Here is a 69,934-nt window from a genome sequence, read left to right as displayed (position 1 = left end):
CGCCATTACTGCTCTATAATCCCTCATTACCAGACCCCCCTTCTCTCTTTTTCCATCATCTCTCTTCTTGTCTTCTGGTTTCCAGCTTTGACTAAAAGCCCACCTGCCCCGAATCGTCCCCGGTGATCAATCAGTCACCTGTTCGGAGGATTACATTGATCCATCAGCTGGCATAGACGGCAGCGGGCCGTGGATAATTGATGCTAATTGATTCTTGGACTGATTGTGAGCAGCAGTGATTTGTCTTAGGTGGAGGACAGTGACCAGATGGCAGCAGTCTGCCCATTCATGTCGGTGGAGTAGAGGGATGTGAAGCAGCTTAGACTTGTGTGTGTGTGTGTGTGTGTATTTTCCTCCAAACACAATTTATGTACAAGTGTGTTTGATTTCCGCCAACTTGTCAAAGCGACTTAATGATTATGGCTTAATGCCACACATCAAGTCCTGAAGGAATTGGCGTGTGTGTGTGTACAGTTTTCCTACATGACAGGTGGAGAGGCATGTTTTTCTCACTCTGGTCCGGTCTTGTTTTTACACTACGTGTCTGTGCCTGTGTCAATTATATGAGTGTGTGTGAGAGAGAGAGGGAGAGTTTGAACTTGTGCTGCCCTTTACCAGCTTTTAACGGGAAGTAATGTTATTTTTGTCCAGAGTTCATACAGGTGATGAAAAACAGCGTTCAAGTTGCGCCACTTTCATATTAAATTCCCACTTAAATGAATAGTTCATTTTGGGATAAAGAAATAAAATAAGTCACATATCTGCTTAGCCATTTTGTATAGGATGCCAAGTTTACTCTAGACAGACTGATGACACATTTTAAAATATGAAACTTTGTAGTGTTTTCCTTTAATTTGGCAGCCTTGGGTAAAATGGTGCCACAAACCATACTTTTGGTTGTTTATAGCACAATAATGTCTGATTTAATGGGATGAAGAAATGAAATAATCATTTTGAGTGTATGTATATAAATATATATTTAGCACAGCTGTACAGCGCTGGAAAAGCTTGAATCAAGCACCTTGAAAACTTACTTGAATTTGACTTTGCAAAAAATGTATGAACCCTGTTTGTAGTGGACTGAGAGTATGTGATTGTTAGTGTGTCTGTGTGTGTGCCTCAACGTCACAGTAAAAGAAGGAGTGGCCGTTACCGGAGGCAGCCTTACCGAGACATGATAAATGTGTGACTCACACTTACACACACTGGGGGGCAGGAGGGAGGACTTGGCTGTTAATATTAGCTACAGCCAGCATTCCACCCCGCTGTTACTATACTCAACTCTGTCAGCTGTGACTCTGAGTGTGTGTGTGTGTGTGTGTGTGTGTGTGTGTGTGTGTGTGTGTGTGTGTGTGTGTGTGTGTGTGTTTGTCTCACTGTACCTGTCTGTTCCTCTCCCCATCTTCACTCCTCTCACTCTCTTTAACAGCTGGGGCTCCTCCCACACTGGCCGCTGGCCCCGAGCCCTCCATCTCTCTCTATTTCTCTATACTTACAAATTCCAGCACATTCAAGAACATTTCTGCACAGATGTGGATGCAATCAAAGGGATAGTTTGGATTATTTGATTTATGGTTGTGTGAGGTACTTCCATCCATTCATATTAGCTACAGTAGATGGAGAAACAGAGGGGAGTTCAATCACAAGATGCGCTGGATGGTTGTCAGCAACAAAGGGTATTTTAGCCACTTAGAAAAGGTCCACCCCTACACTGTATTTAGAATATTTTCACCACTTTACTTTGCTGTCAGAAAGCCTCATCCAACTGGAAACTACCATGATATAAGCCAAAGGTTGCTCTCTCCAAACCAACCAAACTCCATTGGTGAAATCAGACATTTTAACTGGCAGAACTGTGACTTTGGTGAATCTGAACTATTCTTTTAAAACACCAAAGTCACACAATAATAAATTAACAGGTCATAGCAGCACTAGACCAGCAACTCAAGTTTTCTGCAGTTTATGGAGTTTCGTCGGCTTAAAGAGAGCAATATTTGGCTTATATAGTAGTGGTTTCTGTCAGAAAAGGGTGTCTGATGGCAACGTAAAGTGATATAATATTCTGAGTATAACATACACAAAAACTGATATAGATTTTTTTATAGCTATTATCAATAAGTACCTCACACAACCCTTCATCAAATAATCCAAACTATCCCTTTAACACAGCACTCCACAGCCTCCTTTATATCTGCTATCTCTGTGCTATTTGACTGCTTTCATCCATCAAGAGCACAGCCTTGGCTTATTTGCCACGCTCCCAGATATCTGTGCAAATATCTCTATCAGGAGTTTGGTGTAATGTAATATTCTGTTTATCTCCGTCTGTGTCTGGCTCTGTCTGCCTTTGCTGTTATTGAGGCAGCCGGGGCCTGCCTCGACACGTACGTGCGGCCTGGAGGATGAGTTCGGGGTGAAGGAAGGGGGTTGATGTCACCGCCTCCCCCACCCCCGCCCTTCCCCTGTCCTGTAACTCGTGCATTTTATACATTTTGTTCCCTGTCTCCGTCTCTCTTTCCACTCATTATTTTCCCCTCCCCAGCCGGTGTCGCGTCTGGTTGTTGGCCTCTAATCTCAACCAGAACGAGAACGCACACACACATACTAACATAGATTACAGACGGCTTGTAATCTGACCATCTGACCCATAGACACAAAATCATCAACCTCCTGGCTTCATTCTATATATATCAATGCCCCTGTGATCCCGTGATGTAACATCTTTCTGTTTCATGTCCTCTGTATTCCTCATGTATGGGTAGGTGGGTTATTGTGTAACTGTTACAATATATAACTTACTTAATAAATCTGGAGTTGTAACAGGGGATCATTTCATTCATAATCCACTGTACATCAGTATAATCAATTACAAGTACCATAGGACATTTCCAATCATCTTGCAATGAATCCTGCCCATTTAATATCAGAAGGCTTTGTGTGTATTCCCTGCTGATATAACTATCTTACCTAACATGCTTATAAATGTACACACATACTTTCATGCATCATAGCACACAGGGGCAGCTGGGAATTTTTTAGTGACAACATATAGTTTATAAACCACAGTATCTACTCTATATCTATGTCTCAGGTCTCGCAGTATCCATGCACCTCTGTTTTCTCTCTGCTCTTCCTCTCGCTTCCTTATCTGTGGTCCAGACTTCCTCTCCTCCCTCCCATCAATCCCCCTCTTTCTCACAGACCTTCCTCTGTTTTTTTGCCCCAGTAGTTTTCCACCGGAGGAGGACAGAGCACCTCTCAGCCTTGGCTCTGCTAACACTAGAGGGGCCTAGCGTTATCGTAGTATGTGTGGGCAAGCATGCATGCATGTGTGAGTGTGTGTATGTGTACACTGCTCATTCATAGCATTTCAGGCATGCCTTGGTATTGATGTCCACTCATAGCTCACCATCGCCCTCTAAAGGGATGAATTAGCAACAGACTTCTGACAGATGGACATCATGTTCTGTCTCAGTTACTCAAAACTTTTATTCGAAATAAAAGCTGAATATTTTAATAGAAAACTCATAGAAGTTACTGAACTTGTTCCCTCTCTCTCAGCTCGATAGACAGACTCACAAGCACACAGATTAACTCTCTGTGACCCCCTCACATATTAAACCAAGCATGATACCATTTGGCCTTCTTCTATTCATCACAGATAGAATGGGAGGCTACAAAAAGGAGAGACTGGGTTGAAAAGATTTTGGGGGGCAGAGAGGAGGAGGAGGAGGGTGCGGGGTGAGGGAAGGGTGAACTGGAGAAAGGGATTTGTGTTGAGAAATTAGCCTGGATGAAGAGCGCTGGTATATTATGTCAGCGTTAAGAGACAGGACAAAATAGAGGATAGGGAGAGGGGGGATGGGCTGATTTTGGGAGAATAAAAGAGAGGCAGACGGAGGGAGGAGAGCGTGGACAGTGATGGATGAAGGGAGGGGAGTTTGGAATTGAATAAGTGGGAAACGGCAGTTTTGGCCATTTTAGAAGCACTCATCTTGCAACGGGATTCTTAGGTTGGGTTAAACCTGAATAAATCATGGTTTAACTTTAAATAATGTAACTAGCTAACATTTTTAGCTAGCTATCAAACGGTGCAAAATTAAGGAATACAGGGAAACTGAAAGTTAATGTAAATACTCAAATACTCAACTATGCCATGCATGCACATATAAGCACACAGAAATTTGCAAAAAGTGGAAACTCCAGGGTTGAGTGCTAGACTTATAACCCAAAGTAGGGAGAGATGATTGTATTAGTGTAGAGAAGAGGAAGAATTCCCACTGGGTTTCTTATTGCTAGACAATGAGATAGAGCAAGAATGAAGGTAGATTACATTGTAAGCTAATATAGAAAGACCTTTCGGTGTATATTAGATTGGCTATAATGGAGAATCCCACTAGTGAGCAGCTAAACCCATTAGAACCACTGACAGCTCCTCGGTCTGTGTGAAAGGAGGTGTGAATCTGCCATACCACAGCAAATTAATAGGGTATTAAGTGTACACCTCAAAGTAAAAGTGTGTGAGAGTGCGACTGGAAATTTGATGAGTGTGCCTTGTGGAGAACGTAGTAAACCGTCCAAACCACAGCCCCCTGTTGTGACATTCCAGCGCGTGCACACTTTCTACTGATTACCTGCACAGCAAATGGCTGCGTTTGGAGGGGGTTGCATCTGTTTAGTGTTTCAGTGGTGCTGACTCGCTCCATGAGTGGTGTGTGTGTGTGTGTGTGTGTGTAACAAACATCTTCAGTGCTGACTCAGATGGTAGTGTGTGTGAGAAGTTGCGACCCTGAACTCTCACCCCTTGACCCGGCTGCCAGTTTGAAACGCTCCCCAGAGAGACGGTGAAAGACAGAGTTCCTGCGTCAGTTGTTTGACCAAAACCAGTGAGAGTTCAGGGGACAAATGGGAGGGACGACAGTGAAGACGGGGGGACAAGGAAAGAGGGATGGCAGGGAAAAAGAAAAGAGTGGAGGTGGCAGCGCTATGCAAAGACAATGCTTCAAAGCTTAAGTGGGGAGGCAAAGTGTTGAAGAACTCACCTACTGTCATAACTACTATTTTATACCCTTATAACACATACTTTAGTTGCGTTTCCACTGCAGGAACTTTTCCCATGGGCAAATAACATTTTTGAGGAACTCAACTGCAGGGACCAGGCTTTAAGTTAAGTTCTGGGGACATTACTGTACCCTCCCAAAACACCCTGCTGGGGCATATAACAGACTGACTGATGACAAAGTCCAGGTGTTATTAAGCAGAAATTGGAAACAGCGACCCACCATGATAAGATGTACAGGAAAAATGACCTGTAAAAAAACTTTTTCATTCAGTATGTCAGCGGACTAATTTGCCAGATCTTTGCAGGTGACTGAGGTGGAAACATAGACAACAGTGGACTGAAGGAAACTTTCAGCTCCTTCAAAAGTAGTTGCTGAGACTAAAAGTTCTGGGCACTTTGAGTTGAAACATGACTCTTGACTGCTGATGCAAAAAGGTAGAGTAGCTCCATAGTGAGAAACGACCTTTCTGCAACAGAGGAAGACTGACTACAGCCACCTTCAACCCTCGCTGTTTACACACACCTCAGTCACACGCACTCAAGCACACAAGAGGCTCCAGAAGGCCTTGATAAACAGATGTGCTCATGAGCCTGGGGCATGAGACGCCCTGAATAAGGGTCTTCAGAGGATCCCTCTCCCATGAAAACATGCATACACACACACACACACACACACACACACAAATCAACACACGGGAAGGTGAAGCTGTGTGGAAAGTAGGTCTGCAACAACTCAAACACCTGGTTCTCACTCTCACATGCGACACAGCTATCACGTTAATGCAACTCTCACTCTCCCGAGAGCTGTCAGTCAGTCAGAGGCGAGAGTAGACGCAGGGAGATACAAGAGTCTCCAGGAGAGAGAGCTTTGATGAGCCAAGTGTCAAGTAGAGAGAGCAAGGGAGAGCATTAGGGAAAGGAAAACTCAACAGGCATTCGTGGACTAGATTTTGCCAGTTTCTTGTCTTATGGTTATGTAAAGATAACAAAATCTGGAGCAAAAAAAAAGACTCATTCAAGCATAAATACCTCTAGACAACCAAAAACGGTCATATGAGTGCTCATATAACACCCATCCACAGCAGTCAGGGTAGTGAAAGCTCCACAGGGGGTAAGGTACAAGGGTTGAAGAGGCCCTGTAGCCTTCAGGCGCTCTGTCTTTGGGGAGGGATAGGGTATAATTACACCCCATTCATTCCTCCTCCCCTCCTTTTCTAGAGAACACGTTGGCCCCAGACCCCTAACAGCTTTTAATTAGCCAGACCATTGCAGGAGAGGAGAAGAAGGGGGGGGAAATGAGGAGGTGAAGAGAAGAATAAAAGGAGTGTTTTCTTAAAAGCATGAGTCGTGAATGAAATTAGCAACAGAATCTGTTTTGTTGGCTTTTGACAAGCCAGTGTTTTCATGTGGAGGTCGGCCAGGCCACTAACAAGGACACAGTGTGGGAAAAAGGTGTATCCCATGCAATTTAAAGGTCTTCTTTACTTCAGAGGGAGCAGCTATAGATGTCCAAGTGTCTTGTTTTCTCCAACTCTGTCAAAGAAAACAAGCAGAGAGGAACAAGATCAGAGGAGAGATTATTCGGCCAATTAGACAGGCTTTTCCTTTCACTGAAACACAAACAAAGGCGTGCACACCTGCACGGGAGTGTACACACTCACAAAGCACCTTTTCTGAGAGGGAGCAGTGATTGCAAGTGGAGGGAGGTGATCAGCCTGTTAGCCTTGGATAACAAGTGTAGAGTTGTACTCCGCTAACAAAGCGTGTTTTGACAGGTAGGTTAGCACTAGTCGATATACACACACATGCATACAGAGGCAGGAAGGAGGGGTTAGAGGCCCACGTTTGGAGCCACTGTGTCTGTGACTCGGCCAGGGGGTCCTAACAGGAGCCACAACAACAGGAGGAGGGGGTCAGAGCCACCACGTCCCGTGCTTTGATGCTGGGGCACACACACACTCACAGCACACGTAAACAACAGCAGACACACAGGAGCTGTTTTCTTGTCACTTTCACTCTCTGCAACCCGTCAAACACACGCAGTTAGTTTAAGCCCACATCGAGTTTGAGGATTAGAGCCTGTGTTATTTCTGAGGATATAATCAGACTAAAACGCAAATATCAGTCCTTCTTCATCTCCTGACAGCCAGCAGCACATCACAAGCCTCGCCTGCATCATGTTTACTCTAAAGGAAAGACATATCAGTTACGTGAAATTGAAAGTGAAGGCACCGGGTTTATTATTTTTCCTCATTGTTTCAACGAATCTGTTCCTCACTCACTCTGAAAATCATTTAGTGGAATCAGCTAATCTTTTCTCACGAACTTAAATATACAAGTTTTATTTATTCAAGTTATGTGAACTTATAATCTCTGGTATTTATTTTCTCAACAGTTCACTGAGAAACAAGAGTCCTTCTAACCTGAAATCTTTTGACTTGAAATGTGTTGAATGATTGTACTGTACGGAGTTCAATCAAACCATTAAATTAAGTTTCTCTTAAGACTTCAGATCTTAATACCTTACGCCATTTGGACATGTTTTTTCAAGTACAGCTGAATTGATATCAAGTTTATTTGACAGGAAGAGTTTAGTTGTTTTGAATAATTGTAAAATTACCTCTAATGGTCTTTTCATATTCAGTCAACTTAAACAAAACTTTATTTTTACATCTATCAACAATAAGTAAAAGTTCTACTAAGGTGAAAAGTGCTTTTGTATTCTGACTGAACATCAAGACCCTGAATGTGCAGTGGGGCTGTTCAGGATTTATAGAGATTTTTCACCATTTCTCTCTACTTCATTAGGGCACCGGGGGGGAACAAGCATGAGGAAGTGAGCAAAGAGGAGACGGGAAGAAGGCTTAAAAAGAGCCATAAAACTAAATGAAGGGTAAAGATGAAAAGAGAGAAGGAGAGCGACAGCCTGACTGTCTCCACCCACTCTGTTACTGTCTTTGATGAAATCAGAGAAATTGAGAGACAGAGATACAGATAGAGGCAGCAAATAAGTGTGAGGAGATGGAGACAAACATCTAGAAAATGGAAAACAGGTTTAAAAGATGCAACAGGAAGAGTCGCACAGATAGAAAAGTGGACCAACAGAGTGGGTAAGAGGAGAGATTGGGCTTGAAATGTCATTTTAAATCTTCTTGTAGGTGAGAGGTGAATGACTGCTGAAGGCAACACGGGGGGAAAAGAACAGGAAGGTGTGTGTGTGAGTGGGATGGTGGTAGGGCTTTATGAGATGATAGGTGTGTTTTCTCGTCCATAAACAAAGTGAACAAGTTCTGCCTGATCCGGCTCTTTCTAAATCTGTCACAGTGACGAGTTTGCACAAGTAGACAGAAACACAAACATCCTCACATGGTACCTGAATTCCACCCAAGTAGCCGTACCTATGTGTTTACACGTGTTGTTCGTGTGAGTAAGTTCATTTTGCGTGTCTGCGTGTGATTATCCCTCATTGTTATTCTTCAGACGTGTGTTGTGAGCTAAACTGTCAGGGTGTGTGTTGACAATGTCATGATTATTCATGTTGTTATTGATTTGGCAAAATGAAAAGATTTCCATGCTGGGCGAGGACATCTGTCACTAACCTCCTCTTTCTTCCTGTCTCCCTGCAGCTTCCTGTGGGATGAGTACACGGTGGAAGTGCGCATCAACGACTATCTGGACATCATCTGCCCACACTACACCCACGGCGAGGTGTCATCGCATGTAGCTGAGCGCTACGTGCTCTACATGGTGGAGAAGGAGGACTACGACGTGTGTAAACCTCACTCCTTTGACCAGCTGCGTTGGGAGTGCTCACGGCCGTTCGCTCCCCACGCTCCCGAGAAGTTCTCTGAGAAGTTTCAGCGTTTTACTCCCTTCACCCTGGGCAAGGAGTTCAGGCAGGGAGAGAGCTATTATTATATCTGTAAGTATCAATAAGAACACATTAGATTATGGCATTAGGGCTGGACAATAAGGACAAACTCAAATATCACCATATTTTTGACCAAAAACAGATACTGGATTTTTTGGGCCCAAATCTGATATCAATATATCGATATAAACTCAAAAATCTATCGTAGTCAATTTTCTTGAAATTTTCAGTTTTCTCAGCTTATTTGTTTTTACAGTCTGTAACAATATCCTGAATCTAAGAAGAAATCTATTCTCATATCATGATATATAATATAATACAGAAATATTGTCCAGCCCTAACTGGCATTTTTTTACCAACTTCCTGTGATCCTGAGAAGATTTCTTGTATTAAACTTTTCCATCTTTTCTGACTTTTCACAGCCAAGCCAATGCATCACCATGGCCAGGAGTGTCTCAGGCTCAGAGTGGATGTTATCGGGCATAAAGGCTCTGCAAAGACCCGTCCAGATAAATCCAAAGCAGATGATACAGGAAAAAGCCTGGATGGAGGAAAAGGGATGTTTCCTGCTGCTGGAGGAGTTCACAACCCCTCAAACCGGCTCCCAGCAGGTGAGGATTCTTCTTACAGAAATACCAGACAGATGCAAGTTAGTCACAGCAGTCCTGTGTCTGAGAGGTGCTCAGCTGGGTGTGTTTACCATGAAGTGATGATGCAATTTAATACTGAGTCTCTCTCCCTCCCTGTTCTTTCCCCAGATGACCCTGCTGTGATGGAGCCAAACGTTCAGAGGAGCATCGGCAGTTCAGGAGCGCAACTGGTCTCCTTCTCACTCTTCTTTACCATGATCTCAATCTTATTAGCTCTGATGCTACACTAAGGCGGACCGCCATGACAGAGACTATGCTAACCCAATGCTGGTCGTTGGAATCATGAACATTCAAGAGATTTTTTTATACAGATTTTTTTTATACAAGCATGGACAGTGCTGTGTGTTTGTTTGCGTGTTTGTTTGCGTGGATGTGGAGCGTGGATCGTTCCAAAGAAGAGGACCTCAAAGATTTTTTTTAAAGACTTTATTATGAGGATGAAAATTCTCATTTTTGACCACATAAGATGCACACTTTCTCAGTCACAATGAACAAAACTGCGAGCAAACTGATCAAAATACTTAATGGATTAATATCAAATTGAAAATGAAAAGATGATTGCATTGTCTTCATCATCCTGTGTTTTCAATTCTCATACCGGTGGTACAGATCTGCATTGTACTCCTCATCTCCAACTGTTCAAATGTCATGTTTTCTTCCTCTACATGTAGAGAAATTATTAATTCTGTCTGTTGGAAATGTTGTCGACTACTGCCAAAGTGGTATGCATTATGTAGGATTTTGTCATGTTGTTGTGTAGCACTCAGCTCCCTGTTTTATCTCTTTTTCAAGCACCACTGTCACATTCACACTGATACAAAAGCCAACACTTTGATTCAGGTGCTGTAGTTTCAAAAAACACCACTTAAAATATCTGACATGATACATTTTTTCAGGTCAGTTATTGTACAACACGAGGAAATATGGAAATGGTCTAATCCATTTGTTTCCTTGAACCAGTAGTTCTCATTAATTTCTTTTTTATGTTTTTTGGCTCATGAGCCTTTAAAGTGACCATATTATGCTCATTTTCAAGCTTATTTTTTTATTTGGATTTTCTACCAGAATAGTTATGAAAAGATACATAGTACAGTTTATTCACACATTAGTATGTTGAATAATAGTGGACATTTCATTCCAATTTCTGTTGCAAATTAGCTGCATATCACATAAATGTGTTACATAGTGATGTCACTAATGAACGGATCCAAGGCTGGATTATAAACGATGTGTTTCAGGCAGTTCAGGAGCAGTAACACTATAGCTGAGTGAGTAACTCCCTTTAGCATGGACTTTGTTGGTAACTTTGCCAATGTTATACATGCACAAACATCTATATAACACATTAAAGGGAAGGGGGAAACTCCAAAAGTATAATATGGCCACTTTAAATTGATGCCTACTGCTGCTCATGCAGATTAAACAGTTAAAATATGTTTATTTTCAAGTTATATAATGTTTTTTTTTTACATTTCATAACGTATTTCAGGAGAATTTGGATCCTACAAATATATATTTATTTTTGTGTCATTAGTCATTGCTACTCTATTGCATGTTCTTACAAGGTTGAGAGCCACTGATCAAGAGAACAAAACAGATACACTAATGCTAACAGGGGTTTTAGGGAGCTGAGCTTCTTGAGTACTTATGGTTTTTCACTCATTTCTGCTGTCTTGACGGTATCACGGTACACTGATCACACTGATGTGCATGTACTCTTACATTGTTAAACCTCAAACAGAAGGGACTTCTCAGTTTTCTTGTTAAACATGCTTGTGTCATTTTGTAAATGTTTATATGTACATTTGTAAATAGAGAAAACTATAAGAAACTTGTTTTATGATGTGAAAAATCTTTAGTGAAATAAAAAAAAATGTGATGTAATAAAAATCTTTGTCTGATTTTTAGCAGCTCTAGTGAAATGCACTTTCGCTCTAACCTACTCTGGTTCCTGAAATCCCACTTACGTCATTGAGATTTTGATGGATGACACAATATTTTGGCACAGCTATCCATCTCCTGTCCGATGAAATCTCTATAGCACCCTCTACATTCCCACCCTCTGGTCTTTCCCAACTGTTTCTCATCCCCTCATTCTCTGTCCTCTTCGTCTTTCATCCCTGGTGACATCGCTTGCTTCATAGCCTGAAAACCAAACACGAGAACTGAGTGGGGGGACGGCGAAGGAGCGAGAGGACGGGATAGTGCCGCGAGAGAGGCCCACAAGCAAACTGACAACTGGGTGTGAAGGTGTCACTCTCGCCTCCTCTCTCACACTCTGTCACTCTTTTTCTGCCCTTTCTTTTACTGCTCTGTGCATCCTCTTTGGAGGGAAAGCCGAACATCCGTCTACACAGACAGTGGTATGTTGGAATGAAGAGAAGAACAGAGCACAAACCTCAGAGCTGACTGAAAACTGTCAAAAGTTGCCATACCCTGTAAAACCTACACAACATATACATTCAAAACCAGCACATAAAACTGAGCTGTTTGTTTTTCCAAAATCACGTCATAGCTTAAATTCTCTGCAGATGATCACACAGTCTCAGAAATCTTGTTGGAATGTCACAGCCATGTATTTGTATAGTCCTGTACAGTAGGTTAATGTAAGGCAGCCTTTCACTGTGTCTGATGGAACAGACCAAACATGGCAGTGTTCGTGGTAATGTTCAGCTTGAGATGGTGTCATACAGCAATGTGCTGCATGACACCATCTGTCTGTGTAAACACCAGCGAAATGCAGTCAATTTTCAACTTTATGAAAGTCTGTAGATACAATCAAGATTGCAAGGCAGACACAAAGACAAGGCACAAAAGAATGACAAACAGAGGCTTTTCCCCCCGGGATGATCTGAAGAGAACAGCAATTCAAGTGTCATAGGACCAAAAAAATAGACAGAATGGCACGGAAGAGGTTTATCAACAAAAACAACTAAAGGAGAAGTTCCCAGAAAGGTTAGGCCAAATGCCAGACTAGCAAAAGCTCAGATTTGTGGTGATAATATGGATTTTTCCCTTGCCAGTCGTATCAAGAATCTTACAGTTACAAGGTTTTATGAACAAATTCAGTTGCAGTTGCAGTAGCAGTAGTTTCCCTCTACCCATCTGTCAGGTTATGGATGCATATGATTTGCATCACAAATGAAAGCACACTGTTTGGAGGTAATGAAATCCCCAAAATCCCCCAAATCCCTAAAATCAGATATTTGCACAATATAAAATGCAAATTCCCTGTAGGTCCACAATCTCTCCTACCATCAAATTATGATGATTTTCATTCATTTCATTTCATGCTCTCACACAGGCAGAGTATAAAGTCCCTAAAGTTCAGTGATATTTTCAAGATTTTATGTTAATGTTGTATGTAAAATCTTCATCTGTAAAATGCTTTATCAGAGAGATACAAAAGAAAAAGTATAGTTATCTCTGACAGTTGAAATTGGTCATCTGTAACTGTGGCTGATAATGAAACAGGTGAACTGTCAAAATATATTTGAATATTTCAAATATTTGCAAATATATTTGATTTAATATTGTGTTACATTTACAATATGTTTGAAAAGACAAAGGAAAGGTCTAAATATTGAGGCTAGACAAAAGATTTTCTTACTTAGCTTTTCTCAAAAAACATTGCCACACAGAGAAAAGGAATTACAGTTTAATAACAGAAAGGCCAAATATAAACCAGAGTTATGAAATAGCATCATTATAGAAATGACATTAAAAACTAATTGCATAAAACATTAAGTGTAAGAAATGAAATGTCAAACAGATGCAAACTTAAAGAAAATGAAAGTAAAAAAGGGAGAAAATTATACATCAAAGAATGTCGTTAAAGGTCAAGTCTGAGAGATTTCGAGCGTAGAGTGAAAAAAGGTCTGAGGAAAGAGCTTCACAGCAACGAGGCTCCACTGCTGAAAGCCTCATCCACCCCTCTGGTGCTCAGTCCTGCTGGAGAGAGGAGTCCATGACGGTGGGTGATGGTGGTGGAGGTGGAGGTGGAGGTGGGGATGGTGATAAGCATTCACCTGGACTTTGCAAAATGAGAAATATGAATCCTCATCTTAAATGCTGGATGTAATATCTATAAAAGAGGACTCTCTGGTTGAAAAGGATGCATATGGGATGATAAAAATATAATTACACTGGTGCACCTCTGTGGAGTGTTCTGTCAGTTTAAACAGTACAGTGAATTGATTTTTTTGCCTGTAACATTCTAGCTGACTAACTGGAGGAATGGTGAAATAAAGAAGATGCATGTTATTTATTTATTTTATCTCATTTGGTCCTGGTTACTTGGGCGCCCACTATGTTGGGTGAAGTAGTGACAGCACTCTGAACCAGTGGTTCACAGCTTTTTTGGCTTGTGACTCTCTAAAGGTTGCATATGGTGGTGAATTCAACCAAAGACTGATTTCTTTCATACCCTACTGCCTCCTGAATGTCCACTTCAGTTTCTAGCTGATGTACTTCTTTTTCAACTTTTAGTTTTCTTCTGGCCTGCTATTCATCCATCTACATAAATTTGGTGTTTTAGAGATATGAAATGTTTATATGTCTGCCTTCTCTGAAATATAATGGAACTATATGGCACTCAGCAATATCTCTTTCCAAAAATCATGACTTTAATGTGAGCAGTTTCATGTAGGAACTACTTTCTGTCTGCACTGGAATCTGTCTAGTACAGAAAGTACAGGTAGAACAGACAAGACTACAGATACAAATAAGAAGGAAAAATTGTATTTTCGATTTGGGATGAACTGTCCCTTTAAAAAATGTTATTCACAATTGTTTTCACAGACTGACTTGTATTCATTAAGAGGAGTGTTATACTGTCAACTTGCACATTTCTCATCCAATATTTTGCACATTCCTGCACACAGCCCCTTCATATATTTAAATAAGTGTCACTTTGTACATACTGATTTAATTAAGAAGCACGCACACACACTTAAAATGCCTGTTGCATGATTATTGACACACCACTCATGGCAGCGTTGATGCTGTATTGCTGCGTGGAGGGAGGTTGTTGTTGTGCTCAGTTTGTCAGTCTTGACAGATTTTACAGTTAAACTAGCTACTGTATATTATATTGTCTCCACAAATGATCAAATAGAGATATGAGACTGAAAAACATCTACATCAGTGGTGGGCAGTAATGAAGTACATTCACTTGAGTACTATACTTAAGTACATTTTTTCAGTATCTGTACTTTACTTGAGTATTTGTTTTTTTGGAAACTCATGACTTTCACTCCACTACATTTCAAAGACAAGTATTGTACTTTTGACTCCACTACATTTCTATGAAGGTTGTTGTTATACTTTTCGACTAAGCACAGCTTTAAAGTCAGCTGTTGCTGTTTTTTTTCTTTTCTAAAATGCAATTGGTCACATGCTGTGTTCCTCACAGAAAGAAACCAATCACAGTAGCTCCTCTCAAATGGTGTTTTTGGCCATAACTCAAAAATTAATATGCTATTTATGACAACATTACACACAAATGTCTAAAAGGATAAAATGATGAAGTGAGTTTATATTCAAAAGGTGAAAGGTCAGTGTCACTGGAACATCATTATGTTCATCAGTCCTCTGTCCTCCTCATACATGTCAATGTAGCGGTAACTTCCATTTTGCCCCCCAAAAAATACACTTGATACATTTTTACAATTACTACAATTTGACTGGCTTGCAGAGTAATATGACCCGGAGGTGGTAATTCTAATTATTTATATTTTTCGTACTATATTTGTTGTTATGCACCGATGCACGCCACTGCAAATTCCTTGTATGTGAAAACCTTTTTTTTAAATCTGCACCTGTTTTGACCCCAGTTAAGCTAATTTTGAGGAGCTCAAATATGCAAATACACAACTGTTTGTCTTGATTCTTTTTTTCTGTTTTTGTTATGTGAAGCCTCTATGTTTTTTGTTTGTTTGTTTGTTTGTTTACAAATATTACATATATACAGGAACTCATAAAGGACACACTTAAATAAGTGTTTAATTTTAATTACACTGCCACCCATCACTCTGAGCTCAAAATCCATCAGACACCTCACTGTGCTGGACTTTCGGTCGAAAGTCTATCAACGTGATGACGCAACTCTCGACGTCCGCCATCGTCTCAGCCCCCCATTGGATCAAATCCACCCCACTTGTTTCGTCGCGCAGCCAATCAGAGAGCAGAAACACAGAGCACACTGACTGCAAACACGGAAACACAGAGAAGAGAGAAAGAGCCGTAAGCGTAGTTATAGCCAGCCTTTAATTTCCTGCAAGTAAAGCAGCTGTGATTAAAGGCAGACATCGCAGACGTTAAATATATAACCGGGTAGTGTAGTAGTATATTTTTCTCCCGTTCTATGGATTTACTGCAGCTTCTGTCATGGGCCTGCATCGTGTTTACAGTCGGGATGTTCTCGACTGGACTGTAAGTTGAATTGTTCATTAATGTCGGACTGCAAGGAATGTTTTTTATTTGCATTTGCTCCTGTTTATTCTGTGCTGTTGGTGCAGACTCACTGAACTGGTTGCACCTGCCTGTCTGAAGCCAACTCAGCTACAGGGATAGTAACATGTGAAGGAATGCTCTGATATATGATCCCAGATATATAAAGTATCTGTAGGGCTGTATGTGTTGACCCCCCCTCTGCCTCTCAAATTCAGATGAACTGTATATATACATTTTAAAAAGTGTGCAATAGTTAAACATTAGTTAAACAACCCATACTTATTACTTATTTGTGTGTGTGTGTGTGTGTGTGTGTGTGTGTGTGTGTATTTCTAGGACCGACCTGAAGAAGATGCGAGAATCCAAAAGCACTGACAACATCCAGTTTCTCCCTTTCCTCACCACGTGTCTTAAGTGAGTGTTTGTGTGTTTCCTTCATTCTCATCCTGCCCCGGTCAGCACATCTAATGCTCTTGTCTGGTTTCCATAGTAACCTGGGCTGGTTGTATTACGGGCTCCTGAAGAGAGATCAGACGATCATGCTTGTCAACGTTATTGGAGCTCTACTCCAGATCCTCTACATCATCATGTACTTCCACTACACAAAACAAAAGGTCAGTGGGGTTTCAAGTAAACAGCTTTGTTTGAACGTGTGTGTAGTCTCTCAACATCTGTGTGTGTGTGTGTGTGTGTGTGTGTGTGTGTGTGTGTGTGTGTGTGTGTGTGTGTGTCAGAGGCAGGTGATGTCCCAGACCCTAGCAGCAGGGCTGGTGCTGGCCTGCGGTTGGTTCTACTTCACCACATTTCTTCCTGAGGGAGACGGTCGGCTCAATCAGCTCGGCCTCACCTGCAGCGTGGTCACAGTCAGCATGTACCTGTCCCCGCTCACCGACCTGGTACAGTTCACACGCATTACACAGAAACCCAGCATGTACAAAGTCAAATGAACTAACTCGTCTCACTAGATTTGTAGACAGTGTAGTAGAGCTGCAACAATTAATCGATCGCCATCAATTCTGATAGACCATTAATCGATTTGAGTAATTTTTTATGAAAAAAAAGTCTCTGATTTGAAAACTCTGATTTCAGCTTCTTAAATGTTACTATTTTTTGCTTCTTCACTCCTTTATGACTGTAAACTGAACAGCTTGGGGTTGTAGTCAAAACAAAATATTTGAGGACATTGTCTTGCGTTTTAGGAAATACTGATCCAAACTTTATAGACCAAACAGTATTAATCTATTAATCGAGAAAATATTCAACCAATTAATTGAAAATAAGCATTAGTTGTAGCCCTATAATTCAGAGACGTTTTTTGTTATTAAATTGTAATGTCTATTCTGGAGTGCAGTGACAGTTGGTCTGATAATTAGGGCTGTTGCAGAATTTTCCCTGTGGTCGGCTCAACTTTATTGTATGCGGTATAACTGCCATTCTTTTGTTTGTTTTTGCAAATTTGCTGCAGTAACACTGTAATGTTATCTGTGGATGTCACCTGATTGCAGAGCGGGCAACTCTATGGTCTGAGCAAGCCAGCTGCTCGGCCCTAGTCATTAACATGTGCTAGTTAAACAACATTGCAAATGAATTTCTGCGGTTTGACCATTCCTTTTTCACAAGTAGCTATTATTATTATTACCTTAAGGGCATGTCTGTCAAGTAAATTTACATACAGCAGCAACAAACACACACACATAAAGGTGAAAGGGTCACAGAGCAGGGCTAGCTTCCATACAACAACTAAACTAATACATCTCACGCTGCAGTATAAACTTTCACACAAGCAACATGAAAAAACAGTTCCCAGCATCCACATGCACCATCTATAGGGGGGCACTGGGTTTATGCCCCCTCAGCGTTTATCTATTCATGTTCGCCATTTTTGTGTGGAAATACTTAAAAAATATTTAATAATATTATTATATTAAAGAAAATTATTTTTCTTTAATTAAAGAATATTCATATTCCCCATATTTTACTCAAGTTGGCGCACATGCCAGCATCCAAACCACTACACTTATTCTTTAGTTGCTTCATATGAGGCTTAACGTTCACACACTTTCTTTTGACTGTCCTTCAATATTAAATCATTCCTCTAACATTGCTTCGTCTGTGGTAGTAGCCACATTAGCCGTACAACATGCTAAAGCTGAGTTCAACAGTTTAACCAACAAAATAAACACTAAGACAAAACTTACATCTTCCACATTTGAAGTTGGGTCACACACGACACGGGACAGCCAATATTGCTCCATCCTTGAGCTTGAACTGGTATTGGTCCTTGTGTTGGTTGTTATGTTTGAAAAAAAAAAGAGAAAAAAACATGAACATGGTGGTTGTTGCGGTCGCTTCCCATCCCCTGTGGTTGTCCTGTTAATTGCGTGGTGTTTCATAATTGTGATTATTGCAGCAGCCCTACTGATAATTAGAAGATATCTGCTTTTAATAACATTTGCAATTGAAATTATGAGTTGACAAACACAAGTGATGAAATTATTAGAAGCTTAATTGATTTGTTAATAGACCGAAAAGTAACTGTCAACATGTCTGTTATTTATCAAGCAAAAATGCTAGTTGGTTCCAGCCTTACAAATATTTAGGATTTGATGTGTTTTATATCAGAGTTTACTGTGAGTCCTGTAGGACAAAATAGCAAATCTAAAACTTCACACTGCACTCTGGAAAATATCTAACGATTATTCAGTTAACTGTATATCAACATATTTGTTGCAGCTCTAATTTACATTAAATTGGTGTTCATGGCATGGCAGTAGCGGGCAAGAAAAAACTTTTGATTTTAATGTAATTTTTGCATGAAATATCATTTATGCTGCAATAATTATGCTGAAAGAGGATAAGCAGCGAAGATTGTTTGGAAAATTACACAGGCACTTTACCTTAATGGATCACATCTCTTTTGTGTCAAACTGGTTGTCAATATTTACAATTTAAGTGCCTTGTGTACTGCTGACTTGTTCAGGTAGTTAGTTTGTTTGTTTTTATCCTGTGACTTTGGTGGAGTCAAACAATCCTTTTAAAACACTGAAGTCACATACGAACCCAGACAAACTAACAGGCAGCAGTAGACCAGCTGCTCCTGTGTTTTGTGTGGTAAAATGACTGATTTTGCCAAAAGAGTCTGATGGCTTTGGAGAGGCAATATTTGGCTCATATAACTGCCGTATATAAATGCTGCTTATACAAACTGGGGGTGAGCTGAGCACCATTTACTGTACACTGACTGGATAAGTACCTAATACAACCCCACTTCAAAAAATCGGAAATATCCCTTTAATGAGTTATTGCTCAGCTCAAAGTGCAAGTGTTCTAGTCATCGCTTCTTTTCCGCCCATTAACACCTTTAAAAACCAGCCAAATGACAGCTGGTTGCATTTCTAAGTGCATTTTTGACATTGTGCAGCCAGTGACCTCTGAAAATGTGTTGTTCATGCTGAGGAGCACTAAAGTTAAAATGGGGAAACCACAGGACGGTACAGTTAATCTACAATGAGACAGTGTTTACTTTTAATGATTTGTTCATGCAAAAGTTAACCTTCCCTCTAAAAAGCCACAAAGTCATACAAAAAAGGAAAAGAAGTTTTCAGGCAGTTGGGAACAGTTAGGCCTATTTCTAAGCACTGAGTGTGTTGTTACAGCTGTTTTCTGCATGTCACAGACTATAATCAGTACTAAATTCAACACATACAACTGTAAACAACATATTCTTTTCTGACCATATGCCTCACTGAACTTGTGTACAGACAGCAGGCAGCATCTGTTCAGTTAACTCAATCAACTCTGCACGTGCAGCTTTTACTAATGAAGGATTAAATCCCCCGTTCTCTCTCTTTCCTTTTCTCTCTTTGTGTCATCTTGTCTTGTTCTCCGTCTACTATCCTGTTTGTCTCCTTCCCCACATCTGCCTCACTGCTCCAAATGACCCGTCAGTTTCCTGCCTTTCTTTGCCTCATCTGTATCTTCCTGTTATTCTCGGTCTCTGTCTGTTTGTGCCTCATCTCCTTGGATACATTATGTTTTCTCCTTACAGTTAGATGATTTTATGCTGGCACCGATCAGGATTATTCCAAAAATACACTAGTTCTCAGGTCATCCTCGTGAAGAGAGGATGTGCATAAGGCAAGGTTAAAAATGCCCCAGCAAACAGCCAATTTGCCCACTTTGACTGAGCTGCTCCTCTGCAGGAAAAAATAAATAATTGGTTTATTTTTGCTTTTGTGGCTATTGTGGTTATTTTTGGTTGTGGTGACGAGTAGCTTAAACCAAAGTTCAACCAAATTAAACACTATATCACCCAAACTTTTATCAGTTTTTGATTGGCATGCCTCTGCAGGACGGAGAGATGAGTTGGCCCAGAGCCATGAAAACAAAGTGATACCCTGTGCCCCCTGTCATGTGACACTGTAGCATCCGACTTCAGTGTTGTTGTCCTTGTGTGAGGGCTCCAGGTCTGTTTTTAAAGTTGTGGAAATGATAAATGATGTTAGTATAATCAGTTGGATGCCCTGTGAAATTCTCCACCTGTGCTTGTGAACAGTGCTTAGCTTGGCACATCTGCATCATGGCGCACAATACGCAGGGTTTCTGCAGGTCCTTAAAGGTCCTTAAATCCATTTATCTTTAAAATGTCTTAAATACTATTTACCATGTATTCATCACGCTGTAATAACAACAAAAGGAAACTATCATTGAATCAATAACCACTAATGCAAACCATGCATGTACTTTTTTATGATGTAGACTTGACATGGGTGTTAAATTGCATTCATTAAAGTGTTAAAAACATTTTTTAAAGTCTTAAATTTAAAGCAAGTTGAAACCTTCAGAAACCTTGAATATTGTCTTATAATGTGCTGTCACACAAACCAGTATTAGCCAGCTAGTTAGCTGGCTAACATATAGGTTTAAGGTTATTTTTTCAGATTAGAGCAACAGCCCCTCAAAAGGTCTGCACACAAGAGATTTTTAAAAAAAATAGAAAAGCTTGAGAGGTTCAAACTTGGTGTGCTTTGTCACATCAATACACTTGGCTAATTTCTGTGTGAAGTGGATATGAATGCCAGATTGTCAGTTTCTGAAAGACACAGAAAATGTCAGACAGTGGGTGACTTACAGAGCAAGATTGTTCACTTTGAGCTGTTCCCTGTAGCCACTTAACTATGCCAGTCCAGTGTTCACTCTCTTGTCTCTTGGCTCCTCTATCTTCACTAGCCAATAACTTGGTGCTGAGCAGGTAGCGTACAGTGTTTTTTTTTGCTCCAAACAGCTGCTTGCTGCTGCTGGAGGAAAGGATGATAAGAGCATGAACCCAAACAATACAGTTACCAGCTGTTAAACCAAAACAATGAACTGAAAGACTCTGCAGAGCAAGAGGGAACCACAGAGCTTTCAAATCAAACAGTATTTTCATCCAATGTAAATAAAAAAATCTAAAATTTGTTAGCTGATTGTTGCTGTCCTCTTCCTCTCTTCCCTTTTAGGTAGGAATAGTGCGCAGTGGTAATGTGCAGTGTTTGTCCTTCCCTTTGACTGTAGCCACCTTTTTCACATCAACTTCCTGGGTGCTCTACGGCCTCCAGCTGATCGACTACTATATCGTGGTAAGACAGAGTGATTGTGCACCTGAACCACACCTGTAAACACAACTTTCAACATTGTTTCCTGATTAAAATGAAAGCAGTACCCGTAATGTCTTAATTTCTTCCTGTCTGTGTTCATTCCAGGTTCCGAACACGCCGGGAATCCTCACCAGCCTCATCAGGTTCTATTTGTTTTGGAGATTTGCATCTGTCAATCAAGGTTCACCTTCCTATAAGCCTATGAATTTATGAAGATATGAGAGAGAAGAGAAATGAAAAGAGAAGACAGATCTCTTGACTCCATAGAGGGCTTCAGCTAAGCTCTCCCATCACTCGTCTCGTATTTTTAATCCTACAGAGAGATGGAGTTACATGGAGGGAAAAAACTGTCATTGGAAGACACCACTGAAGTGTCTCTTCTTTGTTTGCTTTATCATTTCGGGGAGGTATATTGGTTACTGAGTTAAAGATGATAGTTCAGATTATTTGAAGTGGGGTTGTGTGAGTATTTATTGATAGTCAGTGTGTTACTGATAATTGAGAGGGGCACCAGCATGTCAGATAATCAATGTGTCAGTGAATGGGGTCAGCAACAAAAAAAGGTCCACCTAAAAAAAAATCAATGTCAGTTTAAGAGTACGCCATATTTAAAATATTTTCATCGCTTAACTTTTCTGTCGGACAGCCTTTTCTGATGGGAAACAGCAGTTGTATAAGCCAAGAATCACTCTCTTCAAACCAACCAAACTCCACAGATGAACACAGGAGTTGTTGGTCTACCACTGCCTTGATATACCAAAGTCTCACAATAGAAGTAAGCTAAGAAATCAAGGCAGTGATAAACCAACGATTCATGTGTGCTGCAAAGTAAAATTACTCATTTTACTGAGTTAAGTTTGTTTGGAGAGAGTGATATTTGGTGTATGTAACGCTGGTTTCCCATCAGAAAAAGCTAAATACAGCCGTGAAAATATTATTGTATGTTTTTTTCACCCATTTCTTCTTTGGTCGAACTTTTTTAAGTGGATAAAATACCTTTTGTTGCTGACCCTGTCCACAGTAGTTCATTGCTCATCTTCTGTGCTGGTGCTCCTTTCAGCTTCTCCCAACTGAGGGCGTGTCGACCGCCATCAACTGTGGGTAAAACATTGACTAAAGATAAATCCCTCACATCAAATAATCTGGATTTCTCTATTGGGTGGAAAAGTTATGTCTAGCCTTACTTTTTTTTTCTGCAGTTATTTGTTAAACCTGTGACCTGCGTCTCCTCCGCGTATCCTTCAAGTGCCTTCTTTCTGTTAGATCATGTTTGCCATTGAAGATTAATTGCAGTTGCTGATCTACTAGCGTGTCAGGAGATGTGCTGTCTGTTCCCAGTCCAGTGACTTGGACTGAATCTTCCTCACGCCATACTAGCCAAAGATTTTGTGGAGCTATTACCTGTTGGCTGCTATTTTAGTGTTACATATAGTTGCTCTGGTCTGTGGTACTCATGTATGGAATAATGTAGTATGTAGTTTCAGATTTTTCCCCACAGCTTGGTGAGGAAATGATAATTTCATATTTCTTTTGAATTGGTACTCGTGCCTCTGTATCGCCATACAGACAGAATATTGAGTCATAATAGTGGCAGTAAATTATATTTGTACTGTATACGTCTTTTTGATACAGATTATGTATGTTGGCTTACGTCCAAGAACAAATGTCCAACTATATTGTTAATCCTATTTTTATAAGCACTTGTATATGAGATTAAATAAAATAAGAAAAGAAATGAACACAATAGGATTTGTTTACAAGAATGGATGATGTTTATTTTTCTGGTGGCTGGTTGTCATGGGTAATAGAGTCTCGCTTGTCTCCACATTATTATCTGTAACAAGGACATATGTTATGCAAATTAAACAGCTAAGTGTCAGTGCTGATTCACTACACTTCTAATGGATGTACAATCTTTAAAGGTGCCATGTAAATAAATTTTTACCTTAACCATCCGTGACTTTTTTTTTGTCGATTGCGTGTTAGCTTGTCAACATGAAAGATTTTTCAGTGAGAAAGCTGCACTTGACCCTTTGAAGTAAGAAGACTTGTGCTGTAGTTTGGAGGTTTTGTTTTGGATGCAGTAATGAGCTTACATGCAGATGTGTGGAGATAAGTGTGTGTGTGAGATTAGGTTGGTTGTGCAAGAAGAGACAAAAGCGTGTTTGATGGTGCAGCGGCGCGAATGAGCTTGTTTGTGTGAGTGTGTTGATACAGAGAGGGCAGTGGTGGGAAAGGCCACACCAGAGGTTCTCATCCCGTGTGTGTGTGTGTGTGTATGTGTGTGTTACACTGGCCTCTCTTCCTGAGCTCAAAGAGCCTGCCCCTGACAGCGAACACACAGACACAACACAGTATTGTGCTGGAATCGAGTGTTATGGAGAAAAGCTGAGCTTAGAGGACTGGAGGTGGGAGATAAATGAGCTGTAGTTGAAAGAGGGAACAAGAAAGAAAAGGAGACATTTTTGAGCAGGAGACGAGGAGGCAGAAGTACGAATGTATAAATGAGAGGTGGGAAACGGTAAAACCTGGGACAAGGATAAAGTAATTCCAAGGACACACTTAGATTTAGCTTTTCTAAAGTCCTGTTGTAACGATGAAATCTGAACAATCATCCCACCAACATATTTAATATACAAGGCCCAAAACAACTGTAAGAAACAACCATCACAGCAAAATGTTAACTTATTTATTCTCAAAACATTTTTAGTTATGTAATTAATGACATCTGAAAAAAATAGATTATTATTTTAGGAAAGTTACAGTTAATTTGCATATTGTTTCAAACAAAAATATCTAACAGTTGTCAACAGAGCACATGAGGAAATCTGTCTGCTGCATCTGTGTCTGTCTCCTTCAAAATGACTGACAGAATCCCATGAATACTTCCATCTATTAAAACTGCACAGGGGGACTGGGTGCATTTGACTGGGGTCCCCCAGGATCCCAATACATTGGTACAGTATATATAAAAAAAAACCACACAAATTAAAACAGAAAACAATGGCATCAAGTCATTTAAATGGGGAACTTAGTCCCTCCTATCCTCTGCAGCTTTTACATCTGCCATATAGAGAGCCTCCTCACCTTTTCTGGCTTGGTATGGGGCTCAGTGACCAACAGGGCGACAGCGGCGATCACCGTGTGGTCCAACCTTTGTGGGAGGTAGTGCTCAACCCTCTGGCAGCTCTATGACCACAAGATGCTGAAGAAAGGAGGCAAGTTTGCCAAAGACTAGACTCATAACCTCAGCACCTGCTTTCAGATTGTGCCCTCTGGCAGAAGATATGTGACCCCTGCATTCAAAACAAACAGAGGCAGGACCAGTTTCAGACACTTTGCTGAACCCCCATGTACCTTCTCTCAGGAAAAACTGGGCCTGTGGCTTATTTTGATTATTCAATGCTTTGGCTATTACTTTGGTACTGACCTGTGCAAAATTAATTTCCCATAAAGGAAATAAAGGACATCTCAACTAATCCGATCTAAAGCACCTATAAGAATCTGGCTAAATTCTTATGTCTTAACACGATGACGGAGTAACGATTGATCGTGTCACTTGGCAAGTCTGCTACAATACAGTTCATCCAAAGGGCGACGTGAATAATCAGATTTCATGGTAATCCATTCAGCAGTTGTGGAGACATGTCCCTCTAAATCACAAATGTGACACTAATGAACAAAGACGTCGGCAGGATTCATTGTCTAAGGAAACAGGACTGTAGAGAATTTCACTGTGATCCATCCAATAGTTGTTGACATATTTCAGTCTGGAACAAAGTGGCGTAACTACCAACAGACAGATTGCCAGCCCTAGAGCTAGCATGTAGGCAGGAAATGGCAAAGAAGAGAAAAAAAAGTAAAATAGGTGAAAGGTAAAAGGTAAAAAGTGTATTACAAAACAAACAAGGCAGAGCAGACAAGTGAGTCAGACTCATCAGGTCTGCTCTTGATCAGAAATATGAGCCAGCAGTGTGCAACAAACAAAGATAGAGACGGGGCATTATGAGTAGAAATTAGTCATTTAGGAGGAAAAGGAACATGGGGGGGGGGGGGGTTTAGCGGTAAGAAAAATGAGTAAATGATGCGTCCAGGAGAAGCTGAGGGAGTGTTGGGTGTTGTCCTTTTGTCTAGAGAAAAGAGACAGACATCAGTAAGGTTAAAGGGACAATGCCTGGAGTCAGATAGACTAGCTGAACACACCCCTCATCACAGACTGTGGCTTTATTGTGAAGAGACAACGTGTTAAGTGTTGGGCAGGAAATCAAAGCACGGTCCTTACGCTGATGTGTACATGTCTTTGGTGGACAGCCAAATAGTGACAGGGGGGCTTATGTTTTGTATATGAGTGTGTGTGTGTGTGTGGAGGAGAAGGGGTGTTGAGGGAGGGTAATCAGCTGAACAATGACTACAAGTCACAAACAGGATCCCTCTGTTTCCTGTAGTAGAGACTGTCTCCTTAAACAACACACACACACTCACAAGCTGACTCTTGTACTTTTGCACACATCCTTTTGCACACACACAGGCATTTAAACACACACATTGTATGTACAGTATGTTGTCTCCTACACAGACACTCCCACTATCTTCCCCTCCGCAAACACCATGTGTGCGTTCAGATGTCTATTTTTGTCATTATGGGGCGAATTCTGATCCCTGGGTTTTGTTTCCCCCGTAATTACACACAACATGCAGCCTTCTGCAGCCAGACAGTGTGCACACTCAGCATATAAACACACACACAGCGTACACACACTGGGGGGCAGTCAGCAGCTTGTGCACTTTCTACCATCAGTAAAAGCACACCTGTCCCAGCTGCTGTTTTGAAGAGAAGAAGAGGGAAAGAAGGAATGTGCTTCTCTCAGTTTTCCTGTCAGCCCCTCACCCCTCACAGCCATCCCTGTCGCCCTCCTCCCTTCACTTGTTTATCTAATTATTCCCGTGGTCGGCTATTGTCCCTCCTTTTCTAACACACACACACACACAGTCATTTCATTTCTTTCTTTCTTCTCATTCTATTTTCCTTTACCCTTTTACCAGATTCTACTCATATCTTCGTACACCTTCTCATATCGTTTAGAAGAAGTAGATGTAATGGTTAAATTGCACAATATGATTAATGTCACTGAACTCCAACTACAGAGTGTGTATTTTCATAGCAGAGGGCTTTTGTTTTCGAGATAACAGGCTTAGCTTTACATTGACAGACAAGTGACAATTAGAAACAGCTGATCAACTTAAAGCGTAGGACTTGCATTGCTTGTCAGTGTCAAATTATTATGTTTTAGATCATTTTGGGGTCCTGTTTAGTGTTTCTGAGGGAGAAATCTGTAAGACCCTAGTGTTCAAAAATGAGAACAGCAGTCCAAATGCCGAGTTGGAGGCACAGATTGTGTCCTAAATAGGTTGAATCCCTGATTAAAATACAATATACAATTTATGGTTGAAGTGAGTTGTTTTCATCGTCCCTTCTTCTTCAAACCCAAAGCTCAGACAGTTTCCCTGCAGGTTACAGGAGCACTGAATGTACACGAGTGCAAGACGTGCAACATTATATTTTGACAGACAAGCAACGATGACTCCTCTACTGTAAGTTGATCAGCTGTATATAATTGTAATTGTAAAGCTCAGTTTCTCCTCTTATTATTATCAAAACCTGTCTAGTCCACTGTTTCCACCCAGCTAAAGCAGACTTCTTAAGAGGAATTCCTGTTTCTTAAGGAAAGTTTTAAAAGAAGGTCAATTTTCTTCAAGGGGCAGGGGTGAAAAAATTCATGGATGAAAGAAAACCGATGAATATTAATTTATGCAATTTACGCAAGTTCATGCTACAGGGACTAATTATTCTGTCTTAAATTTTTAAAAGTACTGAACATAAAAATGCTGTTGCAGTGTACTTAGTTTGTTATTTTAATTCTTTAAAATCCATTAGAATGCAGGAGACAAAGTCTGTGAAACTCAAATTTATTGGATTTGAAACCTGTTTTTGAGACCTCAAGGTTGACAAGTATGATGTAGCCTTGTTGTCGTAGATGCAGTTCAACTGAACATGTTTCATTAATCTCTGATGACATAATCACGGTCATGTTATGATTTAGTACAGGAAATATATTATATATTTCTCCTTTAATTATCTTCAAACCTAAAAATAAAAAAAAACTCAGAGTGGATTCCGTGAGTCAAAATCTTCTCTAACTGAGGGTTCCAGTGTGCATCTATTGTCGGGGTCCTTGACATGAAAAAGTTTGGAAAGGCCTGCTTGTGGTCCTGCAGTGCTGCTCCTACATTATTGCAAATTCTCCCACAGTTGACTGCCATGTTCTGTACACTGAGATCATCTGCAGTGATAATCAGGAGTGTTCTCATGAAACCGTCAGCCAGTCTGACACTTACATAGATTTTATAAGCAGAGGAGAGAGGAGCACACAAGCTATGAAAAATCACTTCAAGCTCTTTTGATATTCAGCAGATTTACACATAAAAGTCCCCAATTAACACTCCAGCGTTCTAGCATAGCTTTTTATTGGTGTGCATGTATTTGCACGCACTACCTTGTTTGTAGACGCAGTTGGTGCTTTAGGTATTTACAGGGAAACGTGCAGGGAGCAGCAAGTGGCGTTCTATTCCCAGTTTTACCAGCTTTTCAACCTTTGTTTTGATTTTATAATCAGCATTTTTCTCCTCAGAGCCTGGTGGTGGCTGCACAGCTGAGGGGCTCACACAAGAACTCGCATGCATCGTAGGTAACACACAAAGACCACCTTTCTTTCCTTTTTTTTTTCATACACACGCACAATCTCACGTGCAAAAATGCGACTCTTCAGCTCTTTCACTGTTACCAGTTGGCGCTGAAAGACCTTTGCTCTGTAGCTGTGCCATGGAAATAGATTTACAGGCAGCCCTCCGGTGTGTCCTAAGGGTTATAGTGTGGTTCAGTATGTCCTGTCTCAGTCTCCCAGATTGTTTTGCTCCTTCCTCCTTCCTCTTCTTCCTTCCCCCTCCCTTCAGAACAGGAGCAGTGAGTGAAGTGATATGTGGACAGCTAGTCATTAAGCTGTCAGAGGGCAGCCTATGGACCAAAACACTGTCAGCACGAATGAACATATTTCGACTTTGATAGAAATCATTTGTCAGGTATCCTTCTGTTTTACCAGCAGAACACCGCAGAGACTCAATAACTGTTTGACGCCACCGGACCCAACAAACAGCATTACATGTGTCAAGCTTCAACTTATTTCAATAAAGTTGGTTTCAAAAGTTAAATGCATTTGCATTAAACTCACAAAGGTATCCTTCTTATTCTATAAATCATTTCTAATACTTGTAAGCAGGTCGTAGTTGTAAAAAATACAATTAAAAATCAAGCCAAACAGGTGGTACAGTACAGATAAGGACTTTATGGAGAGTTAATGTTTTTCCTGTCTAAAAATGACACACACTCACACATAAATACTCACAGAGCCTGAGGGGGTTTGGTCCTGTCTGAGCATGCTCTCTCGCTTTGGCATCTGTCCAGGACACACACATGTGGCAGATTTGTGTGTGTGCATGTGTACGTGTGGATTTGGAAGTGTTTTTGAATGGCAACCATGTAACGTGGATTTATGCTGATTTCGGTGCAGTAACACACAAAAATGTTTTTCTGTGAGGTTCATAAACCTCTGTGAGTGGCGGGGTGGGATCCATTTTGTTTGACACTTTTACTGGCTTTTTTTTCATTTGGGGTGTAGAACATAGTTGGAACTTGTAGAGTTCATCGGGGAGCTGAAATGTTGTGGGAGTAGCGTGTCAGTATGAGTGTGTGCGCAGGACATACACGTCCGCTGTGATGTGCAGAGGTGCTGAGGAAAGACAGGAGACACAGCTGTTCAGGGGACCTGGAGTCTGTGCTTGCATTAGCAAACATTTCTGCAGCTTCCTGCACTGTATGCACATTTGAAAGTTTGCGTGTGGAACTTATTCTGCGTGGCACTCAGCATTTTTTGCTTCAGTCAACTCCAGCACATGTAACATGGCTTTGTTGGCTATTGAAATAAGTAATTTCCCAAAATCCCAAATAACGACACAGAACACAGTCTCAGCCTCTGACAGTAGCTTGTGACTATGAAAAACTACATACAAAGGTCTATCTTGAGATAAAATATTGGTTTCAAATATTTTTCATTGGAAAAATTTGTGCAAAAAGTTTGACATGTATACAGAATAGGGTACTGATATCTCACAAATCAGACATAAAATAAAAGAGAAAAAGAACAGAAAGATAAAGGAAAAGGGAAACTGATCTAAACACCCGTTGACCTGCTTGCCCACTACCAGCAATAGTTGAGTTTGTATTCAGTTTGTGTTCAGGAAAAGAAATAAATGGCAACCATAGTTTTCAAATGGCTTCAGTTTATCTTTTAAGATCGAAGGTTTTCCTTGCCACAGTCACCTCTGTGGTTGCTACTGATGGGAACAATTGGGTTTATAAAGAGTACGCATTTGAAAAGTGTCCTCAAATAATTGTGGTGCTGTAAAAAATAAAACCTACTTGAAGTTAAGATAAATCTAATTCTTTCTAGGTGAAATACATCAGTTAGCTCTGTGATATACAACTTCACTGGAGGGGCTTCAGCTTTTTTCATTTTTTTTTTTCCTTCAGTTTTTTAGCTTCTCATTTTAATCACTTCAAGAAGTGGTTCCAGTAGGAGTTTCAGTATACTGGAGAAAATGATGAATATTTTACTGTAAAGGCTCTCTATCTTTGGGCAAAGTATAAAACTGTGGGTTGACATATGATATTTGAATATTTGTCATCCATATCCAGGTTTTCTCCATTATTAGTACATACTGTAAATTAATTTGTTATTCATCTTAAATCTATCTTTTCCATCATCAGACAATTGAACGATGATGTCTGAAAACTAAAACTTTCACAATAAAATTTAGTTGGAAATTCAGGTGAATTCAACACTAATATGCTTGCGTGCAAACGCACAAACACTGTTTTAACTTGTGTGGGGTGGAGTTCTGTCATGCAAACAGACTGAGCTGTAGCCAAGAGACGATGCAACCACACTGGGACCAGAGCCCTGTGGAGGTGGAGTCAGGAACAGAGAGAAAAAAAACACTTAAGTAAAATGCTTTTTCAAAGGCACATCTTGCATTGCATGGTTTAGAGTAATTGTGAGGACCAATGTGGTGTTAATGTAGACTTTTTTAGTTTGGTTCTGTGGGAGGTTTTCTATCTCTGTGTGTCTTATAACATTACTTTTGCTATGCGTGGTGTAACTTTGGGCTTCACACTTAATTAAAATATTATCAAAACCACAATATACATATTTCAGAAGCTGCATTTTTTGATAAAGGGAAAACCTGTGACAAAACAGCATTATTGTGAAGCACTGTAGTGCTGCAGAGATGCCCTGATCCACACTCCAGATGTAAAAAAACATGTTTGTTTAGGACAGACCCCAGCAAATGTCACATCATCGTGATTTATGAAGTTATTTTCGGTAAAAATGAAAACTGTGACGCAAAAAATATCATTCCCACTAATTGTGAATCATATTTCAATATATTTCAAAATAACTGCAACATGTTTTCATTCTTATTCTTATTCTTATTCTTATTCTTATTCTTATTCTTATTCTTATTCTTATTATTATTATCATCATCATCATATCATGCAGCAGGAAGTAACAAACTGCTCAATATGTGACACACTCAAGATCTTTGCAGGTGTATTCTGTCAAGGGAATGCAGATGAATATAAGTCAGTCTTGTCTAATTACTGCACATGTGCATTTTAATTAATTTTGATTTATATGCAGTGTCACTTATAAAAAATAAGGTGCAAAAATGTGAAAAAAAAAAACAACAAAAAACCCAAAAAGAGGTAAAAAGAGAGGGAGAGAAATATGCCTCTGGGCGTACCTCAATGAACGGCACACAGATTGTCTCAGAGGAACCAAACAGAAGCTGAAAGCTCTTAACCTACAGTATCTGACCTGTCATCACAGATTTGTGACCAGACAAGTCAGTGTTGACACATCAGGCACCTGTTGCTGACTAACCTTCTTTACACAAGACACAGGACAGTCAACAAAGCACAGACAATGTCGCCCCCTAATGGTGAAGTTTTATTATCGCAGACTCCTGCAGCAGCACACAGGTCATAACTCACACAGAGCTCCAACAAGCTCCAACTCTGGTTTGACTGCAGCAGCTCCCTGTTGATCTGAGAAGACAATGACAAGCGCACAACCATGCTGGTGTTACACAACATCTGTAAACTCTTTTACCTTTGTGTAACATTCCAATTTGTCACTATCCAGGTGTAAAAACAAAGTTACTACCAGTCCAACTGGTTCACCTGCCCTTCTCGTGCCTTATCTTCTGTTCACATATAATACAGCTGTTCAGTCTGTCTCTTTCTGTTGCTGTTGTTCTGTATCAGGTGTCATATAAGGTGTGTTCTGGCACGGTACAAAAATAAGTTGATTATATATAAGCCCTGTGGCACAAAAGATCCACTTCACGTGTTCGGACTCGAACGAGTAAGGGTGCGCTTGCCCTTACATGCAGGCAGCCACAACACACTCATAGAAACATCAGTTTTTCCATGACATTTAAACAGGGAGAGTCTGTTGTCATGATCCCTTGTAGACTATTGTTCTGCTGTTTACAGTCAATCAAAATGTGACAACTTTATGGCGCGTTAAATTTGACTAAAAACATGTTTACCATTGTCTCTAAGCAGTCAAAACCCTAAACACAAGCTGTAGTGTCATTGCAAATGTGTATTTTCATTATAACATAAACCTTCATGCTTGCAGCATTATATAATCTTTATTTGTTTGTCTTTTAGATAGCATAAGGTTGTGTTCTTCTCTTACTTCTGTTCCTGTATGTATGGAAGAGGGGTGTACACTTTAAGTTGTCATACTGTGAAAATGTATTTCAATACAGTTACTAAATACCTGTTACAAAATGAAGTTAGTAACCTAATCCAAGTATCACAATATTAAAGTAATGTAACGATTACTTTGTTACCTACCGATTACCTCAATATAAATATGATTAAATTGTTTAGCCTAAGATATTATTTTATGTTCATTGTTTGTTTTATTAGTTTGTCCAGATATTCCTCCCTTTATTGTCTGCAATTTATTTATTGATTGGCTGACTGAAAGAAAAAAATGGTGAAATTTCCATCTACCGAATTTTTTTTTTCAAGAGAGAACATGATAATAAATTGGCACGTGTAAGATTAGCTGGTTTCACTGTTGTGAGACTCATTAAGTGTTGTTATGTGTCTGCACTGTGCATATATATCACTTTAAAATGTATTTTAAAATTGTAATCTTACTAATAATTCCCATTTTTACTAAATATGTCTGCAATATCATTTTATCTTATTTTTATCTGTAAATACTCTGGAATATAGTTACCTTTTGTTTGTGTTCAGATTATGTAATCCTGTTACATGCAACTCCAGCAAGTTTTAGTTTAACTTTTTTATTTGAGCTGTCCTTCATTTATTTTTCTATTTTTGAGGCAGGTGGCAGAAATGGAAAATAGCTTTATAGCTGCATTGCACATTGTAGCCTCCTGTCTGCATTCTAGTGTACCTGAATTGTTGTTTTATTGGTCATCTTGAAAAATTGAACTACAATACTGTTGCTAGCATTTATGGATTCATTTGTATTGCCTATTACAAATGGTTTGGGGGCAGGTTTTTTTTTTATCAGTTTGGGTGAATTTTGAGCAGTTTTTTTTCGCTGCAAACCATTAAACCAAGCTGGCAACAGTGGCTGTAAGGCAGAAAAATGACACAGGTTTCCAACCAAGATATTGAGAAATACAAAACAGGAGGACATACATTTTAGAAAAAGCTTCTGTCATCATGGAAAGCAAGTTATGAATGACATTATTCAGAAAATGTGCTCCTGTACAGTTACTTCTATGTTTTTGAGAGCAGGGAAAGAAATCACAACATTCAGAGGTCCAGTGTGTAGGATTTACATGGATTTTTCTGCATTCAAGGTGTTTTCATTCATTTATAATCACCTGAAAACAAGAATCATTGTGAATTTGTTACCTTAGAATGAGCTGTTCATATCTAGAGAGGGTGGGAGTCCTCGTCCATGGAGGCTGCCATGTTGAACTACCATGTTACATACAGCCTTTTGTGGTTTTTGTGGCCACCGTAGATTCTGAGGTGAGGTGTGGGGATGAATGATTTTGAAAAAATATCTAAACCTAAATCCTACAAACAGGTCCTTCAAATGATAATATCCTGTGGTCGATCTTTGACACAAAGAGACTCCATGATACAGTTATCAGTCATTTATTGTTTTTCTCATGACATGATAGAAACATTCTGCCAACAAGGATAAATCTAAACGAAAAGGTTCTGATTTCTGTGATGCTACAGTCTAAAGTCATTCAAGTGCTGTGCTGTGACACAAGTTGAGGAGTCCACACACGTCATTCAGGACAGGATACACACATCCAAACACAGAGCGCGGCAGTCACAGTCAGAGCTCACACACACAGACCAGAAAAATCATGTTAGATATCAAAATACAGTCAGAGCCTGTCGATTTGAAAATATTTCAATATAGACAATCTCAAATGATACAGAACTGGGCTCTTACATTCCCTAAACATAACTGTGAATCAGTTTAGTCCATAAGTAAATAAGCTACTGTCACTTTCAGTACGAAAAACAAAAGCTATAAAAAGAAAAGTCAAATTTTAGGTCAATCCGAGCTCATAAAATAGACCTTTTCTCATTATTTCAGCTCCTTACCTTGTAATTCATCTACTTCCTTTAAAGAGATCCCTTTTCTTGAAGAGTGTACTTCTCCATAGTGTATTACCTACAGCAGATGGTGGTCGGCAACAGGTTTACCGATGTCAGAAGCCAAGCAACATACTGATGTGGAAAGCCACTTCACATTGTCCTTGGACAGTCTTTTCTGAAGGAAGAGTCCTTTGGCAAAAACAGTAATTTTACCTCAAAATACACAGGAGTTTCTGGTCTCTAACCGACTGAGGCAGCGGTAAACCAGCAACTCCTGTGTTCTGCAAGATAAAATTACTCTTTTTGCAAATAGAGTCTGGTGGCTTTGGAGAGAGTAATATTTGGCTTTTATAACAGTGGTTTCCTGATAGAAAAGTCTGTCTACAGACTGGGAGTGTGTCACCTGCAATCTACTGTAGGAAATACAATGCCAATGGAGAAGCGCCCCATTTCAAAAAATCCAAACTGTCCCTTTAATGTCACATCTCATCATTATTATGTCTGTGCAAATCACTCAAACAACACAGTTTAATGCCGGACAAGTAGGCCATCCACATTTTTAACTTCTGTCAGAATGGAAAACACCAAAATGTATTCACGTTATTGAGTCAAACAGCATAAGAGAACATTATTCCTCATAGCTTTGATGCACTTTGATTTCTCTTGTAATCTGAAAACATCGAGGCAACTGTGAGCATGTTTATCCAGCTGAAATGTCACACAAGTCCTTTTTGAAATGCTAAACAGCAACTATATAAAATACCAACTGGGACTGTTCAGACACCGAGACACGTGATCCTGACACGAACCAGCAGAACTTTACAATTCAACAACCGAAGACTCACATTCTGTAATTCTGAACTATTTACACATCGTTATCACTTGTTGAGGCTACTTAAAAAAAAGAAGATATAAAATTCAACATACAGTACATCTGAGGTGCTTTTACAAGGTGACAGTCAGTTATCTGCATATATGTAAGTTATGAGTCCCGGTTACACTTGCATGCAATGCTTGTCGTCCCATTATTCTAGGACAAATTAAGACAAGTGTAAAAGGAGGGCAGACATCTCTTACATTGCAAACAGATTTTTTTTTTAACCTGTTATAAAGGTGTTAAGCTCACCCTGTCAACAGAATTCTGCATAGTCTAAAATCACTTCAGCCACAATGTCCATAGTGGAGGACAAAGAAAGCAGGAAAATTATTAAATAAATAAAGCCAAACAAGAGATTTGATATTTTCAGGCCAAGTGCAAACGCAAAACAACATCATGTAGTCAGATCTCATAAATCACATTGAAAGGAAAAAATGTAACCATATTTAGCAGTTATAGTTCAATCAAGTACCAAAGTTTGACAGGATCAAGGCAATTAATTATCAACTCACACTGAGTAGTGAATATAAACCACCTTTAAAGGGATAGTTCAAATTATTTGAAGTGGGGTTGTATTAAGTACTTATCGACAGGCAGTGTATTAACTACAGTGGAGACTGACAGGCCCACACTTGGACCAGCAGGAGTCCTGGCGTTCAACACTTTTCCTCGCCATCAGACAGCCTTTTCTGATGGGAAACTGCTGTTATATAATCAAAATATTGCTCTCTTCAAAGCAACCACACTGCTTAAAGAAAAACAGTGATTTTAACTCAAAGAATGCAGGAGTTGCTGAGCATCTGCTGCCTTGATCTGTTAGTTTGTTTCTGTTATGGCGTGCATTCTGTGTTTAAAAAGTTAGTTTGGATTCACTAAAGTCACACAATAACACAAACAAACCAACAGATCAAGGCAGTGGTCGACCAGCAACTCCTGTGTTCTGTGAGGTAAAATGACTGATTTTGTCTATGGAGTTTGGTTGGTTTGGAGAGAGCAACATTTAGCTTATGTAAGAGCAGTTTCTCATTAGAAAAGGCTGTCTAATAGCACAGAGAAGCTTTGACAATATTCTAAATACAGGTGTACTTAAACTGATGTTGGATTCTTTTTTAAGTAGATGAAAAACCTTTTGCCGCTCACCCCATCCGCAGCAGTACACTGTCACATTGTGTATTACCTCCATCTACTGTAGGTAACACACTGACACTCGATAAGTAAATCCAAACTATCCCTTTAACTCTACAGATATGAGAGAAATTTTGAACACCAAATGAACTTTGCCCTTTCACTGCTGTCTCACAGTTTATTTGCTGAGATTTGTTGCACGCGTCTGGATAGTTACCCTCCGCGGTGGCGGCTCCTCGATGCTACGATTGGCCACGAGGTCCTGCAGCTGCAGGGCTCCTCCACCAATGAAGCAGAAGGCCGGACACACTGGAGCTGAACAATCCACATGTCCCTCCCACAGGATCCTCAACGAGTGGGCATCGTAGAAGGTGACGCGTCCTTTGTCACAGTCCAGGCACACTCCTAGTCGGGGTGGCAGAGGAGCAGTGTGAGGGTGAGGCATGTTGCTATGGCTGCTGTTGTGGGACTGGCTGTGGCTGTGGCTGTCCGCCTGGCTCTGCGTGTGACCGTGTCCTTGGGGAAGCAGGATTTTGCCCATGCCCATTGTGAGAAAGCAGAAGGGCGGAGAGTCCTGGCCGTCCTCCGCCCCGCTGTCGTGGCCACTGTCTGGGTCGCACCTGAGGGGAGGCGGAGGGGAGGAGAAAATTAGGCCGTACGAGAGAAAAACTAACTAAAGGAGGAATGTGTATCTAATGTTTAACAAATTTTAAAAAAATAACTTGAATAAAGGATGACCTACAGATGTGAATAATCCACTTGCAGTGCTAACTTTCCACCACAGTGCCTTCACATTTCTATTTTATACAAAGTTTGAAGACTGAAAAAAAAAACAGTAATATCATCATATTATCACCCGGGTTCAATTCTATATCTAGCTATACTACTAAAAAATAAAGGTAAACTAAAAGTTTAATTGAATAAAACTAAAGATATTTCCTATATATTTATTTTATTTTAGTAAGTACACAATATAGTTTCAATTAGTTTTCATTTTTTCTAAAGTCTAGTTTTTATTTTATTTCTGTCAACTAAAATGTTTTTTCACGCTTAGTTTTAATTTATATTAACTACAATTAACTACAATAACCTTGGTGTACACAGTATGAGTGTGCACAAATTTAACTGTAGAGGTCATGTAGTCATGAGTAGAGCTGGTTGTTGGTACTAATACCTTTAAAGTATCGATTGAAATGACCCAGTACCAAGTAGTATCAAAACTTCTCCAGTCAAACGATACCTGCATTCAATCCTTTTGGTACCCAGATCAGGAAAAAAGACTATTTATACAGTTTTGCTTGCAGCCAAATCACTGCAAGTGACAATGAACAACCTTTGAAAAAAGTATCGAATGACATACTTCACTGGTATTGGTATCACTTTAAGTGTACTGGTGTCGTAATTTACGGTACTCCGTGAAAGTGATTGAAATTTGTTAATGTTAGTTCTAATTCATTAGTCATACTTTAAAGCTGCACTAATACAGTACTTGTGTGAATGTGTTTGAAGGTTGTTCCATTGCCTCAAGTGGGCAAAAAATCAATGAAAAACCAATTAATGCTGCTTCAGTATATAGAAAGGAACAATTGTGGCATGTCTCCTAATGCTCTGTATAAGAGGTTGTGTCAGTGAATGAACTTACATCATCAAGAGCTCTAACAATCAACATGACAGACGTAGAGTCTCATTCAGATCTACATGGGTATGTGGCAGCGGTGGTGCATGCAGATGCTGCCTCTGGTATCTCCTTCAAAATCTGCTACATTTTTGTGTTAATGTGTTATTTTTTTTCCAGCTTTATTGCTGAAACATCACCTGTGACAGAAATACACTCAGAAAAGAAAGGAAAAGGAAGAGTGAGTTTTGGATTAAAAAGCAGCAAAGCCTGAGATAATCAATATGCACACAGCATCTTTAGACCACCCGGCCAGACCAGGTGGATGCACTGCTGTGGGTTGTGTGACCTCCCCAAGAGGCAAGAAGGAGAGCCAGTATAAGAGCCATGCTAACCCAGCTTGGACTTAAGACTGCTTCTGGCTTCTGTCTGGTCAGAAAAATGAAATGGAGGATATAGGACTCACGCCGGCCAAACAACCCAACATCAGAGACCGTTATGCCAACACAACACACAGCGACCTGCTCCACAGAAGGGGCCTGTACTATGAAACACGTTCTGCATACACAGGGTATCGTTTGGTGATCTGACTTAACTAAACCTGACAAAGAGAATTAAAGATAAGCAGCCACACGATGGTGGTTATCAACCAGTCTAGGCATGAGTGTGTTTACATTAAAGGTCAGCATTTACAGCATTAACAAGTCTAGTGGCATATTTTACATATGAAGAGCAAAGTATAGACAAATATGAAGAAGCAGGCTATCATAACCATAATCCAGACTGAAAGACATATAGCTGCAGCTGACAGATGCAGACAGCTGGCCAAAAAAAAAAACCTTGCTTAACTGTGCGAATGATAATGTATAATTATAGCACTTTTCAGGATACTCACAGGCACTTTAGGGAAGTTAAAATGATAATAATAAAAAGCACACTAAAAATATAACAACATCAATCACAAATTAAAAGCAGTTCAAGGCGTAAATTAATAGTCCTCTCAGCTGAAATAATCCTGGTGCTCTCATGCGCTCTCAGCTCAGTGTTTTCAGAAACGTGTTTTCAGCTGTGAAAAAACACATTGGACACAGGACCTTAAAATATCACTGCTCCATCATCAGAGCATGAGAAGGTCTGACTATAATTACATTTGTGTATTCACTGAAAATTAAGGTGTAGCTTAGATGTATTCTTATGGTGTGTGAGACAGGTTTAGCCGTACTCTCCCAGCTGCACTCAGTGCTGTCAAACTGATTTGGGAGACAAACATATAATTTTATACTACTGATCATCTGTCGAAATGTACGAAATGAAGATAATTTTATGTGAAGATGTTGGCCATATCATCATCCCTATCTTTGTGGTGCTGTTTAAATTCCACCTGACACAAATACAAATACAAGGAAAATAAAAACAAAGAAGGATCATTACATCACTGTAGAACATTTTATGCTCTGCTTGGTGCCAGATTTTGGTACCAGTTCTACTGAAGGACATGGGAGATGCACAGAGAGGCATACTAAACCCCAACATATCTACACTGTATGACCTTTGATGAAGAAATGCCTCAAGAGGAGAAAAGAACACACCTCTGAAAATAGCAAACCAATGGATTTTTCTATGTGCGCATTCATTTATTTGCTGCTGGCCTCCATATAGCATGACTGACATTGTATCTCCCATAACTGGCATCAAAATCTTTTTCTTGTTGTTTATGTATATAGGTAGATAAATAACTGCATATGTTGTTTTATTTTATTTCATTTTATCCTATTATATTCTGAATTTAATGATCTGTATTATACAGCAGCATGAAGGAGACAACAACTCTCATTTTGTTGTGCAACTCTGTGTTGTATAATGATAAATAAATTACTTTGATACCTTGATTTGTGGTTCAGTGCATTATATTTGGTGTCAAAAGACATAAATATTGGTGTTTGAAACCAACTTGTGGGTGACAATTAATCTAAAGCCCATTTAAAAGAGAGTAAGATTTAGTTACCGAGGGCTGGCCATGTCCTGAGGGAGATGAAACCACTCTTGTAGCTTTGCCTCCTGCCCGACTCCCACCTACAAGAGAGAATTTGGCAGAAAGTTTTGATCACATTCATGTTGAATCAGCACATAAGGTAAAGCTTAATCCATTTATCCCGACTTCCCTGACCAACAAGCATCCCTCTCACCTTTACCAGGTAGGAACCAGGCTCCACAGAGCATGCCCAGTAGTGTCTGCCCTGAGTGACAGCGAGGTCAGCCACCAGCAGGTCAGAAGTCAAGTGGCAAGAAGTGAGCGTGCGGTTGGCGGCCTGCAGGAGGGAGAGTCCTGGCACACTGCGGGCATAGGTTTGGCCTTTACCCAACGCCAGCCTGTCAGCGTGCAACCCCCAGCGTGAGTCCAAGGAGAAACTCAGCACTGAGAGGACGGGAAGAGGAGGCACACCAGGAGGGAGAGGGAGGTAAAGATGTTAGAGAGATGGCGAGGAAGGTAACAGAGAGGAGTCAGATGAGGGGAGGAGGAGTAAGGTCCTGAAGCTGGGACAGTCAGGCTATAGAAAGTCTGAGCACATCATGGTAAAAGAGCTAAAGAGCTGCAAGAGGAGAACACATAAGAGGCAGATAAGAGGAAAGGTGTAATCAAGAGGAAAAGTAGGAAGAAGTGGCTTTACCAGGAGGAGGAAACCGTGCGAAACAGAGTTATAGAATTCACTCTATCTGCATTTTGTTAAATACATTTTTGATAAAATGTTAAATGTTTGATTTGTGAAGGAATGACATTAAAATAAATAATGGATGATAAAAAGTAACAATGACAGACCTGCACGAAGAAAGACAGAGGCAGAAAGAGTCTGACTGGAATGAAACTGGAATGCAGAACAGAAAAACAGGAAGGGTTGGTGCAGAAGCTAAAATAAAAAATAAAGTGGGAATGGGGAAAATAAAGGGATGGAGAGAAAAGAAATAGCAAGATTAGTCAATCAATTGAAAAAAGTCCAGAAAACAAAAAATCCAATTTAAAGGGATAGTTCAGATTGTCTGATGTGTCACTGTATTACTACAGTACATGCTACGGTAAATGCCAGTAGACACTCTAGGAGCAGAGATCAGTACCAACACAGAAGCTACACAATGTACTGCTGTGGACGAGGTCAACAGCAAAGGGTATTTCAGACACTTAAAAAAATGTATATCACTTTGCTATATTTAGAATTTATATTTAGAAAAACTCCACAGGCAAAATCAGTCATTTCACCTGGCAGAACACGGGTGTTTCTGGTCGATCACTGCCTGATCTGTTAGTTAGTTTGTTTTATAGTGTGACTTTGTTGTTTAAAAAGGATGGTTCGGATTCACTGAAGTCACACAATAACACAACCAAACTAACCGATCGAGGAAGAGGTAGACCAGCAACTCCTGTGTTCAGCACGGTAAAATGATTGATTTCAGTGATGGAGTTTGGTAGATTTCCAGAGAACAATACTTATATAATGGCGGATTCCCGTCAGAAAAGGCTGTCTGACGGCAAAAAAAGGAGTTAAAATATTTTAAATAGCTTACACTGATAATAGATAAGTTCCTCATATAACTCCACTGAATTGAACTAAATCTAAACTACCCCTTTAAAATACTGAATCTGCCAACAGCTTTTTCTTTGTTACCAATGCAAACCAACATGTTTCACAAATTTCAAAACGAAAAAATCCTAATCTTGAGCCATATTACTTATTCTACAAGCTATTTACAGTAGACTTCTTTCATATATACACATTGATTCAGTGAATCTGCATTGGAAACAAGGACTGGGCTCATTTTTTTTAAAGGAATGGAAAGATGAAGAGTTTTTTGTTGTGAATGAAATATAAAAATTAAAAAAACATAATGTTTTATAACACATGTAGATATCTCACCAGGTGCTGGTGGAGTGTGGAGGTAAACCTCTTCACTGTACTCTCCAAACCCAGCCTTGTTGCAGCCTCTCACCCTGAGCACATACACACAGTCCATCTGGAGTCGATCAACCACAGCATTTGTCCCTCTAACTTCATCCAGACGCAGCCACGCTGTCGCAGCATTAGGGGACCTGATGCCGCCCCACGTAGCTGCAGCTCCTCCCGCTCGTCGCTGGTATTCAACAGAGAAGTGCCAAGCTGGGGCTGAGTCCTGAGGGAGGCGCCAGCACAGAAACAGCTGGTCATAAGCAAGCGTCTTCTGAGTGTCAATGACTGGAGCCAGTGGAGCTGTGGGGGAAACAAAGAGGCAGAGAGATGCAGGCTGCATGAAACTTATCTTAACTGGAAGAGTGCAGATTTCCGCCAGGCAAACCGAAAAGAAAATTCAGACGTCATCCCTTTGCAACACTTGGACTAGAAACTGCAATTACATATTTTTCTCAGTAACCGTAACAGATAACAGTTACATTTATTTTGTAATTCAATTACATGTAACCAGGCTCACTTCCAGAATTAAATGACTGGGAGTGCATCTGAAATTAGTGGGGATGCAATAGTAGCAACAGCGTGTGCTGGCAACAGCAATGAAAAACAGTGTAGGTGTTGTAGGTTTGTGTGTGGTCAGATTACGCTGAAACACAGCTGCAAAAAAGTTGATGTAAACAGTTTACTTTGAGTCTAAACAGCACCAATGATATGATAAATCCAGAGCCCCTGAGAAGTGTCAACCCAGAGTGCAGTGTCATTACGCACGACTGTTGACTGTGTTAACTTCACTGAATCACCACAGACAGCTGTGGACACCACATCCATGACCTACCATTATGTGCTTGCCATTTATTATTTGTATTTCAGCTGAGAATGCAAAATATTAATCTGAGGGTGCAATGCATGATTTTTACAAACGGGCCTCCGTGTAACTAGTGACATGTAACTAGTTACTGTCCAACATTGCTAGTAGGTAAGCCTTGATATGAGCCTAGCAGTTGCTGATGACTTGCAGCCTCTACTTCATTTTAAGAGGAGTGGGGAGTCAGCAGGCAGTATAAATTATATATAGCTTTATATGGGTTTTTCAAGGTTTTTCAAAAACTGTGAATCACCGCAACTACCAGACCACCAGAGGTCCTTGAGCATACAGTCATAAATGTGCACAAAAAATAGAAAGCTCTTGAGTCCAGTAGTATGGGAGATTTGCTGCAGACAAGCTGCAGGCAGGGTCATGTAAACACACACACACACCATCGCATGATCTTACACCTGGTGGAAATAATTAAGTAAAATTTCACATTTACACAGATTATATCACAGAAACAAAGGAGCCTACCACGTATGAACTCCAATTCCTGGATGAGCTTGACCTCTTTGGAAGCGTCTAGGTGAAAGTGTCTGAAGGAGGGATCAGCAGAGAGGGTGAAGCACTGGAGGTTTTCTATGGCCTTCATCAGCCTGCAGGGGGAGACATAATATGATACATAATATGATAATATTTTACATAAAATGTAAAAAATGGATAAAGGTTAAATGAAGATATGTTGCCAAACTTAGGTTTCAGCTGAATCAGTGTGTGTTACCTGTTGTGAGTGATTCTGGCAGCCTGCACAAAGCAGGGTGCATCAGTTTCCTTCAGCAGCTCCTGAGTATAGGCCATCAGGCCTGCGTGCTCCAGCAGGCCTCGCCTTTCTGAGACCTGCGCAGACAGAGCCTCCTCCCTCCTGCTGCGGGATCCCTCCAGGGCCAGAGCCAGAGCCCCCTGACGCTCTGCTACAGCTGCTCCCAGCTCTCGGATGCAGTGGGTCAGCTGATGCAGAGCCACGGCGCTGTTTGCCTGGAGAGGGACGGAGGAGACCCCAAAGAGTGGGAGGATTAAAAGTGACAAACACAGAGACGATGTATTAGCTATTGCTACCAGAGAAGTGTACCACTAGAGCCACAGGCCTCTAGAGGTCCTACTAATACTATACGTCCCTTCAGTTGCAGCTGTAGTTAAAGCAGCCATTCTCAACCAGTGAGCCAGAGTGCCATCTAATGGGCCACAGAGGTAGTGATAGTGCCAATGGTTAGATAAAAACAGCCCCAGTAAAAGCTCCAAAATGTGTGGTGAGGAAATATGAATATTCTGAATACATTAAATATAACAGCATAATTACTCCCCATTTTTGGACATGTTATTTCTCTTTTATTTGGGAAGGTGGTTGTGAATTTTTTTTAGTAACAAACAGAAGAGGGTTGGGAAAAAGGTTGGGAGACCCTGAGTTAAAGTTAACTAGCAGGGTAGACTGGGGATGGATTCGCATTAAAAAGCAGAATAAAAATTTAGTTTCCTCTAAACTGCAGCATGTTGTTGATCAGTGTCTAAAATACTGCTTTTTGTGAGCAACATGCATTCAGCCCAATGCCAACATACTGGTTTAAACCTGGTATATAAAAGAAAAGTATATTGTATATTGTGGTAAGTAAGAAAATAGTGCAAAAGAAAAAAAGACCACAGCAGAGTGTTGAAGTATCAATAACAGAATATCCTTTTACCCACAAAGGATGGTCAGTTCCATTAAACCCAGCAACATATTGCAGCAGAGTCCTTTACAAATACTGTTGAGCCTGTACAAAGCTACATTGTTAGGAAACTTACAGACACTTTTGCAAAGCACAGAAAAGATAGTTCACCTCCATCTGTTTGATGGCAGCTTCCAGTTGATCGATCTGACTCTGTATTGTCTCCTGGTTGGCGAGGATGAAGTTGACTTCCTTGGTGACTTTGTCCTGTAAAACCAAGACAAAAGCTGATGGCTGCTACCATGAGAATCTTAACACAGTTGAAACAGACTACACACAAACTCACCTTGAGGGCCTGGTAGGCCTGCGCGATAGGCAACACTTTGTGTCCATGGTGGACACGACGGAGCTTACAAAGTGGGCAAAGTAACCTTTGGCAGTTACGGCAGTACCACTGCAGTCTCTCCTGCTCATGCTCTGTGCATGTTAGGACCTGAAGCACAAAAGAGGATGAAGTAACAACAACAATAGAAGAGGAGCTCCTGTTTATGATGCACAAAGTACAAAAACATGCAGACCTTTGGCCGGAAGTTGTTGGTGGGTAGGATGTGTTCGTGCTGAGCTCGAGGGGTTCCCCAGGGATGGTAGAGCTTGAAACACTCATTGCAGAAGTTGGACTTGCAGTCAGCACAGCCCTTAGTGGCCTCCAGAGACTGAGGAGGCTTACAGAAACCACACATGATGGCTACGCTGCCCAGACTCACTGTGTGCCTGTACCTAAAGGGCAGACAGGGGCAACAGGGAGATAAGAGCTGGACTAAAACAATTCTGCAGCAGATGAGAAAGAAGGAAAGAAAGAGTCCTTTAAACTTAAGGGGATAGTTTAATTTTCTTGAAGTGGGGTTATCTGAGGTACTTATTTATAGTCAGTGTAATACCTACAGCAGATGGAGATCGGTACGCCCCCAGTTTGTAGGAGCAGCAGGAGTACCAGGGTAGGAAGCTAAGCAATGTAATGGTGTGGACACAGTCTGCAGCAAAACATAATTTAGCAACCTAAAAACATTAACAGTAGTTTACAACATCAATTTTAATTTAAGTATACGCAATATTTAGAATACTTTGACCACCTTACTTTGCTATCAAACATCTTTATGTCTAATATCACTAATATTGCTCACTCCGAAGCAACAAGACTTCATAGGCAAAATCAATGTTTTTAACTCACAGAACACAGGAGTCACTGGTCTGCTGTTGCTTCAGTCTGTTAGTTTGTTTGTGTTTTTGTGTGATTTGGGTGTTTTAAAAGCACACTTTACATTTACCAAAGTCACACAATAACACAAACAAACTAACAGATTGAGGCAGCGGTAGACCAGCAACTCCCATGTTCTGCAAGGTAAAATGACTGATTTCACCCATGGAGTTTGGTTGGGCTGAAGAGAGAGCGATATAAGGCTTATAAAACAGTAATTTCCCATCAGAAAAGGCTGTCTGTTGGCAAAGTGAAGTGCTGAAAATATAATGCATACTAGGGGCAAAATTTCTCTAAACAAATCATTCTTGTGCATCTTCTGTTCGTATTTTGTGCAAACCTTACTACTTTTACTTTTACCGTAGTACTTAAGTAAAGAGGGGCAATAAAGTAAAAATTAAGTAAAAAGTTCTAACTAAGGTACTAAAGTACAGTCCAAAGGTAAAAGTGTACCAGCTTAAGTGCTGGTACTCCTCCCTGCTTCTCTAAAGTGTGAGTGCTGACTGCCATCTTCTGTAGGAAATACACTGACTATTGATAAGTACCTCACACAACGCCACTTCAAATTACCCAACTATCCCTTTAAGAAAGGGAATACTGAGCTCATCTGAGTTTGCCCTGCTCTCTTTTCAGTAGTTACGAGTCCAACTCTTTAACTGCCTGACCTGGATACATCACCAGCAGCTGCCTTGTTAGTGCATCTTGCGCAGTAAAACATGCACCGTCACACTTTCCTGACCAACACAACCACTGCCTGGGGAGGAAGCAGCTGCACTCATCAAACTGCTGTGTGTGAAACTGGGAAGCTGCCTATCCCCATAACTCTCTCTGTCTCCCCATCTCAGAACACTTTTCTCAAACGCCGCTGCTCTCACTTTGATCTTCAGTATTTGGACTGATAAGAGAGCAGGATGATTAACATTAAAGGAGGGCGAAGAGTATTTCAGTCTAAACTTCCTCCACAAAACTTTAGTAAAAACCATTTCACCGGCGTTGTTGTCGTACAGTACACTGCAGTTTTTGAGCTGTCCCTGCAGTCTGCTCTCAGGCTTAGCCTTGGATCAGGCGTAAAGGAAGGATTCATTATTGAAACTCATTCCAGCCAATGATTTCCTGTCTCATCTATAAAGCAGTATTGACTAAGCCCTTCATTCGTTTGCCTTTCTTCATTGCCTGCAGGATTGGTTAAAGGGCTTTTTTTTGTTTATGATTTTTATTAATGAGCTGATGATGAGACATTATTAGAGGATGAAATAACAACACAAGTTATGTGTATCAGCTCTGACTATACCTGACTGTGCTTGTGATCCTGCCTGCTACAGTATATACACTATTTATGTTGTTTGGACGTATGCATACCTCTCCACAATCCGCTCCAATGTGAGGTTGCGGAGGCAGTCTGTCAGGCCTCTCTCTCCGAGCTCCACGTCCTCCTGACAGGAAGGACATGGAAACAACATGGGGGGATGGGCTGCGTCCTTCCGCCGCCGTCCTGGATATGTCCCGCACACTGGGAAAAGGATGCAGGTGTGCAGAGGAGAAAAAATGAAGGAGAAAGAGATATGGGTAGAGACACAGAGGAGGCTAAAGTGAGTGTTTATGGGATGGAAGATTTGTCATGGAGACTGTTAATGAGGGAATTAAGAGACACTGCTGAGAAAATGTAAAATAAAAAAGACATGTCTGGTTGCATAAAACCACTTTGGCTAATATTTCCATTAAGGATACTTTAGGAAGAAATAAGTTGCATAAATTCAGCTTAAGGATTTCCTTAGGATTTTGGGAAAACCCTTTAATTTGATTCAGTTTGCCCTTAAGTATTCCCTTATGCATTGCTAGAAAGTTCTTGGTAACCATTTTTTAAACAGACTCATAACAGTCCCTTAAAAATGAACTAATTTGTGGAACATAAGACAATGGCTAAATTAATGGTGATTGAAGAGGATGAGGAGATACCAAGCCACATTTTTCAGAACAGGGAAAAACCCGCTGGACACTATGATTAATGTGCAACTTTAAATGCTGGGAAAGCCTTAGTCTAAACACTTAGGCAAGGAGACAACCTAAGAGGTTTTATGCAACACTCTGAACTGAACCCTTTATCTTAGGGAGATACTTCCCCAGGGAAAAACTTAAGCTTGAAACTTAAATGCACATTATGTGAATTATGTTGCAAGGGGTCTCTCTCACAATAAAACAATAAATAAAGATGTAATTTGGTGACCTAGTGAAGTAGCATGGGATCATGGCAGTTGTTGTCCTCACTTTCAAGTAACCACCACAGCTGGTGAAAATCTATCCGACACGACTCGGCCAGGAATCATACTCATGTAATAATAAAGTTTTATTCACAGTGCAGTTAGTCACATGTGCTGACTTCCTTCCTCACTCACTGATGTATCTGGGCATATCCTGTGGTTTTCTGGGAATTATAGTAGGATAAATATAGGATTTACCAGATTTCTCTTTTAACATGGTTTGAAACATTCGGGAATATGTAAGTACACAGCTCAACAAAATATATAACATATGTCTAGTATTTTTAGACATTTTGAAGCAGAATGTTACATATTTTTTTGCTTTAAGGTGGTTTATGTAACCATGGCCAGAACTCTTGGTTGGTTGCAACTATTTTGAGTCAGTATATATACATTCATTCATATACACATTTAGCACAGTGATAAAGGTTAGTTCACTGTGGAGGAAACACATTTGCTTATACACACTCTGAAAAAACACCTGTTCGACAGATGCTTACTACCTTTCCTGCCTCCTTGACTGTCTCTGCCTCTGTAACCTTTGCTCTACATACACATAAATAAGTGATGACATGAATGCATAAAGATCTGGATGTACAGCAGGGTGCTGATGTGTCAGCTACATCACCTATGAAAGTCATGCTCAGATGCTTACATGGCAACATCATTTTTGCATTTTTAAATGATGATGTCACTCTTTAGATGACTTAATGCTGAGATCATTCAGTTTTCCTCTCTTTCCGCCACTTAAAATTCACATTAATTACACAAAACCAACACATGCACACATATAATCTCTACATGCTTCATCCACCTGTTCTAAGAACCCGCTCCAGGCGGTCAGGGGTCCTGGGTGGGGGTCTTCGTGCCTGTCGCGGGGAGCGAGTGTTGGGTGTGGAGGCCGGTGAGTTGGGCTCTGGAGGGAGATCTGGAGGAGGATATCCTCTTTGTACCAACACCTCAGCCGCACACAGTAGACACACACTGTGCTGGCAGGGCAGGAGGATGGGCTGCTTCACCATCTCATCACACACAGGGCAATGCAGCTCCTGCTCCATGCTCTTCATGTTGGACTGCAGAGGAGAAGAGAAGAAGTCTGAGTCACTAGAATAAATAAGGAATCCACTGCTCTTTACATTCTGCACCTCCTGTGACCTGAAAAAAATGTATATGAGACGTGTAGGAGTCGAGAGTGAGAAGGGGAGCTGCAACAGACACTGCTTGTGTATGCTGGTATTGGATACAGAGCACAGGGAGGGCAAATGTGGACAAAACATGTTTTTCCCTTACTTCAGGTGTTAGCCAGTCTCTAGCATGAAAAATGCAGCTTAGCTAGCTCTGGCATGGGATAACACGGCATAACTCTGGCATGGGATGGTTTGGTAACCGAGTGAAAACCTTTATCCAAAGGGGAGGGGAAATTTTCAGATCAATAAAATAAATATAGCTCTCAGTTTGTGGCTGCAGGCCTCAGTTTTACTTCAGCATCACTGGTTGTAGGGCCCAGTTCCTGTGTTGCAGCTGCTAAACGCAGCATCCCGTTTCTATGACAACGCGTATCATCTCTGCCTTCTCATCATGTGCGGCCCTCGGTAAGCAAAGATTGAAGCTACTGTTAGCCAATATATTTTGTCAATCAAACATTAAATATACACTGTTTTATCTGCTTTAACATTTAGGTTTTTGTTTTGCATGTGCTATTTGTGGCCTTGCTTTCATGTTTCCACCCACAGCGCTAGAGCTTAGCTGAAAACCTCTTTTTGGTTCAATAAATGCTAAAAAAAAAAATGCTCTGATGGAAAGAAATGCTTCACGTTGCTTCATCACATACGCAACCTGTGCATCCAGCCAGGTCGAGAGGAGATAAGACAAAATTGTATGGTTAAATGTGAATATGGGTAACAAAAGATAGTAATGATGTATCATTAAAAATAGGCACACGTGGCTGAAATAAATAGCGTAATAAAACGAGCGTCATACTCACACTAATGCGAACCAACGCGTCCATGATAGAGGTGAAGGTTTGTAACTCCGCTTCTGCCTCTGCCATGCCTCCACGATGCCAGCGCCTCTGCGAGAGAACAAATAAACCCCTTTTTTGTACCTGGGGAAAGCTGCCACGGACAGGTTGTGTCGCACCGTAGAAAAGCCACCCTGGGCCTTCACCGGTGAATCGTTACAACAGATTTGCTGTCGGTGGTTTCCTCTGCTTGGTGCGTGCTGTTGCGCACACACCGACTCTGTGCTGTCTGACTCGAAGAAACGAGTCGAGTCGTTGTACAAATAGGTTGGTAAGGGAGGGGAGGGGGGGTGATGGAGGGGTCTGGTTTAGGCTATATCGTAGCCGCATTGCCCAAGGAACGATTCACATGTTAAATTGTTAAAAATGGGCCTTGGTAGTATTATATTACAGCAACAGCTATTTTATTTTAATATATTGTACATTATATTGCGTATTTGACCATGTAAAAACACCGTAATACTCTTATAATAACGTCTGATGCAGGTTACTGTGCGATAATAAAATGTGTTTGAAACGCATGGCTTCATTCTTGTTTCCTCTCAACAGCCTCAGCAGCTCCGTTTCTCAAAATAAACCTCTTGGTTGCTTTTGAGGTTTGTGTCTCTGTAGCCAAAAATGGCCATATGCCAAATTGTTTGTGGCCTAGTTTCCGTGTGGCCATTAGATGGCAGTGCTGTGTAAGAAAAAAAAACACGGTCTTTGCTAGAAGGAAACCCCCCATACCCAAGAAAGATCTCGCGAGAGTGCGCGTTTTAACCCTCGCTATGATCTTTCTTTAATCTTAACCAAGTGTTTTTGTCCCCGGCCATAGCTTTGTCACATTATAAAACATGATTAGTTTGTACATATAGTATTCTGCTGTCTATGTTTGTACAAAGAAGCGTTGAAAAAAAAACAGCGCGTAAAATCTCGCGAGAGTATGACAAGGGTTCAGTCCTCTCTCAATTGTTGTCCGTGTCCGGAACTCTTGAAAGTCGGTTACTGGTTTAAACGGTCTGTAATTGAGAATGCACCGACTTCAAGTTATTGTTGTTGGTTGTTGTAGCAACCGTCTCAGGCACAGCGACGTGATAGTTTCTGTAGTTGGTTATGTTGGTAGTTCTAGTAAATATTAGTAAAAAAAAAATTGCGTTATGTTGCCTAACTAAAAGTAAGTCGTCTAACGTTTGAGCAGTGCTGTTTATGCTCGTCTTGGATAAAGTTGGCTTAATTGTCGGACTGCAGTTAGCTAACTGAGCAAATACGCTAACCGAACAGTGGTTTAGCTAGCCAGGTGGTTATACACCAGCAATACACGTTGATTGTCATCCAATGTTGTTTGCTCATTGTTTTTAGCCAAGAATACCTGTTGTCTGAAGTAAATAGTGGTTGACCATGTCAGCTGTCGGCAGCCTCGTCCCTGCGCGGTTTTTGACCATCGTAGCCCACCTTGTCATCGTTATCACCATCTTTTGGTCGAGGGTAAGTAAACCAGATTTAACCCATGGTGCCGTAGAGTTAATTAAAATGAAGTGCAGTGTAAGATTAAATTTCATGTTAGCCAATAAGTGTAGTGTCCCCATATATCTTTTCAATTTACATTTTTTTGTAACCTAAGTTTCAAGTTCATGCTGAGTAATTTCACCGTTTTTTTCACAGGAAAATAACGTGAAGGCTTGCTTGCCTTTGGATTTCACGCAAGAGCAGTATGACAATGAAGACAGAAAGTAAGATAACATTTGGCAAGCAAAAAAAGTAAGAAATACTTTGACACACACATGCATGCTCACCCTCTGTTTGCCTTTATCTCAGATTGGTGGTGGCACTGGCGGTCACCCTTGGCCTGTTTGCTATAGAGCTGGCTGGGTTCCTCTCAGGAGTGTCCATGTTCAACTGCAGCCAAGGCCTCCTTTGTATCCTTTACACTGACACTGTCTGATTCATGAGGACTGATATATCGTGATGAAGTGATATATGTTTGGGTGAAAAGAAACTAATATCTATCTACCATAGAGCTCAACAGTGAATATATTTTTGTATAAAATTAGCTTCAATTAAATGCCTTAGTAGTGCATGCTACATGACTGCAATGTCCCTGGTTCAATTCCAGCTGGGGGTCTGTGTAGTCTGTAACACCCCCTGCCTCTTTGTTTCCTGTCTGACTCTACACTGCTAGCTGTCCAATAAATCATCAAAAGTGCCAAAAATGTCATCATTAAGAAACCCACAGAGAAAAAAGATAAGGCACGAGATAAGAGCACCAAGTACAGTGGCATCTGTTGGGCAAATAATGGGAGGTGGGAATTGGTTTTGGCCTGGAATTGAGGATAGCCTGAACATGAGCCAGGAAATTGGTGTTAAATGAAAAATCTCTTGAGAATCCCTCTAAAAGTAATAAAGTATAAAAAGAGATAAGTGATACTTAAATGTCATTCTAGTCTTCAGTTACAATTCCATGACTCCAAACTCTTGTATATTCACCACTTCGTCCACTATAGCAACAGGAGTCCATGCCAGTGCCTCAGTGGCTCTGCTTTTCTTTCTGTTTGAGCAGTGGGAGTGTGACATCTACTGGTGGATCCTTGCCATCTGCAGGTTAGTGTATATACAGTATATTTAATATTGTGTGTTTATTATTCCAAAAGCCTTTTTTCCCTGACAAATATTGCACCCAGCACTGACTGTCCACTGCAGCGCATCCGTATCCTTGTCTTTCTTTGTGTTTGAGAAGTGGGAATGCTGGACATATTGGGTTATTTTTGCCATCTGCAGGTTGGTGTGTTTGTGTGTGTGCATCAAAGTATTAGATTTCAGACAACAAAGTGATATAGCCTCTATAAACAATGATGTATCAGTAAGTATGAATATATGCAAGTACTGTGGCTGTGTTTTTAATGGTTCTACCTAAATTTCTTATCTTTTTCTTTCCTTCTAGTGTGCTACCTGCATTTGTGGAGATCCTTCTGTTTATAGCTGTTTTTGGACTAAAGAAGAAACCATTATGAAAGACAGATACTCCAAATTGTTGTGGATGGATGTCTGTCAATGTATCAACAGACTATAGCTACAGAAGGCCTGTGATTCATGAATAATGTACAGAGTGTTTAACTGTCTCACAGTATGTGCATACACTGCACCAACAAACTTCAAAGGAATTGAGATGCCACTCAATCTGTAATTTTCTTTTGTTTTTTATACATATATTTTAAATTAAATAGATGGAAAAAAAAAGCATATATGTTTTCATGTTTACTTTCAATATGTCTAGAGTGATTTGTATCAAAAGTTTATGTTCTAAAAGGTCACTTACAGTGCTAATGTGTCAGCAAATGTTGATGTGGTTTTCTTTAGGTATTATGAAGGAAACATTTCTCAATTGTAAGTTGTCAAGAAGCAGAAACATTCTTATGGGTATTTTTAAAAGTTTTTATGTGTAATCGCATGGTGTACAGAGATGATCTCTTTTTGAAACAAGCAGAAGTCATATCTGTGTTTAAAAAACTGCACAGCAACTTAAAAAAATAATAATCTTAGATCTCAGATACAGCCATTATCCATGTTAATATCATAAAACAATAATTCTAAGTAGCTAGAAAATCTAGGGAGAAGGATAAATTAAAACAGTAATAAATACACACACACGCACATATATATGTATAAGATTAACTTTGATGTTAATGGGATTTAATCAATATATAAGTCAAATGTATCCCCTTTTCCATTTCTCAGGGATTGAAAGAAGATTTTCAAGTATTTTTACATTCTACAAAGTTTTGAACAACTGTAAAATATATACATATATATGTATATATATATATATAAATTTATGCATAAACTGCAAAGCAGTTTTATTATACTTTCTATGAAAGTAAAGAACACAAAAGGCCCTGGCGCTTCCTCGATTCACGGCCCCGCCCACTGGTCCCACCTGTCATTTGGACCGAGTGGTGAGATTTTTAGTTCCTAGGGCCGGTTCCTGGATAATTAACTGGCTCAGCGAAGTTAAACGTAATTCACACCAGTTTCATTACAGGGACTCTAATTTAACATTGAATCATGGGTATGTATTGCACGATTAATTTTTCATTCAATTAGTCTCACCAGGTCAGTTTGTATTTGCACAGCGTTTTTCCTGATCTTAGCGTCTATGGTCAAGCTAGCTAGCTACGGCTAACATTTAGAAATAGATAACTCTTGGTGTCGAGCAGCATTTTTTTCACTGTATGCAACGTTACCGCTGTAAAATACTCAGGATACACATGTTTACTATACTATGTGCGTGGAGCGTAACATTTACGTTGTTGCTGTTAAAAAGGGTGGTTTAGCTTTAAGCTAACAAATTGTCGGAAACGTTTATGAACGAACACTGACGTGGCGTTACGGTTAAGGAGTTCAATGATTTAACTTTACTGGACTTTTTAAAGTTGAGTTATTGTATCTTATATGATGATGCTATTCAGAAAGAAAGTTTTTTCAACACTGACTCAAAATCTTCAGATAAACCTCGATTGATGAAACTCAGTTCTTGTTAGCTGAAATGAGTAGTCTACGTTATGATTTACACCTTAAGTGTTTTTACATTAAATGCCTGTTTCTGATAAAGTGAAGCCCACGAGAACTCCTGTCTGTTTAGTTACTTCTGAAGTGTCCTGTCTTTGCAGCTTTTGGTAGAAAAAAATCTAATTGCAATTATTTTTGACAGATATTGAGTTGTGATGTGATTATTTATTTATTTATTTATTTATTGCATCACAGTTTTACTTTTCACTGTAAAAAACTACTTAAGTCATGATGTTGTTACATTCATTAAGGTGTGTCAAACAAACATGTTTTCCTCATTTGGAGAACAAGATTTGTAAGCCAGGGCATTTCTGTATCAGTTCAGTACCTCATTATAATGCTGGTTTTGTCGCAAGTTTTCCTTTATCAAAAATTGAATGAATTTTGCATATTGCATTTGGCCAGATTTTGATCTTAATTCATGTACAGACTAGCTTCAGTTTTTTTCTCCTTTATGAAAGGCTTTATAGCTTCTACAGTGTTTGAAAGGCTTTATACAGTAAAACAGACTTTCTTTGTCCTGCAGCGGTGAACACAGGCACCTCTCTAGTGCTGTCCAGTCTGTTGTCAGTGCTGGTATTTGCTGGGATGCAGATGTTCAGTAAGCAGCTGGGGTCTACTGAGTGGCTCACCATCCTGGGAGGTTTCCTTGGCTCGGTCCTCTTCATCTGCTCCCTCACTGTATCCTGTTTGTGATAGCATGGTTTGAACTGCTTTAATCTACATTGCTACTCCTTAAACAACAAGATTCTTCAGTATGTCATTCATTGTTTAAAATATCTTTTTGGTCATGAACATCCCATGTTTTGTTGTGTTTTGTGTACAAATTATGCAGAAAAATGTTGCATCCCTGTCCTACTTCTGATCTCTCTGAGTAACCTGGCTTCTTGCGTGCATGTAAATGTACAGATGCCACTGAGGACTGTTCCACCTTAACCTTATTTGCAGGCATTTAATAATCTGGAAAACCTGATTTTTGGGAAGGGATTCCAAGCCAAGATATTCCCAGAGAGTAAGTGGTCATAGCTGCCTGTCCTCACTGTGTTTTTTGCTTACGTGTTGTAAAACTCAGGGTCATGTGTTGAGTAAAGCGTCAGCTCAGTTTACACTGAATAATCATATGTCAAGCATATCCAAATGTATTACATTTCCTAATAATAGTTAACCCTTTTAATACACAGTTGGTTAGAGGTTTAATATATCTGATATATCACTGAGGGTCTGCTTCTCACTTGTGTTGTTCATTCTCTCAACTTTAGTTTTGCTGTGCCTGTGTCTGTCACTGTTTGCCTCTGGTCTGGTACACAGAGTCTGTGTCACCACATGGTATGTAACCTCTGCAGATCACAATAACCTACTTCAACTACACACAAGTTATTTCCAAATATATTTCATTTTAACAATTCTATTCCAATTGTGGTGCCTTGCTTTCTCTTCCAGCCTGATATTCTCCCTCTTCGCACTGTACTACATCAACAAAGTATCTGCTGCTCTCTACCAAGCGTCTGTTCCTGCAGTAACACCAGCCAAGGCTGCCAGCAAGGGCAAAAGGAAGAACTGATGAATCTCTTGGATACCACTTGCATCCAGTCAATAGTACCCAGGTGCTGATGGCCACTCAGTACAGCAGTTTCATGTTTTGTCACAATAAGTTCTTGAATCTGTAACTTTTGGTGTATTTCTACAGGTTTTTAATAACATTTGGTTTGGGAATATTACTTGGAAAATGCTGATCAGATCAGTTTTGTAATCATTATAATAACATGGTTATTTGAATTACAGAGAAATATTTCTGGTATTTGTAAGGCCACAAAAAAGCTAAACAGAAATCTACATTCCACTGATAACCTTTTCTGTAGCACTGTTTTTACACTGGTTGCAACGAGATTCATGCATCCCATCGTGTTATTTGTGTATTCATCAGCACATCAAGTTGCTTTTTTTGTTTAATTCATTTTGTAATTAAACTCTGTAAAAGACTTTGAATGTGTTTTTGCCATTCTGTTTAATCAGGCATTGTTAGCTAATAGATTATTGCTTAGGAAAAGTCAGGAGAGGCATTAAAAAAACACAAAGCTTGTTTCACTTTCTCTTCTTAGTCAAAACGCTCCTGACAAAGTGACTTCACAATAGCTGCTTCAGGTTCATCAGAGGTAGACTGGTTGTGGGCAGAACCAGGTGTGTGAATGTGTGATAAATACATTTTGGCCATCTATATATATATATATATATATATATATATATATATATATATATATATATATATATATATATATATATACATATACATATATATATATATACATATAATGCCGCCTCTCAACTGTAATGGCACGAAATATTAAGTCCTGTGTTGCTTCCAGCACTAAAAAGTACATCTGAAAAATTCTAAACTACTTCCACTTTCTTTCCAAAAATCGTGACCTAGTTGCTCAAAATAATCCTCTGACCTTGTGAGCAATTTCATATGGGAACTACTTTCCTCCTGCAGTAGAATGTACCAGAACTATTTTAAAATCCACAGGAACCAATGGTAATGTTTATCTATTATGCAATGATGTTTGGATTAATATAACTGCTGCATAATTGTGTATGTTGCATTTTATTGCTGTAGATGTTTATGGTTAAGGTAATTTTAACTACTTTATATACTGTGGGAAATATATCATATTCTATAAGATCATCATATGTTAAAAGCATTGTATGTGTGAGAACCAATAACACAACCACATAACAAACTTGGAGATAAGTGTTTTTTACTAGACAGAGTATGAAAAATTGTAATCTGACCTAGTAACTAAAGCTGTCAGACAAATGTAGTAGAAGTATAAAACTGCTTAGAATGGAAATATTGAAGCGAAGTACCAGTACCTGGAATTTGTATTCAAGTACAATATTTGAGTTCATGTAGGCTTCTCAGAGACATTCCATGACTGCAGTCAAGGCCCAGACTTGCCCAGAGGCAGCATCCAGCTTTACTTCACCGCTTTGAGTCACTATGCTGTGCTGTTGCCAGTTTGATGCGTTGAATGATTCATATTGTAGCTTCAGTTGTGCAATATTGATCTGATCTTTACTTTTGTGCAGTCAGTAAATTAGTACTGTAATTCAACTGTGCAATAATAATTCAATTGTGCAATACGCTAGTTTACAATGGCATCAATACTGCATTTATTTGTTCATACTGCACATTTCAAACAAACTATATTCTTACATACACACATATATTACTCTATACTCTTGCATTTCATCACACTTATTTATATACCCCATCTTCAGCATTATTGTTTATGTTTACACTGTTGTGTATATATTATATATATATTGTTGGATACATTTTTTTTTTTACACATTTTATTACATTACATTTATTTTTTCACACTGGTGTATGTTGTATGATGCACATATTTTTAAACAATTATTTCTATTTCGCTTTTCTTATCATTTCTTCATGCGTATATATTTTTGTTCTTGAATAGGAGCAAGTGTAAGTAACTCAATTTCTTATTCTGATTCTGATATTAGAACAACTTTGAAGAACAGCTCTTCTACACATGGAGGTTGGACCTGGATATTTATCTCAAGAGGTGGCGTCATGTTAAAGCTCTAAGTGAAAATCTGTTTGAGTATTAAGGGAAAGTGTCACATTGGAGAGCCATGAATTCATCTCTATATCTGTGGTATCAGTCTTGTGGTAAACCATGGACAGGAATGTTATGTGCGCATGGATTTTTTTCCACTCTCCCTGCGTCTGTCTGTGTATCCCTCCCTCTCTCCCTCTCATCACACTGGGCGTTGCCTAGATGACTATAAATTCTTGAATAAACTCTCAGTGAGCCCCCGCACTCTTCACCGGTCGTCTCTTAAGCCATAACTTCTGCCTCTTTGTATCCTGGTAAGTTCATCCAAACGATTTTACGCTTACTTAATTGTTTCCTCTTGTTTTGCGTTCTTTTCTAAGTTGCGTGAGTTTATAAATCAAACTGATAATTTATTATGAGGACTGCAGATTGTTCATCTTAGTTCTGCAGTTTGGGGTGTGTATGCTACAGACAAAAGCGGCTACTTTCGCAGTTAAGTTTTAGTCTGTATTCAACGTGTTTTCTTGGGTGGACTCGGGGGGACTGTGGGCACATTACGCACAACTTTCCACTTCAGACAAGTGGAGGCTGGCCCTCTTTTATCATCTTTCCTTAGTTCTAACACTCTCCTCGGCCTTTAACTTCTGTACACCTCCTTGAAAATTTTCCAGAGAAAAGAATGGACGGGAAAGGCAGAAGGGGAGTGGGAGCCGTGAGATAAGGAGTTTCGTTTATGTGCCAAAAATGTCTAATAGACAAAGAATTTGCTTTTAGTGCCAGTAAAACCAACACCCACATCCCCTTTTAACAGTATGTTAGTTTTGGATCATGTTGCCTCAGTGGTGGAAGAATGAGGCTTATACAGTACTCAGATCAGATCAAAAGTACAAGTTTTCAAAAGTACAAGTAGCATCAAAATATATATATGTTAATTACCAAAATAAAAGTAGTCGTTAATAATACAGAATGGTTATTTCAGAATAATATATATTATATTATTAAATTATGCATAAATATGAATAATGCTGTACATTACAGTACAATCATGAAAAGATGAGGATTATTATTTACTATATACTCTGCTGAGGACATTTCACCAAGGGATCAGTAAATTCTTCTCTTTAGCCATTGTAATAGAGGAGACTGGGGATGGTAGAAACACTTTTTGTTGGAGCATCAGTAACTCAGTGGTTATTTATGCTAGATCTCAAACTTTGATGTATGGTACCCACTGCAAATAAAACACAATTGGATGTCTACCACACAATCACCGATTACACAAGTGTCAAGTACAAATAGTTCTTTTGTTCCAACCTGGGGTGATTTGTAACACTAGGTGGGGACCCTTTCTGAGCCACACCCCTTTTCCTTCCATGCTCCACTGACAGTTGACCAAGTTTAAGCAAGACTTTCTCCTTTCTTGTTTCCTGTATGTAGATGTGCTATGTGTGCTAGACAATGTTGAAGAGTAAACTACATTTTGAAGAAGTTAACCTGACAGCAAAGTAAATAAAGGTATCAGATAAACGTAGTGGAGTGAAAAATACAATATTTCCCTCTGGAATTTAGTGAAGTACAAAGTAGCATTAAATGAGCATACTCACATAAAGTAGTTACCCCAAAATTGTACTGAAGTACAGTACTTAAGTAAATGTACTCTCCACCACTGAGTAGCCTTCTGCTTTATTGCAATCGTATCCTTTACTTAAATTAACATAACAGCAAGTGTATTTCCTGTGAAATTTCCTTTCAGCACCTACGTCTGCAGCCATGACTGAGTTGGAGAAATGCATGGAGTCCCTGATTGTCATTTTCCATCACTATGCAGATGAAGACGGCGATGGAAAGACCTTAAACAAGAAGGAACTGAGAAAACTAGTTGAGAATGAGTTACCCACTTTCCTAAAAGTAAGAACCTTCTGTCTTCTATCAAATCAAATCTCTATCCCCCGTGCATATGTTATTAATCTACATATATGTAACCTGTTCCTCTTACTTTGGTTTTGCACCCTGAGCTTATCTCTGTTGCTAATGCTCTTTCAGGCCCAGAAGAACCCCAAACTTGTGGACTGCATACTAAAAGATCTGGACCAAAACAAAGATGATAAGTTGAGCTTTGAAGAGTTTCTTCCCCTTGTCGTCGGACTCTCATTGGCCTGTGAGAAGTGTTACATGCTCCATGAAAAGAAGGGCAAGAAGTGATGGGCAAAATAATTATGTTGATTTTTTTAGAGTAAGAAAAATGTGTGAGCATATTCACGATTAAAAACTACCTTTGACAAGATTTCCCTTACTGTTTGTCTGATTGCTCTTTAATTCTGAAAGAATCCTTTTCTCTTCTAATTCTTCAGGAACTTCCATGGTTGTATATGGTTTTATTCGCTCTGTGCCAAGTATGTCTTTTACACATGGAGCAATTATAGTTGAGAGGATCTGCCAATGTCAGAAAATGCCTCAGAAAGTACTGAGAATGTTATTGATGAGTTCACATCTGAAACACATCCATCACCCATAAATATTCCTTGAACATTCAGCTGAGGCAGCAGATTTTATACGGTGTGTAAATGGTTCAGTATGGGAATGTGCTGGAATCAGATGAAGCCTGAACTTGGGTGCAGCAAATGTGACTGTATGTCTTGAGTTCTTGGGTTAGCAGTTAGAGTTATGCTAAACAAACATGCTTATAAGTGTGTGCAGGATTTGGTGGGGTTTTAAGGTTTATGGTTTTGTAGACAGTGGTGTTTTTCTCATGGCCCTCTTTCATTTAAGATAAATTTATCATCCTCCAATGTTTTCAGTTTACATTCACATTCTTAAGGTATCTCACACATGTGCTACTGGTGAACGTTTTATTCCAGGTATGAACATCCTGGAGGGGAATTAACAACACATGCACCGACTCAACATGGCCTTACACCGATGTTGGCAGGGTAAAATATTCTATATATAAAGTAGCTAAAAGAAGGTTAAAGTGCAGCCAAAAGACATGGTACAAGGTCAAAATCATGGAAGAGGGGAATAAACATGTCTATAACACTAAAAAGTCAGTTTGGCCAGTAGGCTACAGGGGTGTTTTTCACAGCAGATACTTGTAATGGTAAGAAAAGCACTTTTTAAAAAAAAGGCATTTACAATGGCTTTGTTCTGTCCCAGTTACTCCTGATAGAAGAATATAGACTGCAAGTTATCAAACATGCAATCTATTATTATTGATGGGCAGACAGTGCAGAACATGTTGTGAGGTTTGAAAGGGGGTCTATTTAATGTTGGACACTTGTAGCAGCTAGAACAATAACCAAGGAAGTCTTGCAGCGTATAGGAGCTGTGGAGCACACAACAGGTCAGCTGGTGAGGAAATGAAATTGTCAGTGACAACAGAGACAAAAAAAAAAAAAAACGAGGCAAAAACATCAAGGGAAATTCCAGCTACAGGCTACTGACTCATCGCTAAAACCTAAAAAGAGAACAATGTCAAATATTGTAAAAGTCAGATATCTAAATAACAGAAGGTATTCCAGCATGATGTTACACTGGGATATCATTTAAACTGCGATATTAAAAAGGCAGTTTCAGTGGTGGGTCCTCAACAAAGGTCTGATTGTGATTCATCATAGACATTATTTTTCACCAATAAGTGATTATTACCATAAGTTAGCAAGTCATTTCTCTGGGATTTTGGAAAAGTAGATTTTGAAAAACGAAAGGTGGTTTGGATGCTACAAACACGTTGAGACTTTCGACTTTAAATATAAAAATGTTAGACCTAAATATAAATAAAAAATATATATTTTTGGGGAGGGGTTAGTCACAGCTCAGTCATAATGTCATACTCACCAAGTGAACTTGCATTGAAAGTTGATTTGGTTTTATGCAGGTTATGTATTTGTATTGTCATTAATTCACCACTAGATGTCATGAAACTCTCAAAAACCTTTTTAGACAGTCTAGCAGTTTACCAGGACTCCTCCACTTGTTTCTCTCCACGTTCCCATCAGTGAGTGAGGAAAGACACTGTTCGATAGAAATAAAGATTGCGCATTTCAGTGATGGTGTGTTTGGCCAGATTTTAACATACAAATACGAAATGTGCACTGTTTAGAACATCAGTTGAATGGAGGTTATACATGAAAATACTGTGTTACAGAGTGTGGTTTGGTGAAGATGTGGTGGTGCGAGTGTCCACCAAGTCAAAGTGTCTTTTGCTGATGGTGTGGGAGCCATGATGGACACATTACAGCTGTACAACTGACCAGCTGGACAGAGCTGTACATGCATTTTAAGTTTAATCGTTCCTATGAAAGCATATAACTATGATTATGATTAATCATTTCTCATCAATAAGTTGTGTTTGCTATACGCTTAGCAAGTAATTTCTCTGGGATTTTTGGAAAAGGAAACGTTGTTTGGATGCTGCAAGAGAACATAGACATGGAAAAGATGGTTAGACCTAAATGTAAAATATACCATGTTGGTGAGTGGTGTGGTCACAGCTCCAACATGTCACTTAGATCACATGAACACTGAAAATAGGGTGATTTGGTCGTGTAAGCAAGAAGTCATGTATTTGTATTGTCTTTGATTTACCACTAGATGTCATGAAATTCATAAAAATCACTAAGACAGTCAGGCAGTTCACCCAGAATTCCTCAGCTAGCTTCCCTCCATGTTGTCATCACAGAGTGAATAAGGACACTGTTTAAGAAGTAAACATCTGGGTGGGCTGTGGCCCAAGAAGTAAAACGGGTTGATCGCTAATTAGAAGGTTGGTGGTTCGATCCCTACCTCTGAATACTGAAGTGTTCTACCCCAGTTAGGCTTGGCTGTGCCATTGGTATGTGTATGTACAGTACATTGAGTGGTTGATAGACTAGAAAAGCACCACATAAAATGCAGTCCTTACTGCTTTCAGTGAGGGTGTGTTAGTCCACTGTAACGTGAAAACACAAAATGTTCACTCTGTACAATGTCCTGACAAAGAACATCAGTTTAATGGAGGTCATACATGAAAATACTGTGTTATAGAGTATAAAGTGGTGTTAGTCTGTGATGATGCAGGAGTCACGATGGACACATTACTGCTTCACAACTGATCAGCTGGATATATCTGTGTTAAGTTTCAAAGTTCCAACAGGGACATTTTACTGAAGATCTATGTTTATATAAATGTAACCCACACCCAAACAAATTTGTCTCATTGCCGTATGACTCATGGCTTTAGAGTAAGCAGTTACCACTTATTTGCAGTTGGTGCAACAGGTGGTGTCTGTACCTTTTTGCTTTTTGGGTGGATTATATCGACTATGAAGACAATATAGCCACTGCAGCATGCAGATGTTAGATTAGAGTAAATAATGTATCATATATCTTTTCAAACTGTCTGTAAAACATTAACTTCCAACACTAAAAAGCAGTATTAAGAAGGGAGTTAAAATCTATTTCTAATTTTTTCTAATACAGTGTTCATGTTTATGGTTTAGGCTTACCACTGCAGAGGTACACGACCTTTCCAGTAATGAAACTGTAACTCATACCTCGACCAGCAGAGTGTGGAAAGATTAACTTTTTTGTAATTAACACCACATGATCCTCCGTCTCTTTTTTCTTGTCCTCCCCTGCAAGGAGAATCTGATAGTATTCAATAAGTGAAAGTAATATGGTCAAAGTGGAGAGAGGCTGGCGTTGAACGGTTTGAACTGACCTATAAAAGGGACTTGGCAGGGGGGACGAGAGGGGAGGAGAAGAAGAAAATGCTGCCTTTCTGCTGCCCTGGAACAGACGGGTGGAAAATGGAGGTTGAGTTACATAACAGTTGAGCAGGGTGAGTGGGAGTGACTTTTGTCAGAATTAAACATATTGAAATACACAGTGAAATACTCACAGACACGCAGTTTGAGACTCATATTCATCAGACTTGTAACTGCTGCTGATTATATTTTGTTCAGTTAAACTAAAGTAGGACAGATCAATTAAACTTAGAGTCTTGCATTTGAAAGAGCATTTAACTACCAAGAAATTAAATTTGAATCAAGTTTGGCTTAAACACATCTTTATTTCTCTTATTTCAAATAAAAATAAAGCTTTTAACTTTATGACGGTAGATAGATTAGCATGAAGAATCATTAGATAATATCATCGCTGCCAACATCTGCATGAGAAAAAATAGGCATAACAAATTTGCATGCAGACAGAGACAAATCACACATACTCATACATATGACTATGACATTTTGGACTGAGATGAAACCTGCTCACTGTAATTTTCCATTTACTCTGACATGTTTTCTCTAGAGGGCTACACTGAGCAGCTCCTCAAGGAAGAGAAGGATTGCCTCGCCTGAAATCATCTACTACATCTGTTCACCAACACACATGGGCCTATCCCAGGACATTATAGAAATGTGAGTGAAAATTATCTGTATAATTTATAATTTTATCAAGCAAAGTGTCCTTGTCCTAGTTGCAATTTGAAGATACATCATGTAAAACCTTAATAAAAAAATGTAATGAAATTACACTGAAAAAATTCGATTTTTGACCAAACTCTGTAGCACTACATACATGCTAAATACAGTCCTGTTACTTTCAGCACTGTTACGAAAAATATGTGATAGAAACTTTAGAAACTTAGTAAAAAATAAATAAAATGTGGTGGGATGACATTGACCATTTCACATTTTGAACAGTTAAATGTGTGTTATCAGATAAAAAGAGAAAGAAACTGTGAAAAAGTTGCAATATGGAAATGGCACCGATTTGGGGTAATGGACCCCATACAACACAAAAATTGACTTTGGCTTGGTTGTAGACGTACCACATGCCACACGCATGCGTGCGTGTGTGTGCGTGTGTGTGTGTGTGTGTGTGTGTGTGTGTGCGTCAGACAGTGTGTGTCTGCTGTTTAAGAGGAAGCTTTCCTCTCAGAGTGACAGTCTGACCTAGAACAGCTGCTGACACAGACGTGATCTCTCTTCACCAGGTGAACGTGAACTCTGAGGTGAGTACTGATGAAAGAAGTTTTGTGGAAGGAAAGAGAACCAAGAATTAAAGCATGTAATTCAGATGCTGAGGATTAACGATGCAATGTTGTCTGTAAACTGGCATTATCATTGTTATTATTATTTTCATTAAAACTTGAGACTAATCTCATGGTGTTTATTTTAAAGCTTTATTCAGTGCTGCAGCAAACACAGTTATCTCTGAATACCTCTCAATAACAGTCTTGTTCTCCAGCTACAGTCATGGCTCGTCTGGATCAAGTCATTACAAACATTGTGGATATATTTCTGGAGTATGCTGAGGATGAAGGCAGGAAACGCCAGTTAAACAAAGATGAGTTCAAGAAGGTTTTGGAGCAAGAAATACAAAGCCCTGAGTTAAAAGTAAGAGACTCAGATCACTCAGTTTGCAAGATATGCACATCTATTCATACAAAAGTGTGCACTTATGATGTTATTTAACTGTAAGAATATATTCTTCAGGATAAAATAAATGCAGATGACATTGAGGAGGCCATGGAGATGCTGGATAAAAACCATGACGGCGAAGTCAACTTTCGAGAGTTTTGTCGGTGTGTGTGTGTCCTATCCAAATGCTACTACAACAAGAAGACAGGCAAGGGTGGCAAGAAAGGCAAAGGCAAAGAGCAGGATGGTGAACAAGAAGACTGAAGGAAATACCAACTCTTAAAATGTTTGTATGCATTTAAAAACCTTTTATACATATGACATATACAGTATGTGTATGTTATATATGATGTGGTTGATCTTAACAGATGCTATCAGGCCAGCTTAAGCCTGTTTTTTGTGTTTAAAACATGCATGCAAAATGTGATACTCATCGTCTTCATATCTCTGTAAACTGGTTTCAAAGAACTTCCATTCAATACTTCTGAGAAAATAAGTAATAATAAATAATAATTATTTAAAAACAACTACGAAGTTTGATTTGTTGTGAGTTTCTTCCTCTGTCTGGTGCAATCACTGCAATCACATTTGGATGTATCTGGTGTCATTGCTGTGGAAGGAAATAAGAACAGACTTATCAAATATTCAACAGACATCAATTACTATGTCCTCTGGTGCACATCACTGTCAGTGCGTCCTCATTGGAAATGTCTGGCCTATTCTTTCCAATACTATTGACTGACGTGCTCCGCAGATTAAAACTTTAACCGATATCTTTCTCTCGTCCAAAGTATTGGTGCCAAATCACATGAATTAAACATCACATTCACATCTTTGTCACTCAGAACAAAAACATGTGGAAGTGGAATTATAGATTATCATTTATTATTAAGAAAACAAATGGGATAGCCAGTATAATTTTAGGTTTATATTTCTTCATACATTTATCATTAAACTCTGATAGAATTGTTTTGGGGTTTGTTGTTGCTCAGTAATCCCTTCAGAAGTTTGAAAGACACACTTCAGGAGAACTTAGCTACAAATAATGAGAAGAGGGAGCGTTGCAACAACTAGACATCTGCCAGTTTTCATTAACTCAACAAAAGATCAGGGCAAAATGACAAAATGCCTCCAAAGCATTTTTTTTTTAAAATGCAGCAGATGCTGAATGTGTCTTCTGTCTTCCTGATGTGGACAGGGTCTCACTTGAGCATGTGACATCATCACTCAAGCATGTCTCTGATTGGTGGAGTAATATTTTGCAACTGTCCCCTTGTTGCAACCATCACCAGTCTACCATAAAGAACAAACAGAAATAAACATATTTCTATTGGTTCTTGTTTGCCTTTGAAAGAAGAAATTAAAGAAATAAGGGCCCTGTCAGTGTGTCTCTATCAAAATGGAGGAACCTGATGTAAAGCTACATCTTGAATGAATCTTCAGGTAATGCATGTCATATGTGTCACTTTTTTATATCACCAAGAACCTTTATTTTGCTGTTTTGCTACTCTTAAACCAAACTCCACTCTAAAAGTAGGTGTTTCATGGTAGGACCATATTTTTCACAGTAAAATCCGTAGTTACACCACCACTAAGACTCTTTTCTGATTCACATGTTGTTTACTCAATAACATCTTTAACCAACCTGTGATAAAGTGTTTGCCACAGGCGCATGTACTGGCTGGTTGCTTTTACAGTGCTTGTTTTCATCCAAAGGAAGGCGTAGCTCTGGGACATGATGTATGGCTGCTCTCATCCGTGCTCCTGCCTCCTTGTGAGGCACTTGTGATTGGCCGAAATTAAAGTGGCCGGTTTGTTCACAAACATTTGCTGCTGCAGGCAGTGATATCAAGTAATGAGAGTGAGCTTAACGTGACTCCTGTGAGAAAACAGCTGTGCAGTCAGAACATGTCATGGAGGTTTGCCATCAGCATTAAATAAGAAAGACCAGTTTTATCTTGTGTCTGCATTTGGGTTCATCTTAATTATGTAACACCTTAATATTTCTCTTTATTTGTGTAGACATAAATAAATGAAGTTCTGGTCTTAGTGCCAACCTAAAGTTGTCATAAATGATTATATTGATTTTCTAATCAAAGTTCTGTAAAACAGCTAATTTGTTGCCTTTACAGTGCAAAGCTTTTCTACCTGCAGATTAAACTACCCAACAGTAAAATGAGTAGATAAGGCTGGGAAATATGTATATCGGTGCTTTCAAAAACTATTAACAGAGTGACATTTTTGATAAATAGTCATCAGTAATGTGGATATCATCACTAAGTAGCTATAGGCAAATAATAACAGCTAGAACAGTCTGGTAAGATCAGAAAATGACATCACTTTACCGCAATACAGCCTTTAAAAAGTGGAAAAGACAGCAGTTTGGCCATATTACCACCTAACAATATCCAAAATTCAAGATAACTACTGTAGTCTTATATCATACTATCAATATAATGTCAATATATTGCCCAGCCCTAACATGTTATTCCCAGTTTTGTGCTGTGTGCATTATAAGACAAAGAAGCCCACATCAAATTCAGTTGTTTTTATTTTTTTCAGCCAGTATTGAATAGATAGTTCTTTGAAAACTGACAAAAAGGCTTGAGAGAATGTGCCAGTAGCTTCTGTTTTTTGTAAACATTTGATGGTAATTCTTCAAATGTTTCAGTTGAGTCATCCTCACTCATCGTCACATTCTTGTCCTTTGCCTGTCTGTTGCAGTAGCAGCAGATGGCTATGAAACAAATACACACAGAAAACTTTTTCAACTTAATCTCTCCATTGTGTTCTCTATCCCACCTCATGACTGTTTTAGAGTCAGCTGCACAGATTTTAGCCTGAGTGAGTGTTTTTAACAAATTAAAAATCTGATATGCACAATACTTTCCAAACTTATAAATAATCATGTTTCATCATAAACTAAACTAAGTGCAGCTAAAATGATTCCAGTTCATTAATTAATCAGAAAGTTTTGGCATCTACTTTTGCCCTTTTATTTCACAGCCTAATAATAGAAAGTGATTGTGAATATCATGCCATTTTTTTCTAAGGCATTATAATGCCAACGTTTTACACATGAATGATCTGTCTTGTTTATTAGTTTCCTTTGGCTTGTTTTAAAATGTTTTCAGTGGACATATTTAAACAAAGAGTCCAGTGAAGGATCTGCTTCCTCTGCCACTGTGTGGCACTACTTTTTTCAACACTCAGACATGTGCAGATCGCTCCGCTTCTTTAGTTTTCATGTTTTGGACTAATGTTCATGATACCACTTTACAGAAGATATTTACCAATTTCCATTGCTTGTGTCAGGATTTTTTGCATTCGTCAGACTGAAGGGACAGCCTCCTTTTTCTAAGAACAGACACACAATGTCTGTCACACACACACACACACACACGTAAACACATACATATGTACACATACATGTGTAAAGAAAACACACAGTGATTCATATACTGGGAATGAGACCCAGTCCCCACAAACCAGCACCACCAGTCCTTGTGTGCATTTCTGTATAAATATAGGTTTGCATTGTCTTTAACTGCTGACACTAATTACATGTGTATGAATGTGTTACATTCATGTGTGTTTTGTTAACAGGTGGAGTTGAGAATCTCAGGCTTCTTTTCATTGAGGAGCAAAGTGGAGCCTATTGTAGAGAAAATATGTGTAAATGGAAAGCTGTACGTGAAAATGTTGGTTATTAGTCATAGTTATGTGTGTGTGTGTGTGTGTGTGTGTGTGTGTGTGTGTGTGTGTGTGTGTGTGTGTGTGTGTGTGTGTGTGTGTGTGTGTGTGCGCGTGTGTCGGTGTGTGTGTGAGAGAGAGAGAGAGCAAAATATCTCCACCATGTCTCGATACGTCTCTTTCATCTGGTTATGTCTTTTTTGGTCTTGTTACGTCTTTTGTGATGTTTTTCATTTTGTTGTATTTTTTTCATCTTATATCTTTTTTGTCCATAGTTTACATCTTTTGTACATCTCTCATGTCATTTCTGTCTTGTTATGTCTTTTACATTGTTTTCATCTCATTGTATCTGTTGCAGGTGATATGCACTGATAGATACACCAAAGAATCATCTTTTCTGTGTGTTATTGTCCAAACCATTTAGGTTGAAATCTTATGGCGTGACGTGAGCATTGAAGCGTTTCACATTAATAATGTACTGTATGGGTCCCAAGCATTTAGAAACTGCTGGATGAACATGCAAATGTTGGGCATAATTAGCATAACTAGCCTTAAGTGGTATAGGAGGTTATTGAGGATGCTGAATCAATTTCTGACTTTTTCAAATGGCTATGAAACCTGAAGTGACCATATATCAACTCCTGTTGGGCTGAT

The 69,934-nt window shown here is 39.6% G+C and overlaps 7 protein-coding genes across 16 annotated transcripts in view; 6 read left to right on the top strand and 1 right to left on the bottom strand.

The window, feature by feature from the left end:
* Positions 1 to 11,473, top strand: part of efna1b (ephrin-A1b) — a 13,853-nt gene extending 2,380 nt beyond the window's left edge. Inside the window, exons 2-4 of the mRNA XM_084726781.1 lie at positions 8,689 to 8,984; positions 9,356 to 9,544; positions 9,692 to 11,473. Of these exons, the coding sequence (XP_084582907.1) occupies positions 8,689 to 8,984; positions 9,356 to 9,544; positions 9,692 to 9,813 (607 nt within the window). The 3' untranslated portion in view covers positions 9,814 to 11,473. The remainder of the gene's footprint in view (positions 1 to 8,688; positions 8,985 to 9,355; positions 9,545 to 9,691) is intronic.
* A 4,296-nt stretch (positions 11,474 to 15,769) lies between these two features.
* Positions 15,770 to 22,353, top strand: slc50a1 (solute carrier family 50 member 1). Its single transcript, XM_084725702.1, has 6 exons — positions 15,770 to 16,015; positions 16,373 to 16,450; positions 16,527 to 16,650; positions 16,771 to 16,932; positions 21,535 to 21,654; positions 21,778 to 22,353. The coding sequence occupies exons 1-6, from the start codon at positions 15,948 to 15,950 to the stop codon at positions 21,883 to 21,885; spliced, it is 660 nt and encodes a 219-aa protein (XP_084581828.1). The 5' UTR covers positions 15,770 to 15,947; the 3' UTR covers positions 21,886 to 22,353.
* Positions 22,354 to 33,990: 11,637 nt separating this feature from the next.
* On the bottom strand, positions 33,991 to 50,281 carry trim46a (tripartite motif containing 46a). Its single transcript, XM_084726780.1, has 12 exons — positions 50,026 to 50,281; positions 48,856 to 49,114; positions 47,143 to 47,293; positions 45,107 to 45,305; positions 44,875 to 45,021; positions 44,700 to 44,795; positions 43,607 to 43,860; positions 43,360 to 43,481; positions 41,991 to 42,320; positions 40,269 to 40,498; positions 40,088 to 40,155; positions 33,991 to 37,087 (listed from the first exon to the last, which is right to left on the bottom strand). Exons 1-12 carry the CDS (start codon positions 50,089 to 50,091, stop codon positions 36,646 to 36,648), a joined length of 2,364 nt encoding a protein of 787 aa, XP_084582906.1. The 5' UTR covers positions 50,092 to 50,281; the 3' UTR covers positions 33,991 to 36,645.
* Positions 50,282 to 51,058: 777 nt separating this feature from the next.
* LOC146321556 (transmembrane protein 107-like) lies at positions 51,059 to 53,202 on the top strand. Of its 4 annotated transcripts, none has more exons than XM_084725700.1 (6): positions 51,059 to 51,214; positions 51,400 to 51,525; positions 51,703 to 51,770; positions 51,856 to 51,956; positions 52,719 to 52,815; positions 52,979 to 53,202. In XM_084725700.1, the coding sequence occupies exons 2-6, from the start codon at positions 51,439 to 51,441 to the stop codon at positions 53,046 to 53,048; spliced, it is 423 nt and encodes a 140-aa protein (XP_084581826.1). In that variant the 5' UTR covers positions 51,059 to 51,214; positions 51,400 to 51,438; the 3' UTR covers positions 53,049 to 53,202. The 4 variants fall into 4 exon arrangements, with proteins under 4 accessions (XP_084581826.1, XP_084581827.1, XP_084581824.1 ...); XM_084725701.1 differs by lacking the exon at positions 51,059 to 51,214 and adding an exon at positions 52,542 to 52,638 and having other exon boundaries at positions 51,306 to 51,525; positions 52,738 to 52,815; XM_084725698.1 differs by lacking the exon at positions 51,059 to 51,214 and having other exon boundaries at positions 51,306 to 51,525.
* A 750-nt stretch (positions 53,203 to 53,952) lies between these two features.
* Positions 53,953 to 56,583, top strand: krtcap2 (keratinocyte associated protein 2). Its single transcript, XM_084725697.1, has 5 exons — positions 53,953 to 54,103; positions 55,130 to 55,284; positions 55,552 to 55,615; positions 55,863 to 55,929; positions 56,044 to 56,583. Exons 1-5 carry the CDS (start codon positions 54,100 to 54,102, stop codon positions 56,162 to 56,164), a joined length of 411 nt encoding a protein of 136 aa, XP_084581823.1. The 5' UTR covers positions 53,953 to 54,099; the 3' UTR covers positions 56,165 to 56,583.
* Positions 56,584 to 59,932: 3,349 nt separating this feature from the next.
* On the top strand, positions 59,933 to 60,468 carry LOC146321554 (protein S100-A1-like). The gene is made up of 2 exons (XM_084726777.1): positions 59,933 to 60,092; positions 60,228 to 60,468. Exons 1-2 carry the CDS (start codon positions 59,955 to 59,957, stop codon positions 60,384 to 60,386), a joined length of 297 nt encoding a protein of 98 aa, XP_084582903.1. The 5' UTR covers positions 59,933 to 59,954; the 3' UTR covers positions 60,387 to 60,468.
* Positions 60,469 to 62,827: 2,359 nt separating this feature from the next.
* LOC146321553 (protein S100-A6-like) lies at positions 62,828 to 66,114 on the top strand. 7 transcript variants are annotated; one of them, XM_084726773.1, is made up of 6 exons: positions 62,855 to 62,946; positions 63,903 to 64,002; positions 64,473 to 64,582; positions 65,106 to 65,178; positions 65,402 to 65,563; positions 65,663 to 66,114. In XM_084726773.1, exons 5-6 carry the CDS (start codon positions 65,423 to 65,425, stop codon positions 65,849 to 65,851), a joined length of 330 nt encoding a protein of 109 aa, XP_084582899.1. In that variant the 5' UTR covers positions 62,855 to 62,946; positions 63,903 to 64,002; positions 64,473 to 64,582; positions 65,106 to 65,178; positions 65,402 to 65,422; the 3' UTR covers positions 65,852 to 66,114. The 7 variants fall into 7 exon arrangements, with proteins under 7 accessions (XP_084582900.1, XP_084582896.1, XP_084582899.1 ...); XM_084726768.1 differs by having other exon boundaries at positions 62,859 to 62,946; positions 65,415 to 65,563; XM_084726770.1 differs by lacking the exon at positions 63,903 to 64,002 and having other exon boundaries at positions 62,831 to 62,946; positions 65,415 to 65,563.
* The last annotated feature ends 3,820 nt before the right edge of the window (positions 66,115 to 69,934 follow it).

This window comes from Lutjanus erythropterus, chromosome 9 (assembly GCF_056507025.1).
Source record: "Lutjanus erythropterus isolate fLutEry1 chromosome 9, fLutEry1.hap2, whole genome shotgun sequence".
In the NCBI taxonomy this organism is placed as follows: Eukaryota; Metazoa; Chordata; class Actinopteri; order Lutjaniformes; family Lutjanidae; genus Lutjanus; species Lutjanus erythropterus.
This window is presented reverse-complemented; position numbering and strand designations above follow the sequence as displayed.

Coding starts and splice junctions, on each gene's coding strand:
- LOC146321556 (XM_084725701.1), top strand. CDS start 51,439: ATGTCAGCTGTCGGCAGCCTCGTCCCTGCGCGGTTTTTGACCATCGTA. Junction 51,771..51,855: donor TATGACAATGAAGACAGAAA/GTAAGATAACAT, acceptor CCTTTATCTCAG/ATTGGTGGTGGCACTGGCGG. Junction 52,639..52,737: donor TGGATCCTTGCCATCTGCAG/GTTAGTGTATAT, acceptor TGTCCACTGCAG/CGCATCCGTATCCTTGTCTT.
- LOC146321553 (XM_084726774.1), top strand. CDS start 65,423: ATGGCTCGTCTGGATCAAGTCATTACAAACATTGTGGATATATTTCTG. Junction 65,564..65,662: donor TACAAAGCCCTGAGTTAAAA/GTAAGAGACTCA, acceptor TATATTCTTCAG/GATAAAATAAATGCAGATGA.
- LOC146321554 (XM_084726777.1), top strand. CDS start 59,955: ATGACTGAGTTGGAGAAATGCATGGAGTCCCTGATTGTCATTTTCCAT. Junction 60,093..60,227: donor AGTTACCCACTTTCCTAAAA/GTAAGAACCTTC, acceptor ATGCTCTTTCAG/GCCCAGAAGAACCCCAAACT.
- trim46a (XM_084726780.1), bottom strand. CDS start 50,091: ATGGCAGAGGCAGAAGCGGAGTTACAAACCTTCACCTCTATCATGGAC. Junction 44,796..44,874: donor AGGCCTACCAGGCCCTCAAG/GTGAGTTTGTGT, acceptor TTGGTTTTACAG/GACAAAGTCACCAAGGAAGT. Junction 43,861..44,699: donor CTGCCATCAAACAGATGGAG/GTGAACTATCTT, acceptor GTCCCTCTCCAG/GCAAACAGCGCCGTGGCTCT.
- krtcap2 (XM_084725697.1), top strand. Junction 55,616..55,862: donor AGCCAAGATATTCCCAGAGA/GTAAGTGGTCAT, acceptor TCTCAACTTTAG/TTTTGCTGTGCCTGTGTCTG. Junction 55,930..56,043: donor AGAGTCTGTGTCACCACATG/GTATGTAACCTC, acceptor TTTCTCTTCCAG/CCTGATATTCTCCCTCTTCG.
- slc50a1 (XM_084725702.1), top strand. CDS start 15,948: ATGGATTTACTGCAGCTTCTGTCATGGGCCTGCATCGTGTTTACAGTC. Junction 16,016..16,372: donor GGGATGTTCTCGACTGGACT/GTAAGTTGAATT, acceptor GTGTATTTCTAG/GACCGACCTGAAGAAGATGC. Junction 16,451..16,526: donor TTCCTCACCACGTGTCTTAA/GTGAGTGTTTGT, acceptor TGGTTTCCATAG/TAACCTGGGCTGGTTGTATT.